Source organism: Caloenas nicobarica, chromosome 2 (genome assembly GCF_036013445.1).
Source record: "Caloenas nicobarica isolate bCalNic1 chromosome 2, bCalNic1.hap1, whole genome shotgun sequence".
Taxonomy (NCBI): domain Eukaryota; kingdom Metazoa; phylum Chordata; class Aves; order Columbiformes; family Columbidae; genus Caloenas; species Caloenas nicobarica.
This window is the reverse complement of record NC_088246.1, coordinates 68,861,533-68,933,621: the sequence shown is the minus strand read 5'-3', so window position 1 is coordinate 68,933,621 and position 72,089 is coordinate 68,861,533. Positions and strand designations below refer to the sequence as shown.

Here is a 72,089-nt window from a genome sequence, read left to right as displayed (position 1 = left end):
TCTGCAGTATCGCCTCTCTCTGAGGGGGGAAATGTACAACACACATCGAGAAAATGGAGTTCAGGATGCCATTCAGCAATGAAGGGGATTTTTTCTAATCTTAGGTAGGTACTTGACCTGTTCATACAGCTTTTCCATTTTATTTATATGTATGCTTATATATAGGCATATGTATGTATGTATATGAAAAGCGCACACACTTTTAAAAAAATACTCATGCTGCTGTTGCTCTAGGCTAATTTTTCTTCAATTGCGAGTGGCACGTTTACTCAATTACAAACAAAATATCTATCGCATCCAGTTATTATGACAATGCAGTGCCGTGTAGTTGAGGGTTAGACTGGGACCAGCCGCATTTTGCTTGTGGCCATCATGGATTGTGATGGAGTTTTTTTTATGCATGGGTAGAAAAGTGATTTAAACTGGATGACAGGAAGCCCAGATCATGTTGTCATGTTAAAGACTGTCAAGGACCCACCTCAGAATGGATGTTTGATGTCAAATATAATGCCAGAATTAGGCAAGGTAAGGATGGCTGTAAACATCTTAACATCTTAAACATCGCAAGACAAGGGGACACAAAAGAAAAGTTTATCTTCTGGCATTGCACATTAAGCACTAACAGTACTTGATAATAACAGTCTTTTGTTTAATATTCCCTATTGTGTCTAGCAAAGGACACTTTGCAATCTAACAATTTTTATTTGCCAAGCACGAATGTGTCGTATCTATAAAATTACATGCACTTAAATAACCAAACATCAAAAATCCACTTGCATACATACACATCTATCTGCAGCATCCATGCATTAGTGACACTAAAGACACTGAAATCCCTGGGACAGCTACTTTTGCAAAGACGTTTTTGAGCAGCGCTGCCGCCTGTGCTGCAACATGAACAGTGCAGCATTGCATCCCCCTCGCACTCTGTTTTCCAAAGTAATGATTCTCACCCCTTTAAAAATTATAGGGATTTGAGTTGCACAAAATACAGACACCTTCCCAAGCACAAGCACATGCATGCATATTTTGAGGGCTACTCCCTATTAAGTGCTTTGGTTTTGGATAGTTTAAACTGTGCCCTCCCTGGTTTAAGGCAGAACAATGGGTTTCTCAGCTGTGGAATGTGCATATTAAAAGCAGGGAGCAGATGAGACCTCTGTACCAAAGCGATGAGTTTCACCAGGGCATTCAAAATAAATCTAATTTACAGAAATCAGCACTACATTTAGGATCCCACAAAATGTTGTACCTTAGGAATGGAGTATTTCAGAAAGTAGTTGAACAATGCCAGTAATTCAGTATCAACAGCGAGGAAAAAGAAACTTCAGTTCACAGTATTGCTAAGCAAACACAGGTGATTGCTCCCTTGCAAGCAGAGTTGATTCAAATTTCTCAAAAATTGTAACAGCTTCCAGTAACATTTCCTTTTGACAGCTCTGGGACAAACTTTTTCATTCATTCCCTGTTTTCTCTGAAGATTTATGTCAAAATTAGGGGTGAATAAAGCCTGCTTCTTTCCATGCTTTCATTTGATTTTCCCCACAGCTCTGTTTATTCTTTACTGGAAAAACAAGTCAAGGTGAAAGAACAACAACAACAGAAACCAAAACTATCAAAGCAGATCACAGTAAAATTAAATGGAAAAATTTGAAACCAAAGGTGATTTTTTTTCTCATTGTGTCAAAGATCTATTTTGCCACAGGTGGGGGAAGAGTAGAAACCTCTCTGCAGTCTACCTGGATACTGCTGTCTGGATACATATTAATATTTTGGATACTATAATGACAGATGTGAGAGAAGAGAAGTGGATGGGTAAAATTATGGTAGCGACTCAAATTTTCTTTCTTTGGGTGTGCAGATACAGAAATGTAGCATGCATTTATATTATCAACTCTTTCTATATTATTCATACAATAGTGTATTTTGATTTGTTGCAAATTATAGAAGACTTAAAATACTAATTTAAAAAAAACATTCCCTGCCTGCTTGCCTGTCTCTTTCTCTCTTTCTCTCTCACTTATTGTCAGTACAATAACTTCTCTTTCCTGTGATCATTAGAAGAATATACTCTCAGAGCTAATCAGAGCTAGGGAGACTGAGACAATGCACTGAAGGGCCACTCCTGCAGCTACTTCTACCAGGGTCATACAGGGGGTGATAGTGACATTTTTGTGTTTCTTTTCTGGCCTTTATGTTTTTCTATGTGCTGTATTTAAGGCAATATACTCACAGTGAAATCTAGAAACCACAAGTGTGTTTATGTCTATAGGAAAAAAATACCCTACGGACATTTCTTCACGTGTACAATACAGGAGCCAGAAGTCATGACTTCAAATGAATTCAGTATCATTGTTTTACTCATGTCAGATCAAAAGTTTGAGAAACATGAAGTAATGGAAGTTTATTGTTGTTATGATACAAATCAACAACCATATTAAGCCTAAAATCAGTTTACCACAAAGCAAACTCCCCATCTCCCAAGCATCCTGGTATGTACAGATTAAACATGCCCAGATCTGAGGTTCTGAATCAAAACTAAGGTGCTTGGAAGTTAAACCAAATGAAATCTTGTTTCATTAATTCAAGACCACTATAGAACTGTCTCTGATAATGTCTACATTTTAGTCAAGACTACTTTTGACATTTGTATAAGTAGTAAACAAGGCAACAGAAGCAGTCTCCTCACCTACTTTATGAGAAGGAACAGTTTTGGGGGAAGTGAGTAGTCGTAATTTGGACACAAAATTGCACAAAGGTAGATTTTTTGGCAGGCAGGTCATTGGTCTTACAAAATGCCCAGACAACCTCCAAACACTCCTGAGAAGTACCTCCCAAAACATTTGCTCTGCGCTAGTTCTGCATATCTGAGTGCTCCTATTAAAAGATGATAAAAAAAAACTTGGTGTGGGACTCAGTGGCAAAGCAAGATGCCATAGGGATTTATGAGCAACGTGGAAAGGAAATCGTCATGAGGATAGTGCCTGGTCAAGGGGTAAGGCTGAGGGTTACTGGGCCACGGGTGTAGGCTGACGGGGAGAGGCAGAGGTGGGCACAGAAGGAAACTCCTGGGAGATCCTCAACTAGGAGACAGCTTGAGACAGAAGTGGCCCAGAAATGCTGTGTTTCTGAAGATGGCAGGAGCGAGAACGGAAGCAAGGCCCACCAAAGGTGTAGGTGATCCTGGGGAAAGTCTTGGGACGACTACAGCTCAGCATGGAGCTTATACTAATACCACAGTCACGAGGTTTGTTTCTCTTGAGAAGTGTGTGCACCATACCACACAAACCTGGTCAACCAACATGACCCTCTGTAGTGTTATAGAACAGCCCGGTCAGCACTGCTCCCATAGGGCTCCCACAGCACCCACCAACCTCACTAGGGTTTGGAAAGGCAAAAGTCTCAGATAATGCTGGTATTGCTTAGCCTGATGCTCCTGCCAGGAAAAGAAGAGGCAGAACAAATACTGGTGAGTTTATCAGAAACAAGAGATGATTTATTGAGAAAGTGCCCAACAAATACTTCTTTGAAAGAAGTTGGCACCTTGCCCATGCAACAGTGCTGCTTACCGTCCACTCCAAAATGAGATAAGCAAATCCCTCCTGGCCTTTTCCTGCCAGGAAGGGTGTCAGTCTACTCCATGCATGAACCCCAAGTACTTGATATAAAGTGAAAATTGATAGTCAATAGTATTGGCAGACCTACTTATTGAAGCTAATTGCACAACAGGCAACATCCTGTTTCAGTCCATCATTGTGCAATTCAATGCTATATTATTAGAAATACGAGGAAAGTTTCCATAGGAAGAGAAATTGAAAAGAACAGGACTTCTACTTTAGAGAAGTAACAAAAACAGGCCCTCATTAGCCTGCATGACACACACACACAAAATCTGCTTTTGCACTATCTACTGTTTCTCATAATGAAAGAACAAGAGATAGCTAAAAAAAATTGAAAGGCATTCCGTTGAAAACTGATAAAAGGATTTATTTCTTTGTATACAACATGCAAGTAACTTCTGGAGCTGTCAACAGATGTCACTAAAGAAAAAAATCAGTAGGATTTGGAGTTTATCTGGATATTAAGAATATATATATATCATTACAAAAGTAACTTGCCAAACTGTGTTTTTTTCTCCTGCAGTTAGTAAACATGACCAATTATAAAATTCCTGGAGTATTTTGAGGTCGTCAGTCTGAAGATTTCAAGGGATCCATTGGAAATCACTGCAAAATCACAATTCTACCCCCATTGCTGTCTCATGATTCCACCTTACTGACAGTAAGTAGCTGATAAACAAAGCAGGCTGGGAAAACAATTTGTTGACAAATACCGTAATGTTCAGTCTTTGCTCTCGCAGTTCACTAGCACAGCAACCACTTGGTGCAATAAAAAACTCAAGTCCATGTCCTCTTTGTTTACCCATCACGAACATTTTTTTTTTTTTTTTGAAATATACTTACCTAATGAACATATAACTCCTCAGACACCTCAAGTCACTTATTACTGTAGCTTTGCTCTAGGTACAAAGTACTACTTGGACCCTCTGAAAGCTGGGCCAGGCACAAATGATCCACAAATGTCCTGTCTCATCTGGGTTACCTAAAAGTATGGCCAGACAGGCTACTCCCAGATTTTAATCTGAGTTTTCTGAGATGTAGTTCATTCTAGTGCATAAACACCAGGTATTTCCTGCACATAGGAAAAGCAATTGGAATAAGGCTCAACAGAGAAGTGTGAAGGTCTCAGTCTGCTTTGTCGCCACCAGAAAGCAAAAGCGAATCTGAATACATTCAGTATTAGGATTATACAGGCTTCTGACTCCAGTGCCATCTTAGTTTAGGATGTCCCTGCAGAGTTTAACTTGTCTTTCTGATAAGATGCTTGCCTGATGGGTCCTACAGTTTCACCTTTGGAAATATATGCCACATTTATGTTCCAGCTTTGAACTGACTTGTTCCTAAACTCCTAAACTACTGCCTGTCTAACTGATTTAAATTCAAAGACAACAGGATGTATGTTCTGCAATCTGCATCTCACGTTGGGCTCATGCTTCCAAAACACAACAACTTTGAGACATGGGTTTAAAATGGAGGAGGCTATTGTAAAATATGTACTGCAGCTCATTTTACATGCCTAAGCCTGTGAAATACCTTTGCTAATCTGCATCATACTTTCCATCAAACAGTTCTACTAGATTTGTAAAAAAGCAGATATACAAATTTTAGGTAGAAAGGAGATTTTTTGACGAAATTGAACATAAGGGGTATCAAAATAAGACTTGATTGTAAAAAGACATTCATTCAACTGCAACTGCTTCATAATTCAGAGTATTAGATTAATGCTTTATGAGCACACTTTCTACAAGTTATTGTAAATGCTGTAACAAACTGGAGTTCAGAGATAGAGACTGTTCACAGGTTTGGCTTGGACCCCATCCACAGAGAATTTACTGATCGGCACAGAAAGTTTAGTCTAACTTTTGCCAGTCAGTTCAAGGTAGAGAAGCTTCCTGAAACCCAACAGAAATGCCTTTCGTGCTTGCAGACATCTAGCAGCTCCCTCAAAGCCCTCAAGACACATATGCACTTCATAAGGCAATAGCAGAGACGTTTCAGTCCCGTGCTTCGACCTCCACCCAAGCCATGCCAGCCAGAGCTCACCATATTCCCACCCCGCATCCTTTTATTTTTGCATAGTCTGGCACACACAAGAAGAACAGCTGAATCAGGGACAAGCAGAGAATTGGTTTTTAGCAACATTACAAATGTTAACCTAAACAAACCAATGAACAAAAAGCCGGCGCAGCGGTAATAGTGACGAAGCCACAGCACTTTATCATAATCCCATCTAGCGAGACAGGGAATTTTTGTGAATCTGTTTCAAGCTCAGAAAATTTACTGCTCGGCGCTTTGACACTGTACTGGCCAAACACATTTTCTTTTATTGGGGAAAGGTTCTTTTATTTGAAAGCGCTTATTGGATCCAGTTCTGCGTCCTCCCATACAGACTTGCTGGCTCATTCAAATGGGGACACATGGCTGTGCCCACATGGATACAGTGCACTGGGAGAAAGCACCAAGTATATGGGCAGAAGTCCTTGATGCAATTTTCAAGGACATATGTGTGACAGGATATTAGGAACCTTTTGAAAGGAATATATTCACTGAGAACCCTTAAAGGTCTGGCACAGAGACATCAATTTATATCCCATAACAGAGTAGCCGTGGAGACAAGTATTGGGCCTCCACAAGTGACCAGTATGGGTCGTCTCAATTACAAGGTAAAGCAATTCATAGTAGATGGTTATGAAATAACTTTCTCACTTGAAAAATGTCTTCTGAAGCTAGATAGTGGGTCTCTGAGTTACGCCATGGATCATTAGGTTCATGTCACTGATAGATTCAATAATCTCTAACACTGTGCAGTATGCAGCTCTCCTTCCCCTTCAGGCATCCGATGGGTCACACACCTCTGTGAGCACTTTACAAGTCTCTGGTCCACTCCAGATTTCATGTATTTCCCCCCTTCTCTCCAAAATTGTCTTTCTGTATCCCTACCAACTTCCACAGCTGACTTCAGTCCTTTCATATTGCAGATCTTTTTGTTCTTCATCTTGAGCTTTTTTTCCTTTTTTTTTTTTTAATTAGATAAACTGAATCTATCAAGTCACTCTAAAGTTCCTTGCATTGTTCAGGAGCTTTGAATGACCTAAACATTTTTGCATCAGCTCAAATATTTCTAGCTGATTGATGAAACCATTAAGTATCAGCTCTGAAGAAAAGAACATTAACCAACACTTTCCCATGTATGAAGCACATACAAAGAGTCAAAAGGCAACAAAACTCTGGTCAGTACCAAGACAAGTTTAGCAATGGCAGGCTTACCACCTACTTTCAATTATCTTCCAGTATCTACAGCTCCTGTAAAATGGTGTCTAGTGATGTATCAGCTACCTGTAACTGATGATTTATTTTACCTCTAATTAGAGTTATTTTGCTGTTCATATTTACTGAACTTGCAAAGTCCTTTCGCCCTCCAATGGTTCAAACGAACTGAAAGTCTTCATCATGCAGGGAGACACCAGGACTGCAGGGTTTGGACCAGAGGTTGGATGGAATTAACGCTACAAGAAAGCAGCATTAACTCTCGAGCAATCAGCATCAACTCCTGAGAAATCACTCGATATCTTCCTGAGAGCATTGTGCCACCTCAAGGGTGAAGCCTTGAGGACAGAGCTGCTGCTGCCTGCCCATGCTGGCAGCCTTCAGTGTGGCTAACAGCCTGCCACAGCAATTCTTGTGTGAGATAGCCAGAGCCTTTAAAACTGGATAAGAAAGAGTAGAAGGGAAACAATGTAAAATGTCACATCCAAACATGAGAACAAAACAAAGGGATTTTTTTTTTGCTTACAGCAGGAAAAAAGTACTTACACGACCTTCTTATCCCTTCCTCCATCATTTTTTTCCCCTTTTCAGGTTTATTTCATGCAGGGAAATAATTCTCTCTCTGTTGACACCTATGCAACAACAGGCATGTCAGTATGAGCTGACTGGGTGGAAAATAAAAAAATATTTACCCCCAGCATTTCTGTGAACTGCTGCATTGCCATTACTGCCATGATTTATTAGGGACAGTTACATATTTTAGTTTAAGCTTCTCAGTCACCCAGATGATTTCCTCCCAACAAATGAGAAATACCAGTGAGCTCCGCAAGTTCGTGAGGAAAGAAGGCGAAGCGAAACACAAGCAAGCTTTCCACCCCCAGCATCTGCCTCAAAAGTGAGAGTGACACAGCGGGGGGCAAACACCTGGAGGTGGATGCTGAGAGATGCCGGGGAACGGTGAGCCGCCCTGGGGCCACGAAGCGCTTCCAGCTCCCCGCCTCGCCCCGCACACCGGCAGCCCCGCTTCTGCCCCAGGACCGCGGAGCCCCCTTCTCCCCGCCACCGCGCTGCCCCGACTCCCCGCCGCTAACGGGGGGCAGGCGGTGAGAGACGCGGGGGTGGGGGCGGGAACGGCTGCAGAAATGCAGCATCAGCAGGGAGACGGGGCTGTCAGCCTCTAGAGCACTTCCCTGCGAGGGAGCAGATAAGAGGGAAAAGGTGAATGGGAACACTTGTCACAGCAGATGGCGGCTTTGATTTGCAGAAGAAAACGAGGGGGAGGGGGGCGCGGAAAATAGGGAAGGGGAGGCCGTCTCTAGACGCCCGGTCCCCGCCGCTCCCCCCCGAGCCCCTCGGCGCCGCCCGAAATGCTGCAGCCCCCGGGCCTGGCCGGTCACCCTGCCCCTGTGCCCAGAGAACTTGTTGACCTTCCCCACAGACCTTGTAAGAGGCAGTGTGGGGTTCCGGCAAACCTGGCCCCGCTATACATTTTATTAACGTTATGCTAATTAGCTGGAAAGCTACTCATTGATTTTCTTGAAAGGATTCAAAGATCAAATATCCATGACCAGGGCTGGCAAAATGTAATCTACTAATGGACTTAAGAGACATATAAAGCTCATAGAAAAATATTATTATTTGGAAGCTACTTAACTAGTCCTTATCTTTAAAATACTTTTACAGAATTTCCATATTCCACTGAGGTGGAGAAAATGTGGTTGTATTTTTAAAACATATTTGGCCAATAGCTCCAAACAACGCTCTTCTCTTCTCTTCTCTTCTCTTCTCTTCTCTTCTCTTCTCTTCTCTTCTCTTCTCTTCTCTTCTCCTCTCCTCTCCTCTCCTCTCCTCTCCTCTCCTCTCCTCTCCTCTCCTCTCCTATCTCCTCTCCTCTCCTTTCTCTCTCTCTTTCTCTCTTTCTCTTTCTCTTTCTCTCTCTCTTTCTCTTTCTCTCTTTCTCTTTCTCTTTTTGTCTTTCTCTTTTTCTCTTTATCTCTCTCTTTGTCTTTCTCTTTCCCTTTCTCCTTACATCTCCTCTTCCCCTTTCCCTCTTCCCCCCTTCCCCCTTCCCCCTTTCCCCTTCCTGGCCTGGTATGAAGTGTTCGAATTCCCTGCCACAACCACAAGCCTACAGTGGCTGGTTCAAACAGGAGGCAGAAACACCCCAAAGCACTTACCCCTTCTGCAGAGGGGTTCATTTTCTGCTGACATACCATGGCTGTGCCTCCATTAGCTGGAATGGCATTTTGTCCTTTTGCGTCAGGGAAAGACTTGACCTCATACCTTTTTGTGCTGCAGCATGGCATCACCTCAATATAAAATCCCTCCAAATTTTGCAGATTATTTCTGAAAAGTGTAGAGTGGACTCCAGGGAGAGTGCCAGGAGGCTGCACAGCCGTGCTGGGGGACTGCGGAAGGGTGTCTCACACCATCTACGGTTAGCAACAGGCCACACAGGGATCAGTCTCGCTCCCAACAGTACATCTCCACCTGATATAAACCACTATTGTGTCCAAGAGCCCTAGCCACAGGCAAGGCTTGCATTGTGCCATACACTGTATAACCACGACACAAGAAAATGGTCTAAACTACAAAGAAATGAGGATTAGTGGGGGAAAAAAAGACCCTAGGCAAATGCAGACAGGAAGGAAATACGAGGAAATAACAGGAAAATAGTAGTCAGCTGGACAAGGAGTCAAACCAGCACACCCATGAGCAGTTGTCCAGCCTTTTATACATACCATTATAAAGGATAGTTTCAAGGCATGTTGGACAGTGATAATAAGGCAAGTTTGGATTTGGCTGCAGGGGATGCATCTTGAGCACAAAAGGCAGCAGGAAAGAAAACAGAGAGACACTTGTTTGAAACTTTAGAAGGCAACAAGGAAGACAACACAGAGGCACTTGTTTGAAAATTTAACAAACGAGCAATAGAGACCAGAAAATTGTCTGACTGGAGGTGGAAGCAGATATTTCTTAAGTATGCAAAACACGGTGTTGACCCATTGGTGTGCTAGACAGGGAATCGGGCACTGAAAACCAAGATATGTAGGGAAGACAAGTAAGTGGAGGGAACCCCTCAAGACAGACTGGTATGGTCAACGCAACATGCTGTAGAAATCTTGGATCATGATGGTCAAGTGATTTGATGTGTTGGGACATCTGGGTAGGTAGACAGCATGCCCCCAAAGTTTCAGAAGGTCACATAGCTCCAAAATAGAATTTTTAAATCAAGACTACCAAATTTGTTTTGCAGACAATTACATTGACACTATTGCATTGTTTTTCTCCCAGGCATAAATAAGAACTAGCAGATCTGAAGCAAGGTGCACTTTGTGCTATGAGCAAAATCAAAGCTGGTATCAAGTGAGCAGAAATCTGAAGTGCAAGTCTCCCTTGCAATTGCACTAGAGAGAGCACTGTGTAAGCTGACTCCTGGAGCTTTCTTTGTGCTGTTTTATCTCAGTGACTAAAGACCAAATGTGCACGGTTCACTAGTAAAAAACTGATTATTTTAACTGTCAGCAACAGCCTCGGCCTGTGCTGCCATTCTGTCTTACATACCACTATCAAGCAAAGCCACCCAGTTTGAAATTAGCTGCCAGTCCTTGGGATGTTGGGTGGGTCAGAACAAAACCAAGCAGGGCATCCTATGCTGGGCTGGTTATTCAGTGCTTCCCAGACAAAAAGAAATACACCCTCCACACAGCACAGTGAGAAAATATAACTTTAAGCCAAACCTTTTATGTAATAAGGTGGATTTTTACATTACCATTCCTGACGTGCAGTCATTCTCGAAAAACTGGAATCTGCTTCCTGTGTGAATTTGTCTGAATTTCCATATGTTCATTGTTTTATTGAAAAAATTCCTTTTAGCTAATGAATGGTTGCCATTAGATTTCATTGTTGTCTCAACTGTGAGGTGTAGTCATATTACTTATTTATCCCTAGAAGCACAATTGCTCTTTGTGGCTCAAGAAATGACAGCAGCTGCACCATCACACAGCTCCAGGGCAATGCATTGCTCCAGGATGCCTCAGCAGAGAGAAGTCAATTTGGAAGAGTTACACCAGACTAAAATTTCTGCAATGCAGGGGTAGGTCAGACCCACTGGGTTCACGGTAACACAGTTGTCATCTTGTAATTTAAGCAGCCTGCTTGTCCTCTCTTTCAGATATCATGCACTCTCAGTACTGTATACTCAGGTTCCCAGAACAGTGCAACTCTTGGCCAACAGTAAACCTCCAACCTGAGCTTCCCACTTTGAGCCACCAGTTTCCTCCAAAAAAATCCCTCAGAAAAGTCTCTGCAGTCTTCCTCATTTCTATAACTAGGGCTAAAATTTGCCACACTTCTGCATCTTGGATCTGACGTCCCTAGAAGGACTCGAATAGGTTTTGTTCACATAGTCTTTGAGACAAACTTTAGAGAGGCTCTTCCACAACAGGGCTCATACATCGGAGTACTTATATGCTGCACTCCCTGAATTGATGGTGAAGAACTTCTGATATGTGAATAAAAGATCGCATCTATTTTGGGTTATTAGAGGGTTATTTCATTACTTTTTCCACAGAAGGCTTGTGATACTCACAAAAGAACCATTGCAGTGCTGAAAAAAAGCACCATCAAAACACTCATGATGTTCAGCTCTGTGACTCCTATTTCATGGGACTTCAGGTTCTGCAGACATTTGGCTTTCTCAGGCTAAATCCAAACCCAGGGCTTGGAAGACGAGAGCTGACTGCATATGAAATCGAAATTATAATGGTGGCAGGAAATAATTGGGGGAGATGGCAAAAGTGATGCTTGCTGTCTGGATGGAGGGAAGCCTTGCCCTTTTTTGCCCGGCTGGAGAAGACCTTCTGGATTTCCAGATGCTTTTGAATGTTCCAGCGGCAGCAGGAGATATGAGTGTTTATTTCCCCTTCTCCTATCTGCTTGGTGAGGAGATTTCAACCTCTTGTCCTGTTGGACTGTGTCACCATTGTCTGTGCTTTTCTCATCTCCAGACTGGATCTCTGCCATGTGGTCTGCTCAGCACTACGTCTGAGGACCACTCAGAAACTTCAGCTAATTGCAATATGCAGCTGCCTGCTTACATATCCACATTTCAGACACAAACCATAGAGTGCAGATGGTACACAGGCTGCGCCAATTTTCAGTTCATTTCCAGGTGCAATTCAGGCCTTAGTTTCTAAATCTCCTTGTGATTTGAACCTGCCCGTCCCCCAGAGACTGCCTCTGCCTACGAACACTGGGTCCACCGTTGAGATGAGCCAAGGCATTTGAACCGACAGTCCCTGAAGTGGCACATTTGGAAATGGCTTTTTTTTCTCAGCAGAAGAAGGCCCATAGCTCTTGAATTTGCTTCCTTATGTGGTGAACCTTCAGGGCACATTGCAAAATTGTCTCTTTTGTTAAGCTTTAGTTTAATATATTGGGGTGGGTTGAGAAGGAAGGTTTTGATGAGGATACTTCTACTTTTGTTGTTGTCATGGCAGTACAATTCAGAAGCGGGTATGAGTTTTGATTTGTTTTTATTTTATCTGTAGCTAATGCAATCTAAGATTGTGCTCAGCATAAATGAAAGCAAATAAATAATTACAATTGCTTCAGGCCAGCTCTGTTTACTGGAGAGCCAGGGAAGGAAAGACAAGAGTAGAGTCTTGCTACCCTGGAAAAAATTAAGTAGGTATGGCCAAATGAAAGGGAGTAAGCCAGGTTACCTCTGTATGCTCAAGCCACAGGATGCCACCGGCTTGTCTCCTTGCAAGGAGGTTCTTGGGACCTGATGTGTCCTTCAAGCTCACATTAATAGTTGACTGCAATATGCGACTGTTGCTGGTCTAGAAAGAAAAGGACAGGGATACTGACCAAGACACAGGTCAAAAAATAAAAAAAAAAAAAACACAAAACAAACACCAAAAAAACCATGAAACCACAACAACAAAGCATGGAGCATGATAACAAACCACGAGAGCATTAGATCCCAAAGACCCTTTTGTCAAAGAATTATCCTACCTTTCTTGTTCTTCTGATTTTAGTGCCCCCCCATGCTCCCTTTGTGTGGCTGTCTCTGCTCATTTTCTCAGGTTCTTTTCAGCTGGGTTGGTACGTGGCAGATTTGAAGTGAGCCGTCAAACTGAATAATGCTTCCAGAGAAGAAATGAAAATACCTAGAAAGAAGAGCAGCAGATTGCTGAAAACAACCAAGGGTCTCAGATGATATAGCCGATTCTGTCTAAAGGCGCATGTACATACATATATACACATATAGGTAAATAGATCATGATTGCAAAAAGCATTTCTTCATGTGCATCCACAGATTGGAAACACATCTACTCCTTTTATGGACAATTATATCCCTCCTAGCTAGAGATCTGTCCATATTTCTGTTTAATAAACAAGACACATGATTGCTTTTGAGTATGCAATGACAATTGCAGACCTTCAGGTTCTGTAGCCATGTGTGGCAGAGAAGACTTCTTGCCTGCAGCTCATGGGACAAAACTGTGGGCAAAACACACCACAGAACTCACCCCAAGACCCAGTAAAGGAAAGTAACCCAGCTCCCCAAAGCATCTAACCAGGAAAGGACATGAGAAGTCAGCATCAGCCCTCTTCAACTGTGCTTTCTTTACCTGTAGAAAAGCTTTGTTGAGGGATTTTTGCTCTCCAGTGGTGTAAAGGGGAATGAAAGCCACCTCAAACAGGCAGCAGAGGGTTTTGGTTTCTTTCTTTTTTTTTTTTCTTTTTTCCTGGGAAGGGGATTGGCACAGTGCTGGAAGAAACAGTTTTATACCATCTGCTTCTCAGTCTGGTTCAGAGGAGAGGCAAAGGACAAGAATGCCATGCACCACTCTTGGCAGCATGATTTACAGCAGACCAATTTAAACTCCTGCCAGTAAAGCATTTATACTGCTAGACCATAATGTGTTCTATCGTCATGTACATGACTATGCCTGTGATCACACAGATGCAGTCAGGTAAAGGTATGTGGCCATAGGTTTACATGTTTGCATTCCAAGCATTTTTAGTTTTTGTGGGGGCTGAGTAACACCATTTTACTATGATTATTTATGTGTTGTTTCTTTTCTCCTTGTTTCTGTTGTTAACTTTTTTAAAATACTGAAACATTTCTCAGGGGCATTAACTCCACAGCTCCTGCAACATGCAAGTGGTCTTTGGCTAGCTGTGCAACCACACAGAGAAGGCTTAAACGGACTTTACAAATCACCTGTCTGACGCTCACTCTTGCTTAAAACTCTGTCTCATGACACATTTGTAACCAAGCTCCCATCCCAGACTGATTCTGTTCCTTCCTTCACGAAAGATTTTCCCCACCATGACCTTAAGCGTATGGGAAACACATTGCAAGTACCCCTCAGCTCACCTACACTATATGAACCAGACTGACATTCATGTGTAGCGCACACATCAAGGTGAGCTGTAAGTAAAACAAACTTACTGAGCACATAATCCTTTGCCACCGTCACAAAGCAGTCACCAATAATCTCAATATCTTCAACAAGTTCCTCCTTAAAGACACCTTCAAAGTTAGTTTGCTCTACAAACTCCAGAAAGAGAAGTCTGTTTTTATAACTCTGTTTTTATAGGTGGAGCTCCCAGTTCTGTGGGGTCAATGTGATGCCACTAATTCAAATTCACTGATTCGTGAGCTGACATCCCGCAAGTCCAGACCTCAACAGGAGAAAAGGAAGCAAAAAACCCACCACAAGCTGGACTTGTTACATCGAAAGTGGGAAACCAGCTCTACATTTTGTTATCAGAGCTCATCTTGCCCCTACGAGATGCTGTGAAGCCTTCCACAGCAAAACCCACCAGCAGGACAAAGCCAGGAGGCGTTTCCTCCACCGAAGAGATCAGCGTCCACGCAGCACTGAGGACCACAGTTGGGAAAGGACATGTTCCTACCTGACAAAGTCATTTTGGGTGCTACCAGAGTCAACATCACTAGCAAAGCTTAATTGGAGCGGCACATGATTAACCCCAGCAGAAGAGAAAGGCTATTGTTTGAGAGCAAATCACAAAGTCACGTTGCATCTCACTAGCTGCCAGAAGAGCACAAGGCAGGTTAGGACAGAAGACTTTCCTGGGGGTGGAGGACACTGTTTGCAGTACAAGTAGCCTCCTGCAGCTCGACTTGTCAAAGCTGTATTCCTACACCACAGACCCTGATCACCACACTCAAGACAGAACAAAAATGGACTTCCTCTGGTGAAAATATTATAGCCTTGGCAGGAGAGGACCTTGTCTGGAGGTTGGTATGAGTCAATCATAAGGGGCTTTTGTGTGTGTGTGTGTGTTCAAGCGGGTGTGCACATTAACGGAGTATGCTGTCAGGGACTGATTTTCAATGATGCAAGTCCCCTCTAACTGATAACACTCTAAATAACAGGTGAGTGACTCCTGGCAAGAAGGAGATTGTCTGACCTCATTGTTTGCCTTTTTTCTCCCCTCTTTGTTCTTCACAAATAAAGGTTTTTTAATAAACTGAAAGGTCCTCCGCTCCTGCCTGATGATAAAATGAAAGGAACCAGTGAGGTATGGTACAACGTGGCAGCAAAAAAAGAGAAGCTCATCAGAAAATAACAAAGGTGCAAGTTAAAGATAAGGCAGCTGTCAGAGATTAATCCTGCTGGCCTGATTGTTTTCTTTAATACCAAGGCCTGCAATAGCAAGCGATAAGTTTGCTGAGTAATTTGGTTTTTGGTGAGGAAATAAAATTCAGGTGGGCCTCATAATTGATTTCCTTTTCTTTAGTTTTCTAAACATTAAACAAAACACACACACACCAAAAAAAAAAAGAGAGAGAAAAAAAGAAACAAACCACCACCCAACACCTTTGCTTTGACTGCACTTTCCTTTTCTCAAATTTGCTCCAAGCTGGGTCTGTGGGAAGATGACTCAGAGAGCAAAAGCACCCTCTCTTTCCCCAGTATCTGCCCAGGAATGCTTTTCTTTCATCCTAAACACTAACTGCATCTCTTGAACAGGATTAATTCTCCCTGATGTTGGCTTCATTTTACTGTCTATAAGTGAGGTGGTGGAAAAAGCAAACTTCAGAAGAAAGTCAATGTTGCCTGTGGCCCATGGGTTCCAGGAGTACCTGGCCATGGCATTTGTCACCGCCTGTGGAGGGAGCAGTGCGGAAAGACTGTGCGGTTCTCATTGAGCTGAAGAAAATAATTGCTGTCAAGCCATGGAGGCCAGCCAAGGGGTGGCCGGCTGGGGCACACCCTCAACTCCCTGCAGCAACATGTTGGGGCTCCCATCTGGTCCCTGCCACTGGATGTGGAAAAGGGAAGAGTGGCGAACAGGAGGGGTTATCTACTGTGTCATACTGGTGAAAATCCACTACCCAACCGAACATTTCATATTTGGGGTTGCATGCAGCCAGCTGTGGGGAGCCTGGGCACTCCACAGGCAGCAGCTGTGGGAGGAAGCAAGAGAGAAAAGAAGCTGAGGAAGGAAAACCTTTCCAAATCAGGGAGTCTGTAGCAATGAGGCAGAGTTGGTCTCAAGTGAGACGGTGATCCTGAGAGACAGAGACGGTGTGAGTGTGTGTGCACATATGTGTGCACGTGTACGTGTGGTGCGTGTGCACAGGAGGCAACAGCAGCAGAGCCTTATTTATTGTGACAAAATGAACAGCCCCCAGGATGCTCATCCAGCAGCTAATTCCTCATCTTATCTATTATGTGAATGAGATGGGAAAACAGTTTCCTGTTTTCCACAGATACCGCTAACATGAAAGATACAGAATGAATTCCCTTGAAAGCCATGCAGTCAGATCCAGCCATAGGCTCGTTTGTTTCGATGGAAGGAATTAATGCAGTCAGGGCTGCCCATTGATGGGAAACAAGTCTATAAAGCTCTCTATAGAAGCAAACCTGCTGCCACCGTCTCGGAAACGGATGAAGAGCTGGGCGGACACTTTATCCCCATTCAGTGGTAGCACACACACAGATACTTGTGCACCACACAAACACACACATTTAAACCTTGTCATTTCCCTTATCCAAAATGGGTATTTCTAGTGTTATAATGCAGCAGCAGTGCTACTGAAAAGGCCAATCTGTGTCACAAGGTTAGCCCCAGCGAAGGAATCTTCTGCCTCAAGGGAGCTTCTTAGGATCTTATACCAGGTGTAAGAGCAAGAAGTGATGGGTGTGCTGAGCCACAGGTTCCCAGCACCCTGAGTTTAGGGTCAGGCTCTGGAAAATGTCCTGTGTTAGGGGAAAACAGAGGGGCCGGGCAAGCTATATTAAAGCCAGGCTGTCATGAAAGGAGGTCTTATATCTCTTTTCAAGCATAGACTCACAGGGAAGCCTATTAAAAACAACAACAAAACCACCACACACACACACGCACGAACTGTCTGTATATGTCCACAGGCAAGTCAGTGGCCATGACCTTGCTGCAGCTATGGATGTCCAGGTGTGTCACCGAGCAGAAAGTGCAGTGTTGTGTTAACACTTTTCAGGCCATTTCTGCCAACTTTATGTTAGTTTTCACCTTTTTACTTTTCCCAGCAGAGGGAGCTTTGGGGCTTGGATGGAAACGAAGGGAAGGAGGTACCAGTCTCATGGCAGAGATCAGGCAAAACCCGACAAGCCTGGCAATAACCTCATACACCGTAGTGTCCCCTTCCCTGAAAACAAGTGCCACAGCTGTGGCACCCACCCCGGTGCTGTCAGCGTCTGGGGGGGGCTCTGCAGCACAACCAGGAAGACTGACCCACCACCCGCGAGGTGGGAACAGCAGCCTCCCAGGAGAGGGAAGAGGAGAAGGGAGATTGTGGACACCTCAGGCACCGGCAAGGTGGCCGCGGCAGACGCACTGCTGGGGATGGGCTGCCTGCATGGAGTGGGCTCCTCTGGGGTTTCTGGTCCTATTGCAGCTCTTGTTCACATCACAGGGCTTTACTGCCACAAAAAACATAGAATCATAGAATAGTTTGGGTTGGAAGGGACCTTCAAAGGTCATCTAGTTCGACCCCCCTGCAATGACAGGGACATCTTCAACTGGATCAGGTTGCTCAGGGCCCCGTCCAGCCTGGCCTTGAACGTCTCCAGGGATGGGGCATCTACCTCCTCTCTGGGCAACCTGTGCCAGTGTTTCACCGCCCTCATTGTAAAACATTTCTTCCTCATGTCTAGACTGAATCTCCCCTCCTTTAGTTTAAAACCATCACTCCTTGTCCTGCCCACCCCAGACCCCGCTACAAAGTCTGTCCCCGTCATTCTTATAGTCCCCTTTTAAGTACTGAAATGCCACAATAAGGTCTCCCCAGAGGGAGCCTTCTCTTCCCCAAGCTGAACAACTCCAATCATGTCCCCCCAATCTCCATGCCCCTCACTCGGAGAGGCCAAAGCTCTGAGAAGAAGCAACCCTTAAAAGGTCTCTTTAAGTGTCCTTTTGCTTCCTTTTCCTTCTTCAAAGGCACAAATGGGAGTAAGGGGGAAGGGGAGAACCCAGCCTCCCTGCAGATAGGACACCTTCTCAACAGGTAGTCCCATCCTAGCCCCTGGGTGTGGCAGGTGTTCCTGCCTGCTGCCTTTTTATTGCTGGTGGCTGATGAATCCAGATGACACCTGGTATCAGAGGCTGGGTGATAGTGGGTAAACAACCTGCAAGAAAGAGGAGCAAGAAGGAGAAGGGAAGGGAAGGGAAGGGAAGGGAAAGGAAAGGAAAGGGAAAGCTGAAAACAGTTAAATGAAAAGAGACAACTCTGGTACTCTAGTACACTAAAAAAAGAGATGCTTTAGTTACACTGCAGCAAGGCACTAGTGCAGGAGAAATTAAAATAAATTCAGCCTACAGCCCTAATGAAGTAAATTCCAGAGTGGGCTGAGACCTTAACTGATATAAATGAGGATCATTATCTTCACTCTGCTATTCTGCTCAGCACAGGGCAAGGAGCGTGGAAATAGGAGGGGACAACCAGAGGTGTGATGATGTGAAGTACAGCCCTGCCACCCTGCTGTTGTCCCATGACAAGGAGACTCATGTGAAGGGCCAGTGACAGCATTCAGTGCGGTCCAGTCAGGAGAAGGGTTTCTGGATGCATTGGTGCAAAGCGGAGCAGCACATCTGCCCAGCGAAGCGAGTCCCTGGGAACAAACCTCCTCCTTCATCCTGCTAGCGGGGCACAGTCTCCTCAGTGTGGCCAGCAAGTGGTTTAAGCTGCCAGTTGTGCCTGCACCTGGCCCAGCCAGGCTCACCTGAGAGGCCACCTCTCCCCACCAGCCATCCATCTCTTCCTGACAGCAGTGCCCGGCCACTCTCCCACAGACCCGTGATTTATGTGGCGTGGAACTTACCACCACCAGAAACTAAAATGACCTCAAGATTCACCATCTTCAACATTAAACCTAGATGCTTGCTGCCCATTCTCCTAACCTTGTCTTCCTCTGACACCTCCTTCAGCTCTTTCCATGCTCGTCTTAGAGCATGATGAAAGGGACACAGTAATATGGCAGGAGCCCTCTTTTTGTCCCCTCCGTCACCGTATCTACAAGTCAATACCTCACATCATATTTAATATCAACACTATGGCTTGGCTCAGGCAGGTATGACATGTAAGTAGGCAGTGACTTACACAGTTTCTGAGCATTTACCCCTAATGACAAAAGCATGAGCCCAGATAGGTCTGAAAAAATAAAGACACAATACAATACATTTACTGCAGCCTTAAATCAAACTCTGAACAGGAGTTTGTCTGTCACATCTCTAAGACAGAGGCAAAAGCCTCTCATCCAGACTCAATGGAGCCATGTACCTCACATAAGCAGCTCTGCTGCAGATCAGGGTAGTGGCAACAGAATTTGAGAGTGAATTTCTAATGAAAATCTGAAGGCTTCACCCAATTTAATCATTTTAGTAATGATCTCAATAAAAGTCCCATTAAAAAGATACTGAAATGAAATAGAAATGAATTAGGCTTTTTCATCCCAGAACATGTTGGCATTCTGAGGTCAGATTTTGGAGTTTTGAAATGAAATTTGAGAATCTAATGTCAAAATGTTTTTAGGTGGTTCATTTCAGTTTTTATACTATTTGCATTGCTTACAAATTACATCAGGGTAGTTCTGATAACTGGCATTGAGGAATACGACAAAATTGTAATAATTAGCTCCCAAATTAAACAAATCACCAAGTGAACTAGTTCTGAAATGATACAAGGCAAATTTCCAAAAGTGAAATTTCAGAGAAAATATTTAAACAAACATGTTTCTGGTTCAAACAGTGTAGAAATAACACACCCAGTGAACTGAAAATTCAGTTGCAGCCATCTGTGGTGACGGCTCACATCTGAGCACTGCTCCCAAGCAGGCAGGAAGCGTGCTTGCTTCTCTCTGAGGATGCAGGCTAAAACACGCTGGGGTAGGAGGTCCACTAGGAGGTAGGAGGTCCACGTCTCCCGGTTTGGTCTGTGGGGCTGTAGGAAAGGGAAAAGGGTGAAGGGAGATGGATAAGGGCTCTAGCAATTCGCTTGTTAAAAAAAAAAAAAATCAGTGTTACATCCTACTTCAGCGTGCAGGACAGCAGTGTGCACAGTGTGGAGCTTTGCGTGTTAGAAACCCAATCCAGATGCTCGTTTTCACTATCCTGCCACAGTAGATGACTCATCGTCAACCTCAGCCAGACCTGGGGACAAGGGTTAGGCCAGAGTTCACATGAGGTTTTGTTTATTGTATTTTTTCTTAGTAAGGCTGGATCAGAGAGAGTTGGATTTGGGTTGCGAGTTTTTGGTTTATTTAATTCACAACATTTGTGTAGCTGTAACAAGTTTCCTCGATTGCTTCACAGCTAGGTTAGCAAGATTTAGACAAGCACAGTGAAATTTAACACAAGCTATCACATCAGATAAACTAATGTTGCCCTGAAAAACACTTTTTTGTTTGTCCTGCTCTGAGAAAAAGACATCCACAATATTGTGGTGGAGGTGTATAGTCCAAAAGAGTTATGATAATTTGCCAAACCCTGCTTGATATTAAGTACACCTTGCATCGGCACCATTAGTCTCCCAGGTGTGGTGGTACCTTCTCATTTTCAAAAGCAGGGGTGGCTGCTTCTACTGTCAGCACACACACCTGCTAAGTGCTATGTCGCATGTTTCACAAGTAATTTGCTATAAGTGCTTGCACAAGTCAGGTTTACCAGCACTTTCTGGAGCAGTTAACCAATTTTAGGGAAAAGCCACTCGAGCTCCAGGTTAGCTGGTATCAGATGTTCTCCACAGCTCCAGCCTGAAAACTCAGTCATCGAAAATACCAGCTGGGGAAAGAACCTATACATCCCCTTCACCTGGTCTGGGGAGGGGCAGAGTTATCCATCCTTCCTGTCACCTGATGGTTTCAGCCAGGCTGGCCACCATGCCAGGAGCAGGCAGGAGGAGGGCCATGGCCTCCCTGGATCCCAAAAATGAGTCTTGTCTGGCAGGTGGCCCTGGAGCAGCCCCCAAGGTGCCATGCCCTGAAGTGCGCCTGCCATCGAGGAAGCTCATCCTGGCTGAAGGTCTGACTCCTGACCCTGAATTTCACTGCTGAGGAATTTTTGGTGCCTCAGGTGCCCAAACCAAAATGGCTGCAGAAACAGCTATATGGACATCCCAGAGGTGGCCCTCGCCTCTTTGAATATGATTTGGCTCTGAGTACAATTTTCTTTCGGTTTACAGTCTGGGACAAAGGTGGTTTCCACCCAAGAAGTGTGCCCAACCAGCACCAAACAGAGAAGGAAAGATTGGGAACAGCTGGTTAAAACCTGAAGTGTCCATCACTGCTATTTTATTTATTGCAACCTACACAACTTTAGGAGGGGGACATGACAATTTAAAAACTTAAGAAGACCAGTTCTCTGCCCTGAGGAGCTGTTTTAAGTCAAATTAAGCAGACCAAGCATGAACAAGTCTGGGTAACAAGAACATCTAGAATTTAAGTAGTAAACATATATAAAAGAAAAAAATAGTGCTTGAGGGCACATCCTTTAATTGACAGCAGTTCAAAGGAAACTTTCCCAAGGGTAAGACATTTCGTAACCGTCTGCTGTGGGTTTCTACTCTGTCCCACTGAAGCATCTGGCTCTGACAACTGCTGGTGACAGGGCTCGGAATTCAGCGAGCCAGCTGCAGAGACATCTCCTTTGATGTCTGACCTCTCCTCGCAGCCATCTCCTCTCAGGTCTGACCACAAAGGAGATGGCTCCCCAAAAGGTGGTGCAAAACGAGAGGGAAGGCCAGAGGAGAAGTCCACCCAACCGCAAAATGTTGGAGAAGGGGTCAGGGTGGGAAAGGCTGAGCCAGTCGGGAGTCAGGCCGCAAACAAATCTTTGACCTTGGACAAGTTCCTCTGTCTCCATTTGCCTGTTTCCACTCTTGAATGTTGTCTCTCTTCACTATACTGATTATAAGACCCTTTGGGACAGCAACTGGCTCTTGCTACACGCTTGTGCAATGCTGCTCACAACAGGGTCTTAATCCTCGCTCCAGTCTACTGGCATTGCTGGAAAAAAAAAAGAAAAAAAAAGAAAAAAAAAAAAAAGAAGGTGTAAGCACTTCAAAATCTGGAAAAGTGTTCAAAGGCAGGCAACTGCAGGGAGTTCAAATGAACATCAGCTAAAGATCTGATTTCCAGTGTCGCTACTAATTATTACATGAGAAAAAAAAAAAAAAGCTTAGAAAACCCAAACCTGGTTTTGAACGATCATTCACTGGCTGGGACACATTTTTCACCTGGGAACAATAGAGAATTTTTGCATTAGATACATTTTAGTTGCGAAAAAAAATGACATTTTTCAAGATTTTCCGTGCTTTTTGCAAAAAATTGTCATCATTTTTAACAAAATTAGCACCAAAGTTACTACTGAGTGGTTTTGCTCTCCAGAAAAAAAAAACTTTCAGTAAATTAAAGATCTCAAGAGTTATTCTGCTAAGAAATTTAATTAAAGGATGCTGTGGCCTATTTCACAAGAAATTTAAAAAATCCATTCTGGTCCCTGCACAATGAAAATAACTTCGAAAGTTCAAAATTTGATGAAGCTGTTGTCCTGCATCGAGGCCTGCTCTATTTTTCACACAGCGTTGACAAGAGCTAGATGAGAAAGAAATTCCGTTTCCATGATCTATTCAATCTCTGGCCTCTCTAATGATTAGCAAGAGCGTCTGTTTCACTGGTGTTTTCTCGTTAAATAGAAACTCGTCCCATAGAAACCCAACTCGAAACCACCAAATCATTTCACAACCGACAGATGGTAACAGCTATCCACGCAGCACTCAGCTGGTTTTAGCCAGCAACGTGGAGGTAAGAACTGCTGTATCACAATCAAACTCTGTACGTTTCATCCATCCTTTAAGATTTCCTCTCTGAAATAAAGGTACAAAAAAGCTGTGATCACACGAACCCACTGGTAATGTAGGCTTACACCCAATGTTTTGCTCTGTCTTGTAATTCACTTCTTAATTGGGAAATATGTATTAGAAACAAAAATGTTTTCAAGGAAATTAAATTCTCTGTTTATGGCTCCCCCTAACTGAATTACCCAGCACACAGAAAGAGGTGAGCAGCAATAAGAGAAAGTTCAAAGACTCGTACAGTTTCTGAAATCCAGATGAAGCTGTTCCCCACTTCAAGGAAGATTTCTCAGCATTTTCCATCTGGCCATGAACTCTCGGCCTTGTCCCTCACAGGTGTTTGGACTCTTAAGGAAAATTTCTAGATTGGACTTTGGATTCCACTTTCAAAGGACCTGAGAGAAAAGGTAACGTTTGCAAAGGCTCCTCCTTAGCATTTTTGGGTCAGGAATACAGGCAGCCATGAAACACATGTAACATTACGAATCTCCCTTCACACCGTGCCACCATCCGACCCCTTCAGTGCCTCACCTGCACTTGCAGAACAGCCTTCACATACACATGCAGCCCAAAAAAGTCTGGATTCGGGAAAATTCCATGTAAACTACCCTAAAAAACCCCTTCCATACACTAAGATTTTCTATTATAGCTCCTGGTACAGTGACTCTCATGAAGCTGTGGAGTTCAAGGAGGGTTTGCATGCAGCACACAGCTGTATCATTATCTGGACAGGTTTTCTTGGGAGGCTTTTTTTTTCTGCCTCATTGAAACACCTCCACTGTACTCTTACCCTTGCCTCAACCTTTGGGGCACTAACCAAGAGAAAGCAATGAAGAACCCATCATGCTGTGGAAATAAAATAAGCAAAAAAAAAAAAAAAACAACCCAACACTTATGGAAAAGGAAGAAACCAAAACAAAACAGACAAAACAAAAACTGAGGTTTTACAAAAAGCTGTGTAACTTGCCTTCGGGGCTTGAGGAGAAACAAATGCATTTGCATCTTTAAGAAAAAATAAATCCATCGATGTGCAAGCTGCAGTGTTTTAGCCATCAGTAGCCTTTCACTGATAGAAAATATAGTGACAACTGTACATCGTTAGTGGTTGGCAACGTTGAAAATATGTACATACCTTCTCACATCTAACCTGCTGGTGAGCTGAAGTTCTGTTCATTTTTACTTCTAGGCACTGAAAGGAAATTTTCAGGGTTTATTTTAAACACAGAGAAAAGGAAAGTTGAATACTTCTACGTCTATCTGCGGAAAAAATAAAAACAGGAAAGAAAGGAAGAAGGGTCCCAGCGCTCTGCCCTCATGTTCATTTGGGTTTGCAGCCGCATGTGCGAGGAAATCGGCGTTTTCTGCGTTTGGGTTTTTAAACGCCGGTTCCCAAATGTTTGAGGGAGCACTGCCACCTGCCGGCCCCGCCGCCGGGCACCGCGGGGTGCGTGGGGCAGCGCCGAGGCAGCGCCGACTCCCCCGCACCCCCCGCCCCAATCCTCCCTACACCAAGTGCAGGTGCCTCCGGCACTCACACCGCATCCAAGTATTAGTTGTGTGTTTGGGGGTGGAAATCCGTGCTTGCCCCCCACCTCGCTGCCCGGGACCGGGGGGGTTATTATGCCCCTGATGTAAGGCTTGCTTTTGACACAAAGCTGAAAAAGCAGGATTTTTGGCATTCTGTAGAAAATGCAGTGGAAGGGATGGGGCGGGGGGCATAGATTTCTCAACTTCCCGGCACATCGGTCCAGTTTTTGTCCCTTCACCACAATATCACATTTTGTGCTTGACCACTTAGTGGGATTTGGTTTTATTTATGGAAGTTAGTTATCCTAGAATCATGGAATCATTTTGGCTGGAGGAGACCCTCAAGATCATCGAGTCCAATCATAACCTAACTCTGACACTAAACCATGTCCCTAAGAACTTTGTCTACACATCTTTTAAAACCTCTGGGGATGGCGACTCCACCACTTCCCTGGGCAGCCTGTTCCAATGCCTGACAACCCTTTCTGTGAAGAGTTTTTTTCCTGATATCCAATCTGAACCTCCCCTGGTGCAAACTGAGGCCATTTCCTCTCGTCCTATCACTTGCTACTTGGGAGAAGAGACCAACCCCCTCCATGCTACACCCTCCTTTCAGGTGGTTGCAGACAGCGATCAGGTCTCCCCTCAGCCTCCTTTTCTCCAGGCTGAACAGCCCCAGTTCCCTCAGCCGCTCCTCATCAGACTTGTGCTCCAGACCCTTCACCAGCTTCCTTGCCAGTAACCTTCCTCAGCATGACTGGTGGATGCCCAGTTACTCCCCACACCACCCAGTGCACTGCTGCCCCGCTATACACCCAGCTGCCCAGGGAGGAGCACAAGCGATGTCCTCCAGCAGCTGCCCAAGAAGGTGCGCAAAATCCTGCCACATGCCATGACAACCCAGTCAGGTGTTGGAGGCCTGAGCTCTGAAAGCAAGAGCTCTGAAAAATCCCTGTTTTCCTCTGAGTGTTTGTGTGTGTGTGTAATTTCCATAATAATTGTGTCTGTTGTCTGCAGACATGAATTCATTACAGCAGGAGGTAAGAGAACAGCCAGCGTCAATATACGTTTCAAATTCCTTGCTACAGCCTTGATTTATAAGGCACAACCTAAACCACTGCCTAGCTGGTTGCCTTTCAGTGAATTGAATTCAGCGTGATAGCTGAGAGGACTGAAAAACAAACAAGAAATTTTTTTTTCAAAGCACTCCATCTCTGTATTTTTCATTTTTAAGAGTTGCTAACTGTGCTCTGAATATCCCCCTCCTCCCTCCCATGCATTCTCCATCAGCACTCGCACTAATCCAGGCCCAAAAGTACTAAATTGCTTCACAGTCATGCAGGCACCCAGGGGCAGAATATTCAAGGAACAAATGAATTAATCATCTCAAAGCCTCCATGCCAACCTGCATAAAAGCCCATGGCTCAGAGCGGTGGCGATGACGGGCACGGCCTGGGCCCTCAGCTGACCATACACACCTCGTCCTGCAGCAAGTGCCCCGTCCTCCCGCTGGGCACAGGCATGGAGGCTGCTGGGTGCACATCCAACGTGAGACAGCACACGCGCTCACGTGTGCTCTTTGAAGAACTTCAGCATATAGAAATAGGTGTACTAGGAAGAGGAAGCCCTGCAGAAAGAAAGAGGCCTGCAGTCATTATAAATGGACCTTCACAGCAACAACAAGGAAAAAAAAAAAGCTTTCGGGGAGAAACAGAAAATAATGTTTTGCAATTACAGTCCACAGCTGCCGCAGCTCCAGCGCGCGTGCTATACACAGGTGCAGCTATTATAGCAATGAATAGCGCGCACTGAAGGTGCCATCCATATGGGTAATAATACGGGGGCTGAAAAGGTATTTTCATTTGCAGGCTGATGCTGGGAAGGAAAAAAAAGAATAAGAAGTAGGCTATCGCTCAGCCACTCAGGTCTCAGCTGGAATACTGGGTGGCCAGGTGGGTGCTGGCAGAGGAGCTGCTTTCACCATCTGACTGGGGAAAGCCTCCTGATGCATCAGGTAACATCCAAGTGAAGCCCACAAGGCTTTAGCCAGTAGCAAAACTGGCAGCTTCTTCTCTTTCTTTGTTGCGAATAGTAATTTTTTAGGAGGTTCTTCTCATTCTGCTATTTAAAACACCTGAACTGTGAAAGGTACCTGGGAGTAGGGGAACAGCAGGAGTCTCTCCTCCAGCCCCTTCCCTCCCCAACACCCAAGCTCTGGCAGTGCCACTTCGCCAACTTGAGCAGCAGGGTCTCTCACCGGTGTGAACGATGGAGAACTAGGTGCAGAAGGACAGCTGTGGGACCCCTTCCTCAATATTTTGCTCTTTCCTCCCTCCTCCCCCAGTCAGCCCCATGCAGTGGCAGAGAAGGCTGGACTATCTAATGTCCAGAGACCACTTCAACCTCCTTTACGCTGCTTCTGTGACTGCAAAGTGGCTGAGGGCTATTTGGCTCCATTGTGGCTTATTGCAACCCATGGCCAGCCTCCACTGCCATAGACCTCTGCAGGTTGGTTTGTCCCTTCAAGTCCTGTTGTCACGGGATAGCTCTTACAGGGTGTCCCTTGGGAGCACAGGTTTAGCAACCTGTTGCAAGCAAGATAAATAATTTCCAGACTGTTTTACCATACACAACCTTTCTTTCGTCAGAAAGGGGAGCTGTTAAAGATACTTAGCAGAAAGTGAAGTGAAAAGCAGAAAAGGGATTACCCAGTGCAATCTGGCATCCTGCCCCATGGTGAGCTTTTTTTTTCCAATCTATAGGCCACTAAACATTTTTCCATTGATGTTGACGATGCCTACATCAAAAGAGTAAGGCTAGCATCAGGTGTGCCTTTTCCTCGCAGAGCTCCTGGTAGTTGTCCACAGACCCACCAGCAGCCACAAGTCATAGACCTCAAGCCTAGCATGCAACAGGGACAGCTTTCCTGGGCACAAGGATGTCCTTATCCCCCCTACCAGCTCTGAGCCCACACTGAGGTCTGTGTTGCTGCAGAGCCAGCTAGTTTAAAGGTAACATAGGTAAGTCTGCATAAGCTGCACCCTTTTGACTTGCAGTCCAGATGCAGACCGAACTGTTTATTCAATTTTTTTTTTTATCTTGCATAGAAAAAACCACATTATTTGTCACTTCAGCCTTTGCACTCCCCCCCAGCTTCAGCTGGGCTTCCATGGAACAGCCCTGTCTCCAACAAGCCAGCCAAGCACATGGAAGCAGGCGTGAGGCTCAGGACTGCCCACTGGGACTGCCTGACCCAGCACAGTATGGGGCAGCGGTGTGACATCTGAAGCTTAGCCCCATCCTCTGGCCTGGAGAGGTGCTGGGGAAGGGTCCGGATGTTTTCAGACCGATAATGCCAGGAACCCCCTGAATGCGAGCGGAGGAAACAGTCACCCCCAGCACCAATGCAAAAGCATCCTCCGGATTCCTGAACAAGTCCCAGTTCACCAAGGTAGGCAGAACCAAAGTCTTTTTATAGTCCTTAAAATTGAGGGAGGCATTAAAATTAATTTGAAAACTTCACAGGAAGCTGGCATAATGAAAACAAATGTGGATTGATGCACTGGCTGGCATACCCTCGCCCTGGGAAAGAGCTCAGGCAGCCGCTTCCAGAAAAGCTGGAGCCTGCTGGAAGAGAACACAAAACAGAAAACACTGCTCAAAGGAAGCTCACAAAGTGGCAATGTGGAAGAAATTGTAATTGATTAATACAGTGCCTGAAGTGTGCAGGGCACTACAGAAGATTGAAAAAATGACCCAGAGATTTGATTTTCCACTGCCCTTCATCAGCAGCAGTCATTTCATACCAGCACAAAGTGGGAGCCCAGTCTTCATGGCACAGAACAAGCGCACTTTATGTTGCCTTCCTCTCTCTTTTCCTGCTCCAAAGATCCCAGGGAAAGGTGCAATCAAGACTATTTGTCCCTGACCACTGGGGCTTGGAGCCTAAGCTATGGCATAGGCCATAAACAACAGACAAAGGGAGAGGGAAGCCACAGGGAAGAGCTGCCACATTTATCTTTGTCTAGGGTGGAAGAGGGAATAAGAATAAACTGGTGGCAATATCCAGTGACCAGTTGCAGAAAAAGCAAAGAGTTACAGAAAAGAAAAACTTGTTTCTTCTCTTAATTTGGTTGGACTCGAGAGTTTTGCCATGATCAATCTCTTCTTATATCAAAAGCAAACCCAATTAGAGCTTCAGATAATAAAATTTTAAGCCTGTAGTTCAGGTTCAGCCACATCCCTATATCCTTCATAGCAGGTCACCAGCAATAAATGAATAAATATAGACTGACAGACAAACAAAAGAGGTATGAAATGCTACTAGGGCCCGAACAGCAACTTTTGCAGTGGCACCAGCTTTCAGCAGACCAACAGTGCATTCTCAGGATGTTCTGGCTTTATCCTGTGAGATGCCAGCAGGTTTCAGGTACTGTGGTTTCTCCAGAATTAAGAGGGTTAAGATTTCAATTCTTGCTTTCTGCTCCCTCAAAAGCTGTGGTGTGAATTAAGAGGCTTCTCACTCAGTTACTGTGAATGGGAATATGTTTCTGCTGGGTCTGACTTGGTGCAGATGAACAGCAAACCAAACTGCTGATATGATTTTCATTGGTAGTAAATTATAAAACTTTTAAAAGGTCTAGATGACTTTTGGGGTTGCAGTAATGGGAAAAGGGGCACATAAGGCATATATTTCCCTCAGTGAGTTAAAAATATGTACTTTCACCTGCGGTTTATTCGCTGCATCAAGTCCAGAGCAGCTGAGGTTTGCATGTTGTACTTCACTGTATCACACAGTCCTAGCCTGCAGTTTTACCAGATAAAATAAATAAATTGGAACAGGTTGATACAGGGGTGACAAAAACTCCAGATGTGCCAAAGGACAGGAGTAACTGAGCCTGACCTCTTCCCAATATGCGCAAGTATTCCTTGCTTCAGGTTTGCAGTCCGTGCAGCAGCATTACTATGCAGCTGTCTCCCATGAGTTGTGCCTCTGTGACAGGTGAACAATGTTCTGTCTCTCTAAAGTCTGGCTTATAAGGCTTCATAAAGACATTGGGATTTATGGTAGTTATATCTTAACGTGTATTTATGTTCTGTGATAATGTTTGGACTAAGCTTCTAACAGAGAAAAAAAAAGGGGGGGGGAGCAGTGTTCAAAGGAAAAGGTAAATAAACAACATCAGATCAAACTTCACGGACAGATCTTTTTAATTTATTCGGTTTAAAATAGAAGAGGAACATTTTGTATCTGAATATCCAGAATATTCTTCCAGCTCAGAAATATTTATCTCCTGACTTACACGCTCTCGCAGCAGCCTCTGAATTCCTTTGAGTCATTAAAGGATTTTGTCCTCAAGTCATTCCCATTAGGGGAATATTCAATTTAGAAACCTGCCTCCTGCTGGAAGTTCACATGTGAAATTCATGGTTAAGATCCCTCCTCACCGAGTTTCAGGTCAGTGCCCTACCTGCTGAAGAGACAGAGATACTTAACAATTAAATAGTCCTCTAGGCTACATCTGTATGAGGTGGTACAGGAGGGCTCCGCAGCCTGAGGATCTGCGTGCCCTGACTGTTTTTGCTCTGGGAAGGTCTCACCCATCCTCTCCCCATGCACCCCTTTCCACGGGAAGGGACATTCCCTGCAAGGATCAGGAAGGACATGTGGTGCCCTCCAGGTCCCCAGGATGGGCAGCTGGAGTCTCTGACCACACAGCCGACCCTGCAGCCTAAGGCAGCTGAACGCTGCTGGAGAGCTGGGAATGAGCCCTGAAATGATCTCGTGGTGCCTGAACACCTCGTGTAAATCTGTCCTCTGCTTCAGGCTAATATTAGCACCCAAGAAGTAGGAGCAACCTGAAAAGTGGGAGGAGGTGAGGGCATTTCTTTGCCCGTTCAAAGATGACACAGTTCTGCCTGTAGGAAGCAAGTTATTTTTCCATTCTCAAGCTTTTGATATTAAGAATTAGCTATCCACTTTCCAGAAAACAGGGAAGTAGTCTTTCCAGACTACATGTTTAACAGACAAGAAATGAGCTCAAGACATATTCCCTCTTCTTCTCTTAGCCCCTCACCCCCTGCCTCATATCTCTTCTATGCAGTTTTTCAAATAGTTTAATAATATTCACAGGGACATTAGATTAATTGGATTTTAATTCCAAATGACTGTGAAAGCAGAGAAGTGAGTCACCAGTCCATGCTAATGAGAAGATCTATTAAGGACCCTTCTCTGATAGACACATAGAGTAGGGTTATAAATATTTCATATTCAATTAATTGAATTTTGCCCCCTGTTATATGATACTGCCCTGGAATGTTAATCAATTGGGACCAGAGAGAGAGAGGAAGAAAGAGGAAAAAAAAATTTAAAAGCGCGACTTTAAACAACATCAGAGCCATTCCTATCCCCAAATCCTCCCAGTTCACACAGTGCCTGCACATCAGAGCGGAGGCTTTCATACAGCCTGCATCTGGTTCCATACAGCGGATAAATTAATGTTAATTAATCAGATAGCCATTTTATGAAGAACTGTGCGCAAAAGGTTATTTGAGCCCTGCTGCAAATAGATTTATAGGTATAATTGCCATGTTGAATGACCCTCTGTACATAGGCTCATTAAACTGGCCATCAGTCAAGAAGTCTAATTGAGGCAGGGCAATAGCACGCCACTGGGACCAGGCGGCTGGCTGCAAACAAAACCACTCCGCAGCAGCCAGCTCTCTGAAAGCCGCCGATAATGTCACTTCCCATCCTCCGGGCAGCTTCTGTCACCGTCCCTCCTGCCAGCCAAACCTCTGGGCAGGAAGGAGCCAGGAGAGAGGACAGCTCCCCTGCCCAGCTTGGCTCCTGTGCCCAGTGTGGCTTCACATCGTTTGCAAAGCACGTCGGGGGAATTGGGTGCAGCGTGGCAATGGTCTTACCGACAGCTACTGTTTCCTAAAGCCTTTCTGGCCTTTGCAACTGGGAACAGCCTGAATGCACAGGCTTCAAAGGCACCAAGACCAGAAGGCAAATATGAAGACACTAAAGATTCTCGATGACATTTTGTATTTTAAGAGCATCTCTTGACTTCACTGGGGTGGGGGGAAGCACGGGAGTGTCCAGCCCGGGATTTGAAGCAGCCGGGACTGGCAATCAGGCACAGGCATGTACCCAGCGAGCGGGGCAGCTGACAAGGCTGCAGTCCCCTCTGTCAGTGACAGACAGATCCTATGGTTACACCATGGCAGGTTGTTCCCAGCATGGCTGTGTCCGGCTCTGCGGGTGCCGGGTCCAGTCCTGGCTCCTCCCAAACCTTCACACCACATCTGGTGGCAGACACGTGAAGACATGGGCTGGCACTTCAGAAACTCACCTTTTGCTCCTGCTAGTGGCACAAGCTGTCTGCTCATAGTCCTTTGTCACAATCTCTCTGTACTTCTCGTCCCCTCCTATGCAGTTAAAGAATCATAGAATCATTTCAGTTGGAAGAGACCCTCAGGATCATTGAGTCCAGCCATAACCTAACTCTGACACTAAACCATGTCCCTAAGAAACCTCATCTAAATGCCTTTTAAACGTCTCCAGGGATGGTGACTCAACCACTGCCCTGGGCAGCCTGTTCCAATTCCTGACAACCCTTTCTATGAAGAATTTTTTCCTAATATCCAATCTGAACCTCCCCTGGCACAACTTGAGGCCATTTCCTCTTGTCCTATCACTTGCTACTTGGGAGAAGAGACCAACCCCTTCCATGCTACAACCTCCTTTCAGGTAGTTGCAGACAGCAATCAGGTCTCCCCTCAGCCTCCTTTTCTCTAAGCTAAACAGCCCCAGTTCCAATTATCTCTGCTGTCTGCTGCACAAAGCCACCTGCCTTTCTGCTCATGATTTGTGTGAGAATTGTCTCTTATTTCCTGTACCTGAGGGGCCCTGCACCGGAGTTTGCACATCGAAGGCTGAGGCTGCAAGCAGTCTCTCTCTCACAGATGCACACCATGGATCGCACACACATTCAAGGGATGGGAGAAGGAGGAAGCAGCACTCCGAGTTATCCCAAAGTATCCTGGGCAGCCCATCAGCTGACTGCTTTGGCAGAGCCATTTACCAGGCCAGCTGGGGACCCCTTGTGCATCAGAAATTGAGCTTTTTGTCCAAGCTGCCTCCTAAACACCTCCAGGGGAAACCTGCATCATTTGCTACACACTGGAAGGTGTCATTTAAGAGTACTGGAGCAAAAAAACCCCACATCAGAGTCACAGACAGGTAAATCAAGTAATAGACTTAGAATGTGTTCATGTTATCTGTCCTTATACTCACGTTATTCACCACATCTTTTGAGGCTGCCTTTAGTTGTGTGTCTCGCTGATCAGACAAAAAATAGCCATGTAACACCATCTTTCTCAAACATGAACAAAACAAAGCAGGAAAACTAATGTGCCCTAATACAGAACCCACCAAGGCAAGAATAAATAAGCATCTTTATGAACAAAGAGAAATCCATGTGTGTCAGAGCAGGGTCCATGTCACCACCTGAAGATGGCATACCCGTTTCCATCACTGGACAAGGCAAGGGTCGCTTAGCATGTCGGGGGCCATGGCATTATTTCCCTTCCCCTGTCCCACAGCAACTGGTTCAGCCTGGGTATGCTCCACACTCTTTTCCCAGCGTTTCTGGACACAGTATTTACCTGTACAGCATCTGACAGAGAGATCAGGAAAACCAACCGTGAGCGTGGCATGCTCCTGGATCTGCTGCCTGCCACACACAGTCAAGCTGGATGTCTCCTCATCCAGGTGTGAGGGAACCACCCTGCAGCTGAAAAGCCTCCAGGCAAGCCTGGGGTCCCACTTTTAGAGCTGCTCTGTGGATGGACAATAAATCAGGTCCTGAGGGCAGTCTTGGGGCACTTCTCAGAACTGATATTTCCCCGTCCTGTGGTTCCTTTCCACAGACTGTATTTGAGTCAGGTGAATGACAGTGTACCCCAGATTTTTAAGGCATATAAATAAACACCATCTTTGCTGCCAGCAAGGCAGTATTTCCTCCTGTAACAATATTGTTTTCCAGTCTACCTAGATCTTCAATTTCTCTTCCTCTCCTGTCCCAAAGCAAAACACATTTATTACCACAGATGCGAAACCCACCAGCTGTCCTGCAGTTGTCAGGGTTGCAACGATGCAAAACCCCCGCCTTTGCAGCATCCCCCGCTCCGTACACTTGAGTCTTCACTCGGGTGTTCGCCGAGGTCCAGCCGCCCGCAGAGGGCACCACTCGTAAATGCAACTGAGCAAATGCGCCGTCACTTTATGTCACATCAGCGCTCAGAAGGCTGCGGCTTCCGCCCAGAGCGAATCCAAATGCTTCACGCATATTATTCCTGTCATCTCTAAGAAGCAAGGGAGCAGCAGGCTGATGCCGCACGAAAGAATACGTTTGTATAGTGCACACTGTGCTTTTGTACTCGCGCTGATGCCAGGCAAGGCTTCCCGCTTTGTAATGTGGAACGTCTCTAGCACCTGAGAGCTGAAGTACATCAGGTCAGTGACATAAGGAAAGAGAATGGTACCTCAAAAGGTATTTGTTATTTCAATATGCAGCTGTGCGTGTCACCTTGTCTTGGGTAAGAAGGAAAGCCATGCTCTTTTTCTGTCCACAACACATGGATCATAGGCAATCCTTGTCACACACCCTTAAATGTTAAAGCCAAGTTTCGAGTTAGTCCCTTTGCTACTCCAGACAGCAGAATATTTTTCTAAAGTCTGCAGCTCAGGAATAGGGAGATAAGAGCTTTAAATATCAGAGACACTGACCTCACTGGTGGGAATTTTATCGCTAGGCTACCTTGGGTGTCAGGATTTCAACCTGTAATTTCTAAGAAAGGATCCAGTTCTAGTCTGCTGAGCGTGATATTATATATACAGAGATGTAAGTGCAGGTTTATGTGGACACCTACCAACAGACTAAAAATCTACGGCCTTCTTACCCGCCTACCTCATTTTAAGTGATGCAAAACATCTCAGCTATGTACAATGTATGCATGCAGAACAGAGCAGCCAAAAAGGAAGGAAAAATATCTGCCTACCTTGTATCCCACTTCTGTGCTGCCTCCATTCCTCAGCATGCTCCAAGGGGACATGCAGGAATGTACTCAGGGAGGGGGACAGCTTACAGGACAGCAAAGAAAGTACTTTGTGCTTCCAGCCCACTAAGGAAATTGCTGAGCTGTTGCTTCTTTAAATATCAAGACTCATAGTTAAGCTGAAATTAACTTTTACTCTTCGTTCAGTCCTCTCTCCTAAGTGTGCCTCAACTTCTACTTTAGTTTTAATGCAGTTGAATGTGCAGAAAAATAGCACCTAGAATTTGCCTTCAATCCAAGGGGGTGATGGTCATGGTGTCTTTTTGGTATTCAATCCAGTACAATCTACTTTTTAAATTTCTGTCTGATAGTCCCATATTTCTCTCTTACAAACCATCAAGATTGTTTGTGTTCAGAATCTCTCTAAGAGCACCAGCTCCTCAGCTTTTTGCAGCACAAGGAACCCAGGCAGGGATTAGAAACTACTAACATGTTGGTAATCATAGTCATGGATTTTAATCACTGAAGCACACCCTCAAGTTACAGTATTCCAAGGAGAGACCAAGTAATGCAAAGCTAGTACTCGAGCTCCCAACATCACACTTTTATAACCTGAACTTCTACTTCGGCTCTTAGAGTTACATACTCCTGTGTAGAGTAGATGCATGCTGCTAGCACGAGTCTCCTCTAAATTGTATTGGCTGTTTGCAGTCTTTCTATAAAACCAAATTTTCTCCCTCTGAGAAGAAGAAAAAGAGAAAAAGACTTAGTACAAAGGATTGAAAAAGGTAGTAACAAAGCTAATAGCCTTTTTTCAAAGGAATATCTTACAGCGATTTAAATCCGCACTGCGTTAGTTTTGCAGGGCTGCCACATATGTCTAGGTAAGCTGCCCAGTCCACAGTAACACAGTACAGCAAAGACTTTTGATAATTTCTTCCCTCCCCAACTTTAAGACTAATTCAACCAGCAAGGTTCCCTGCAAATGCAACAGTTAAAAAGTACTATTTCATTTTTAATTTGTGTAACATATCATATTTAAACCACATGACCAGTTGTCATTGAAGCCCAGGGTTCCTGTTTTCAGGGAGAAGTTCAGGCTGAGAAGACAATGTGACAGCAGAGTAAGAGTTTGCTCACTGGCCCTGACTAATCCATCACATCGTAGAAGCTGAAACTACATCAAAAGTTGATAGCATAACAGTTAAGCAACTTCCACTTAAACGAAACACTAGAAAAGAAACACCACAGATAATATCTGTCCTCTCTTGAAGGCACAGTTGGGGAAGGGCTGCAGAGCAGCACACGGGCTGTGCAGGCAGATCTCCAGGTACAGAGCAGTAGATACAAACCCGCAAGCCCCATCGAGCGCATTTATTTTCCAGAGCAGGTGCTAAAGCCAACTTGATGGAAACATGGGCCTTCTGCGGTCTTGCTGAAGCCCGGAGTTGATATGTATTAGGCTGGCTCTGCCAATACTCATAGCGATTCATTCCAGTTTCTGGGAGGTAAACACAAGCTGGCTTCAGCGCACAGGATCCCACATCCAGCAGTGCCCAAACTGCCATCCTCCCCAGGGATGCACCCTGGCTCCCTGCCACGAGCAACAGCGCTGGTGCAGCCAGACCTCGAGGGAAATGTTAGATGCCCAAGATGAGAGTGAGGCTGGTACCAATAAGGAGAAAACACACATGAGGACAAATAAGGATCAGCGAAGTTAAGGACAAAACTTCCACAAAAATGAATGGGGGTCATCTTGGCTCTGTTTCAGCAGGAGCAGGCTGTAAAGCCCAGCTTGTCTGTAAAGCCCAGCAGATGAGAAGTGGGTTTGTTCAGCCTTGAGGGAAAAATGGCTTAGGGGAGACACCTCATCACCTTGTTCCAGTATTTAAAGGGTGGCTACAAAGAAGATGAAGACTCTCTTTTTACAGGGAGTCACATGGAGAAGATGAGGGGTAATGGGTACAAGTTCCTCCTGGGGAGATTCTGATTGGACACAAGAGGGAAATTTTTCACAATGAGAACAGTCAGCGACTGGAATAATCTTCCCAGGGAAGTGGTGGATTCCCCAGCATTGGACAGTTTTAAGATTCAGCTGGACAAGGTGCTGGGCCATCTCGTGTAGACTGTGCTTTTGCCAAGAAAGGTTGGACCAGATGATCCTTGTGGTCACTTCCAATCTGGTATTCTATGATCTTGTCTCACAAGTGTGAGGAATCTCACACCTACTCACTCATTTTCACATTAGATGTTTGTGATTAATAATGCCAAGAGGTGACACAAAGCAATTTGTTTATTCAGATCAACCTTCCAATCCCACTTCGCCTTCAAAATAAATTACCAAATAAATTCTTCCATGAACTATGCTCTAAATCATGAAGTGGTCACAGAACAATAACTTCCCATCAGAGAAAAGAAAAATAAGAACCTTTTTGGAACTTGTTTTGGTTTCACCATTTGTTTCTTCCCAAAATGTTAAGATTCTGCAAAATTTTAATCTGACACAAAAATCAGAATGCAGTAACCAGCAGATTCTTTGCTCAATCACATGTCAGTTAAATGATCATAAAGCAATACCAATACTTTAACAAGGGAATTGCTTCTACAAAATCCTGATAAAAACATTCCTGGAAAACAGTAATTTTAAAAAATGTTTTAGTTGGTTTTGATGTGTCATACCAGCCTGTTTTATTGGTGTAAGTGGATTTAAAAAAAGAACAAAGAAATAAAACCTGACACAGCATTTAGCAGCAGGTTCTCTCAATGCACAATAAGCTCTTGAAATTGAGCCTCAAAACATCCCTCTAAGCCAAGGGCTTTACAAGCAGGGAAACTTGCATCAACAGGCTAAGTCACATGCCAAGATCATACAGGACTCAAGTCTTGATGCTTGTGATGATCATATCACAACACAATATTTTGTAGAGAATGATTTATTATGACTATGATAATTACTCTTCAGGTTTCATAGCGTTATCCTGCTGAAATGTAACCCCTTCACAAGATGGGATGTTTTTGAGTAGAATAGTCTGACCCATTACAAACCTTTTCCAGATTTAACCCCTAATTCCGAGCTTAAAATACTAAACCTGCATGGCTCCCCAGTTATTTTGATGCTGAAAAAACGGAAGCGCTGCATCACTCTAAAACTGCAAAGTAAGGCTGATGTAGCAATGAGCACCAGCTACGTCATAAGAGAAGCACAACTCTACACATCACAGGGTGAATGTTCCTTCTTTTACTCTAAAGGTTTGAGGTTTGTTTGTTTTGCTTTTACTCGGCTTTAGATTTTGGCCGAGCCAGTTGCCAGTGTTCCCAGACACCTATTCCCAAGGGACTTGTCTCGCCCTCATTACCAGCAGGTGTCACAGTGAAGGATGTGAAATACTCTTGCTGCCAAGCTCAGGCTACAGTCCCTGCTCTGGGGATGGCCAGGGAAAGCCCCGCTCCCTCTTCTCCTTGCCAGGGCAGAAGTCAGTGCCAGCACCTTGAGCAACCCCATGTCCCTAAGTTTTCTACTTGCACCATCTTTCTCCACAGCCAAGAGATGAAAAGCTTCTCCTGCCAGCTGCCCACAGCACCAGGCTACCAGGCAGCTGGTCTAACTCTTTACTAGCTGCTTCCTGGCCCTCTAATCACAAGATTATTGATTAATAATTGTATATTTCTGTAAAAGAGCAAAAATGCCTGTGTAAAAAAGTTTAAATATATAAAAACACTTCATAAAAATATTTATTTAAAAAATCAAAATGCCCCATGAGCCTGTAAACGTTGCCTGTAAAAATATCTCTTAACTGGAGTAATTTGGAACACAGTTATTCAGGCTCTTTTCTGCCCTGTCCAGTAAGATTTTAAGATAACTAATAAAAATGCCATTTGTATTCTACTTCAACCTCCATCCCACCCATTTCTATTCTTCTTTGTTTGTTTCCAATATGACAGTTCAATTTCCCAATGTCAGCAATTTTCTTTGGAGACATCATTTGTCTTTGCTTTCAATAGAGTTCTTCATGGCCTGATTCTGAGGCTTTCTCATGGAGTGGGTTTGAGGTCTGATCGGTAACACGAGCAACACCAGGATGCTTAGAATGTGCATGTGAAAATACATCGACCTGGAAACAAAAGCAGAAAGAAAATATTATATTTCTGTTGCTAATAACATGAATTGTGCAACCTCAGTAAGTCCATGCAGAATGTTATGCCAAGTGATAAGTGAGGATGGTATGAACTTTACCTAGAAAGCACAAAAATATACCCCTGAATTTCTCACAGTCTATGCATGTAGCATCCACTGGCACCGATGAAAATGTTGCCATGGATATTAATGTTAAGGCAAGGAATAAATTTGGAAACTCCAACATCCAAAGTCTGACAGCTCAGGTTAACCCATGTAATTCAACTTTAGACTTATTCAGCCCATCTCTCTTTTAATGTTAGAGTCTACATGGCTACATTCTGAAGAAATATCCTTCATGCTTAGGACATAAAACTTCCACAAGTTTAAAAAACAAAACGAAACACAACAAATACACACACACACAAATTATTCCAAATGCAGTGCTGAGATCTGAAATAAATCAAAACATTCAACTTTTAACTGGGAAAGGTCAGGTAGTGATGTTTACAGAAGGGTTGTGTTTTTGAAGGCATCTACTCAGACGTATCTTAATTTGGTATCTTACTAAATATCAAATATTTTTATTTCAAATAATTTGGTAAACACAAGATTGAACAGAAATAAAAAATACTTAAACTGATTACATGAGGCTCTGGCAACTTGGGGAGGACTACGCCTTGGAACAATATGGTCCAGCTCTTAACAACAGAGATGCACCTTTCTATGGCCTCATTTATGCTTCTCAGCATAGTTCTAAAACTTTGTAAGGTGGTTAAGACCACTGCCAGGTGTGCAGTGCTCCAAACTTCCTTGCTTTGCAGTCTCTAAACTTAAGTATTAACTATATTCTAGGGCAAAGAATACTAAGGTGATGAGCCAACTTGGGGCAAGGGCGGAAAATAATTTTATTTGTTCAGAACCTGGGTAAAAGTAACATTTCTGCATTCATGGATGCTGGCATAGCACTAGCAAGTTCTTTATACATATTTATTTTGGTAGTTTCAATGTTAGCAATGTAATCTCACAGAATTACATTAATATTTACTACATGGAATGGCCTATTGTAGCACAAAAGGAACCGACTTCACTTATGGGGTAAATTTATAAACTGGTTTAATATTTTAGTCTTTTCTCTCCTTTTTTATTCTGACTGCTGTTTGCTACTTTTGTCTTTAAATATAGAAAAATTAGATGTTAACAAGGTAGTTGGGAATGCACCTTACTGAAACTAAGAAAGATTTGGAGTAATTTTTGTACAGTACGTTTTCTGCATTGAAATAAAATGTTTTAAGAAACAAGAATAGAAAATGTCAAAATTCAACCCCTTTTAAACAGACTTACTGACAACAGCTATCTTGACTACCACTTCTGTATCTTATGTTAGAGGAATGAATGGTCTTTTGTCTTAACCAAAATCTGTTACTCTGTGTTGACATTTTACTGTACAATGAAATAAAAGTAAAGCAATGTAGTCCAGTCTTCCTTTCCAAATTATTTTCTCAATTTCTCTATTTCAAATTAATTTTACTAGAGTATATCCCATATATTCCACTACACCAGTGTTTTCTTATTTTTAAGGGATCTAGGGAAGTATTCACTTCCTATGGAAGTTTTCAAAAAGAGCATACTCATTTCAAGAAGTAATACTCTACCGAGCACCCTCCTTATCTCCTGCTGACCCATCACATCTCCTGTTCTACACACTTGGCAGCTGGAATCCTGGTCTTTTCTCGTCGAGTCCTTCCTACTGCCAGCTCACGTTATTCTTAACCTCTCTGGCTATGGTCACTGTTAACGGTTCAGACTTGACTGTTTTGAAAAAGGGAACTGAATACATGAAGTCATATAAGGACACAGAAAGATAAAGAAGCAGAAGTGAAGTGCTCTGCCTTAGCATTATTATCATAATCTCAATAAGTTATAGGAGTGCAAAAATCACCTCTTACGGATTATTAAACATCCTGTTTGGACTCGTTTCAAATATGATGAAATGCCAACTGCTTTTCAGAGTGGTCTGGGTTATTTAACAAAAGCCTGTGCTGGTCTGGAGAAAAATAGTCGAGAAGAGAGAACTTACGTGTAAAACTTAATCGTGGGCTCAACAGCCAGCATAACAAATGGCGCAGCAGTATAGCACATGGCCAGTTGAGTGACAACCCAGGTAACAACGTCATAGGCTATCTTGAGAGGCACTGACGAGAGGAAGTAATGTCTGCAATTGTTTCTTACCTGCAGGTCATGGAAAAGTACACAGAAAATTATATAAATCCCCCTCTTAGGCAAAGTCATGTGGACACATTGCAGTGGATGACGCTCCACTTATCATCAGCAATAGTATGGAAAAGCTTATACTCTGGTTAGAAAGCACTGAGAATAGGAAGACAGAAGTGCATTGACTGGCATCTCCGAGATCCCACAGTCAATGAGCAGAAAATAGAGAAGTGTACCCCAATTGCCCTGGCAGCCAAGAGGGCCAACCGTGTCCTGGGTGCATCCAGCCCAGCATTGTCAGCCGGGCAGGGAGGTGATTGTCCCGCTCTGCTCTGCGCTGGTGCGGCCTCACCTGGAGCACTGTGTGCAGTTCTGGTGCCACAGGACAAAAAGGGTATAAAGCTACTGGAGAGTGTCCAGAAGAGGCCTATGAAGCTGGTTTGGAGGGGAAGCTGTATGAGGAGCGGCTAAAGTCACTTGGTTTGTTTAGCCTAGAGAAGAAGAGACTGAGGGGAGACCTCATCACGGTCTACATCTTCCTCACAAGAGGAGGAGGAGGGGCAGGTGCTCATCTCTTCTGTCTGGCGACCAGTGACAGAACCTGAAGGAATGGCAGGAAGATGTGCCAGGGGAGGTTTAGGTTGGACATGAGGAAAAGGTTCTTCCCCCAGAGGGAGGTGGAGCACTGGAACAGGCTCCCCAGGGAGGTGTCACGGCCCCAAGCCTGACAGTGTTCAAGAAGAGACTGGACAACACCCTCAGACACATGGTGTGAACTGTGGGGTTGTCCTGTGCAGGGACAGGAGCTGGACTCGATGATCCTTGTGGGTCCCTTCCAACTCAGGACATACTATAATTCTAATCATGGGAGCAGACTCTTGTCCTGGGTATCTGGCACAATATCTTTGGGGAGGAGAGCTGGTATGTCTTGATATTCCTCCCTCCTGGTTTTGATTTATTTATGGTTATCAATGGTGAAACAAAGTTACTTTAAATGAATAAATATGTGTTTCTACCTGCAAGCATTTGCTTCCTAGAGATTTTGGTTTATCTTCACATTTATGAAATCCTCATAAATGAGAACCAAAACACATGTTAAGACTGCATGCTCAGCAACCTGCTCTAGCCACAGCAGCTAATACTGATCACTAGCTTAATTCACCCTTCAAATTGACCTGGTTATTTATCCATAATCAAAGTCTGAAAGACAACGGTGGTGCTTCCCAACCCTGCACAACAGGCTGGTTCAGCCTGAAAGATCAGCAGTAATAAATTTAACAATGTGAGAGACATAAAACTTGTTCTCTCTTTGGTGACTCCACCCAAGATGAGGCTCATAAACATGGAGACCAGTTTACTGCATCAGTTGCATCCACATTAAACAGTTCAAGTTTCAGCTAATGCTCACCCCATAACAGCTTCTTGTGAAACATTGTGTGCAGAGCTGATTACATACCAGCATATAGAAAACATGACCTAGCAGAAGTCTGGACTCAAGCTTAATCTTGAACCCCAAGCTAATCTGACTGCATGGACGTAGCTGGCGGTACTTCCAATGGCACACACACAAGCAACGTTTCCTCTGGCAGCCCAGGATAGCATCGCAGCACGTGCAGGACTGGGCTGGGTAGAACTGCTGCAGGGGTACTTTGTAATTAGCATCAATACAGAACAAAGTTTCAGTGAATCTCAAGTCCACAAAGGCATGAAAGAGGGCTCACAACAGGGACAAGCTGCTTGACCATGTCAGCGTGGTCCCCACAGTTGACAGCTGGATAGTATCTAGCATGGGTCTTAGAAGAGAACAATGAAAGGTACATACTGCTCTGGCTGCGAGTGTGATAAGGATTCCAGTAAGAAACGTAAAATAATATCCAGGATAGATACCATGCCACAGGGCCGAGAGGATAAACGTTAGAGCCGTAGGGTACCAGGGAACTCTGTCATAGCAGACACTGCAAAGACAAAAACAAAATAAGAAGAAGCTGAATACAACTGAAAAATGCAGACGGCACTTAAATCTTTCTCTGTTTTTAAGGTCTCATTCTGTTTTCTTAATGGTCTTATCTTTCCTCAGTTACAGATGAAGGCATGAGGCACTCTCATTTACATGGAGCATTAGATGGGGAGAGGAAACATGCTTTCAGGCACTAGGTGTCCAAAGAGCATCTGTACAAATATTCCTGGTGCTCATAGCATTTAAATAAAAAAGGGGGAAAAGGGCAGGTGAGACCTCTCTTTCAACTTTATATCTCTATCTGGAATCACACATTGCACTTCAAAACTCTGATGGCAGATCAAGAGCAAGTCGAAGGGCAGAGACGTGGCCCCACCGTTCACTGGTGAACAGAAGTACTTTTAGGCACTATTAGCTGGTAAATGCTGGGAACAACAGGGAGTGTCATAAGCTGTTGCAAATCAGAGGATTCCTGCTGACTTCAGCAGCCCGAAATCTTACTCCAAAGACACAAGCGAATGACATCAGTTCAAGAACACACCTATTTATCTATCTGAGGCTTAACTGAAAAGAAACAAGTCAAGATAATGCACTTCTTAGCAGCAACATCCTTTGAATCATGAAAAATAATAGACATTGACTTGTAAGATGTATATATATAACAATAAAAATAGCTATGATAACTACAATAAATTTGTGCCTGTATTTCAGGTCTTACTTTGACTGTACACTGAGCTTTAATCATGCCAAAAAGTGTAACAAATAACAGGAGACAGTTCAATCTACAAAATCTGGATTTATGCTAGTATTTTTAAGTGTTTTAACAGTCATAGGTTAAAATCAGATCTTCTCGGTGCTGCAAGTCTCTTCTCCATATCCTAAACAGAGACCCTCTAGCAAGCATCTTCTGGTAACTCCAAACCGGACTACACTGGGGCTCTGAAGATTTCAACTTCTCTCCAGTTCTAGCTGAACTGGATCCCAGTGATGCAAGGCTTGCATCCAGTGATAGTACACATGGGAAACAAAACAGAGCAAAGTGCAACTGTACAGCAAGTATAATGGAGGCAAACAGAAGCCAAAAGATGCCTTCAAAATGCTATTACATTTTATTATGGAAGATCTGAACAGTTTGCTTATGGCTTTGCTGCTCATATACAAAATGTGCGCATTTTAAATTTGCAGCAATAAAACGTTACAGCACCAAACACACTGGTATTCCACCAACTGTTACAGACACAGGAAACAAAGACAGACAAGAAGCTATACATTTATGAGATTCAACAGTCAGTGTTTTTCCAAGCCATCTAGAGTTTTTGGGTCTTACAAGCACATTACTGTTTCACTATTCTTACCATTTTAGCCAGGCAGCTGTCTGAATATTCCAGTTTTCAATGTACATTTTAAAACTTGTCGCAGTCTAAGAAAGAAGTTCACATGAAATGTTAGTAATGAAACCTGTAAAATAATACTTTCATTTTAAATTATAGAGGAGATACATGGAAAATATTAATGCTAGTAGCTACCTGTTGTGAAGACCGTGCCACAGTCGTCCATCATTGCACTAAGATGTTTTGGGAGGGACATTAACTAGGCTGACTGGTCACCGCTAACGCTTGGCATTTGCTGTAAAAACTCCTTTTGTTTTGTAAAATTAAATACTATGTTTGATTATTTTTAAAATCATGGAAAATCTGAAGAACTTTCTTGTTTTAAATGCTTGGCCTTCCCTTCTGTTCATAAACAGCTTCATGTTTGGGAAAAGATGTCTTGCCACCCATTATACAGCCTATGAAAACAAAGTATTACAAAAAAACCTAAAAGGAATGCATAATTATTTGAAGAAGGAAGGGGGAAGACTAAAAAAAATAGACCAAAAAAAATTAGGACTAAATTTAGAAGCCAATTCTCAGCCCACTTTCCACCTTGAAAAACCAGAGCAGACTCCAGGATCCTGGGAGAACCACCTGTACTTCCTCACACCACCAGTTCTACCAGCTTTAAGGGACTGCTGGACCCCATTCTGCATCAGTTTGCTTAATCCAGGTCAACTTCACCTCTAGTACTTTCCTATCCTTGCTCCCCCTTGGTTCCTTGCTTGCTGACAGAAACCTCCAAGGACCTCCTCACCAGGCGGGGACATGATTCAGTGACACTGCATTGTTTTTGTGTATCAGCCAAAAAGAAGGGCACACTGAAAAGATGGACTAAAGGCAAAGGTGTCCAAGGGGAATATGCAGACATTTTTACACTTCCACACAGAATCCTGAAAGTTAGCACTTCATCCTCTGTGTCTAAAGCGTTAAAATGATTAGCAATTCCCAGTGCAGCAGTGCCACATTTCAATCGCGTTCCTGCACCAAGAGAAGCCAAGAAAAATATAATTTCTCTTCCAAGTAATATTGTCACTCTCTTTTGGCCTCCATGAAGTTCCCCTGTTACATTAACAAGAGAGAAAGTAGTCATTGGCTGTCAAAGCATGCACGCTGCCAAGGCTTTCTTCAAGTCCCCCACATGCATTTAGCTCCTGTCACATTTTAATGCCCTCACAACTCCTGCCATGTGCTTATCTTTACTACAGATCAGGCAATTTCTTAGCCAGATTTAGCACTCAGGTTCCCTACTCTTAAGCAATTTTACCTATGCAGGTGGATGTACCTGCTTAAAATGCACTGTACAATGACACATTCAATTCCCAGAATTGTTGTTGGGTATAAAGTGACAGTTCAAGGCTTACGCGAAGTAATGGCCTCTGTAGCCTCTCTTTTTCTCATTACACACATGGTCTAATCAATGGAGAGCACTCTGTTTTATGATCCTGGAAATAATTTCTCCACTCTGTTCTCTATTGCCCATGTAACCAGTAAAGAAAAAAAAAGTTTCAAGGGGCCTTACAGTTCTGTGCGTACAGAGGAGCAAAGGCTCCTGTTTCCTTAATTTGGCTTGAGAGCATTGCCTGCACTTCACTTGCTTCCTTCAAGCAGAAACTGCCTCAGCCCATCAACGACGGAATCGTCTCCTGCCCCCAAACCAAATCAGATATTGATTCATGATCTTAGAGTGGTATCTAGAGTATTACTGACATTGAGCAGTATAAAGCATTCTGGACAGTGTATTCTGTACCACTCAAGGAGAGATGTATAATGAGGATTAATTATGGTAAAAATGCCCACCACTACCACCACCACAAAAAAACCACAGAGAAAAGAAGTTGAGAAAGGGAAAACACATAATGATACGCCCAGCTTTGGCATCTTTCAATGTTTTTCAATGAAGAATTATAGGGGCTCTTTCCTTTTTGAGCAGAGCTATTAAAGCACATTCGCTTAGTCACGGATCAGTAATAAAGCAGTCAACTTGTTTTCATCTGCTTTTCCTTTTAAAATCATAACTACAGAATTACAGGGAGAAGGTCCTCCTACTTCTAAAGAAAAGAAGCCTTTAGAAAGCAGTCTCAGACACATAAACATTTTCACATCCCACTGGCATTCACAAAACATTATTCAGGGCAAACAAATTACACTGGCCATCTTTTGCATTAGAGACAAAAGACTAATGGACGTCAAAAGCATCCTGCAGTCACAAGAAATATGTGTGATAGATGTTTTGAGAAACAGTGCGGCTTGCTGGATGGACCTGTAGATCAGCAGCCGTCAAAGCTCTATGTGGTCCAGCCAGTTCCCATGCAGGTTGCTCAGTTTGTCCCTGTGATCTCTCTGACCTTTGCTTTTCTCCACTTACCAGAGGCACTCCAGCACGTGCAGGGACCCAGCCCTTGCAAGTGTCGTGGCAACCTCTTTCACTACTGCCACCCATCTCAACCGGGTTACAAAAGTGGAAGACTGCCAGAAGTAAATAAAGAGAATACACCACAGATGGTGGAGAATCACAGCTGTGAGCAGTTTATTGACCTGCTCAACTGAGCCACAATCTACAGTAATTGACTGCCCATTTATTAAACATCTGATTAATCATTTATTAACCATCTATAAACTATTTAGAAATGCAACCTGAATACAGAGCGTGATGAAGGCTGTGGGACAGATGCTTCTTATCTGCCCAACAGATAAAATACAAAACCTCTCCACATCAAAGAGGGGTGGCCTGATGGCATGGACCTATTTTCCTTCCAGCAAAGCTTCTCCTCATTATCATGCCCATTTCTCTATAATTACACCAATGCAGCCACTCCTCTAACTCACCTCAATGTTCCAGATATTTAAATTGGACAACAGGTCCCAGCGGAAAATGCCCTTCTCATCAACTCCACTGAATCCATAACCAGCTGCATTGTTGACTGCATCTGCTGCAACATCAAATCAAAACAGGTCAAATCAGACTGCTGGAGGAGCCGTGTTTTCTTACAAGTCAGTATGACACTAAACACACAATTAAGCCAGTTTTATAGCAATTAGCATCCTCTCCTCCAAAGAGAAGCTTCCTCTTGGCAAAGGGACACTGCTATAAGGCGACACAAGAGTCATTTCCTCAAGAGGAAAGACTAGCTACTCTTTGGGCAGAAGAAATAAAATAATAAAATAAAAATAAGAGAACAATAGAGAAAAATCACTTTTCCCTGTATGTTGCCTTTATTATCAATCTGAGATAGATGTATATGAGTTGCCATAAAATGGATTAGCATACTTGGATGTCACAGCATTTTCCAGAGTTCAGGAAAACTTCAGGGTCTCAGAGACATGCTTACCATTTCTATTAAGTTCCAACATGGTTGTTTTAATTAAGACTTTCATTCAGACTTCCGCAGACAAAGCCTTTTGCTAATCCTGTTGCTCAGTGCCTCCCTAAGTACCTCACCATCTCTACAAATCAAATATTGAGTAACTTCAACTACAGACTTAACTACCTTAAGTGCAAATAAAAGCTTGGGTAACGGTAGGCATTTCACATGCTGCAATTCTTGCTCTTTCCCAGGGCGCCAGTCAGCTACCTCCTCACTCAGCCTTGCCTGGGAGCCCTCTCATCTCTGGGTCTCAAAATCCTACTTTTAATGTGGCCCTGCCAGAAATCCCCTCTCGGGGCACTAAGAAAACAAGAGGGACTCATTATCTCTGGATCACTAGGAGCAGCCAACGCCAAGGATTATTGGAAGCAAAAGGAAAGTGAAAATATAGGTAAGGCTTTTCCATCTAGATCATCTAGAAAATACAAGCCTGGTTAAGTTACACTTTAAAAATGTAAGTGTTTCTTTCCCAAAAATGAAAACTGAATTTGCTTTGTAAGTGCTATGAAGACAGGCACAAGCTCATGAAGGAATTTCAAAACCTGGGAGAGAACCTACTTTAAAGCAACAAGAGTCATAATAAATAAATAAATAAATAAATGAGTAACCTTCTCTAGCCTGCAATTTTCCATTTTGTTTTCCACTTAACTAAACGAGCTAGATTTTACCGATGGAAAGAAAGGTCTCTATGCTTTTAATTCTCTCCCTGTTTTTTAAAAAATAAAAAAAAATCTAAAACGTGACAACAAACACAAAACCAACAATCCTGTCCAAAATTCTGATTACCTTATGGTAAGTGCCAGTGTCTTGCTACAAGATCAGTAACAAGCTGCAAGGCCCAAAGGACCTGCCCAATCTCAGAGGCTGGAGTCACGTGTAACTGTCACCCCAGAGCAGGGGAACTCCTGGATTTGCTCCTTTTTGCTCCAATGGGTCCATGGACCACTTAGCGTTTCTTTGCCAAAAGCAAGAAATCAGAAATCTAGAGCCATAATAATACAGCAGACTTGTCATCATCTCGCCTCCCGACCTGCTCCCTACAGAGTAGGGTGTGAAGCGCCCAAGAATCACAATTGTCCACCCTCAGGTTGCTCACAGAACCCCAATCTCCACAAAGCCCAGCAGAGGTTTCCCTGCTGACGCGACCAGCTCTGGTGTCTCTTTTTCACAGCTCCTTGGATGAAGGCGCTCAGTCCCAAACTGGTGTCATTGGCAGTTAGCTTTGCAGCCATGTTCCCATGACTATCACTAATGCAGCAAGAAGCCAAATGTTCCGTCTTTGCATGGATCTGGAGGAATTCAGCAGCACGGCCCTTGCACAATATTGTGACTGTTCTTTTCTGAGGACAGGAAGCGCTTATCAGCCATTTCAGCAGGCACTTCTATAACGCCCTGGGCCATGCCACCCAGAGCTAAACTGTGAAAGGATGAAGCGTCTGCTGTTCTGCTGCCTGGACTGGCAATGTGAATAGCAGAGGCCTCACTGCCAGTATGCAATGTACATCTTTCCCAAAAACCCTAGTTTGTATGTTATTTTTACAGGCTCTATGGCTTAGACACATCACAAATCCAAGTTCAGTTTATCTCTTCAATAATGGACTTCTAGTTAACTATAATGCTGGAACAAATGGAGGCAACAATTTAACATTGGATCCCACACAAATAAGTTTCTGAGCAAATAATTCTTATCCCAAAGCCTTTCCCATCCCACACATGCCAGTCCTGGCTGTCTTCCCTCGATCTGTCAGTTTTATTCCCAGCAGTTTAGTCCCAGCCTTGCAATGAGTTTCCCTGGCTCTTTCCATCTCAATGACACTCTTCTCAGTTTCAGGTGTATGCATTGCTGTCTGGGTTTTCAGGATCAACCCTGCACACAAAGACTTGTAATACCAGCAAAAAAATTCAGTCTCTCAATTTTCAGCCTGGCTCAAAGTGATTTGACTCCTCACACATAGATGAGAAAGGTGACTTCTAAAAGGAAGAAGGTAAAATACAAAAAGATTATTTTGACCACCAGTCTAGCTGGCTCCCAATAAAAGAAATTTGCTTCTCTCTCTAATGAGCCCTCTTCCTTATCTTCTTTTTCTTGCTGAGATTCTTGGGTCCTTCCCAACACCTTCTTCGTCCCCCACCTTCCCCATAGTTCTCCAATCCTTTCTCCTGACCGCTCATAGCTAACACACACAGAATCACATAGTGCTCCCGAGACAAAGCCTAACTTCAGCCCCCTAACGTGAACTACAGCTTTCTAATACAGATGCATGTGCTGAAGATATCCCACAGGAAGAGAGAAGCCTGTTTGCATTATAACATACTTGTAAAGCCTGAGCCAGGGTGACCAATTTTAACCTCACAACCCCACTGATATAAGCGGCAAATTACAAATAAAGCTTTAGAGGAGGCAAACCTTTTTTCCTAAGAATTTCTGTAAAAAATATTTTTGTACAATTACAAAGTTTTCAGTAAGAGGGAATTGTTACATTGTCTTTACTGGCAAGAAGCTGAAAAGTAGATTTAGTTCCAGAGGCAAAGGATGTCAGACAAACTAGAGGAGATTTTATGCACGTTTTTCAAAACTTTTGACATCTCCCCACTTCAATGTGGTCCACTGCCTACAGGAACACATGTACGTCTCCCACAGGAACTACAGGTCTAAGGATTAACTTATTTTTGTTTCCCCACAGTGTTTCAGACCACCTCTCCCATTTATGATCTTATTTATTACCTACAAAAAGAAATGATGCAGCCAGACTTACCTAAAGTCCACGCAAAGTAATACTTTGTTTTTGCTGCCTGTGTTACAACATACAGGTAACCAAGTCTTGACAAGAAGGGTGTTTTATCAAGAAATTCATTATCAATAATATATGCCATAGGGAAGTTCTTGGTAAGCGTCAAGAATAAAATGAGAGATACTAGTGTGATACACAGCTTGTACATCACTGCTCCCTAAAAAAGCACAAACATCAATGAAACATTCATTAGAAACATTTGCTTAAGGGAAAAAGGCAGTACTCATAACCTACAAAACCAATGCACTTCAAGGACCAATTAAGTTAGCAGTGACAAAGTTGATAATTAATTTAGAAGAGGTAACAAAGGAAAGGCCACAGTCAAAGCTTTGGTTTAATTTGTTTTACTGAACTTCCTATAGGTACATACAAAGGACAATTAGAAGTCAAAACTGGTGATGAACTTCACATGAGAATCCTACATTATTTAGCAAAGGTCCTAAAATGAGAAATAAAACAAGCAAAAACCCAAACTCTACAACATAAAGGAGAAATCTTCCCTATATGGACTGTCATCTCCTGGAACTAACGACTGGATTCCTCTTGGAAGCCAAGAGCATTGGTATTCAGTCCAACAGCTGGCCTTATTGCCCAGCTACCATCCAGAGGTCTTGCTAAAAACCACTTGTCCAAAAAGCATACATCTTACACAGCACACATACCTTCCATTGATACAGGGTATCTGCCACACCATGCTGTTTTCTATTACCACTCCCTAGCTTTCTATATACTAATACTATCAACAATCATGTCAGTAGTTGGAAAATCAATTTCAAATACACATTAGGAGTAAACTACTTGACACAGTCAGAATTAAAAAGGTAAATCTGGCACTTAGGCACCATGTAAAAATTGACTTACATTCTCAAAAGACTAATAAAAGTGCAATACACTGTTGAAACAACAATGCATTTTTTTATCCCAAGTAGTCTTTTTATACCTTTTTCATATTCAGGAATAAATTAACGTGCAATTGTCTTTAAATGCAAATTTACGATGCAAATTTTCATATTCTCTGTTCACTTGCATCTAACACAATACAGGCTTATTCTGACTTCAGTCAGACTAATGTAAGTCAGAAGTAACACTACTGAAGTTAGTAGAAATACAACCATGTGCAACAGGAATCAGGTATGCTTAGGCACATTCAGAAGAGACATTTTGCACACACTCACATAGCTGCGCATTCAGTGTCGCCTTAAGGTAAAGGAGAGGAATCTACTTCCGATGCTATGTTATCCTGCCTTACAAGCAGGTCATTTTATAGGAAGGTTTTAAGTAACATTAACAAAATATAAAATAACATTAGCATTAATTGTGTATGAAAAATGACCTTCAAGTCATCTTAAGGCATGAGAATCTCTTGCAAAGCACCTTTGCAAGCTATAGTTTCTGATTAGTTGTGATTCATGTACTTCTAACTTCTCCTGCTCTACGGGTGGGATTTGACTACTTTTTTTTTTTTTTTCCTGACATGTCCTCTTCTGTTTGGAGCTGAACTGCAACTTGTCATTGTCAGAACCTGCAGACCTTTCCCATCGCTGCACAAAAGACACTCATTAACCAATGACCCATTTTGCAAGCCAAACACACTTGGGGAATTCACAAGGAAGACACTCGCCCCTTCACCCCGACCCCGTGATAAAAACAGCAGCCACTTCAGAGAAAAAAAAAGCCTCTGTAATCTTTACTAGGAAGATAACCCCAAAATGTTTTTTCTTCTTAGTTTTTAATTATGAGAAACATATACAAAACTGTACTCTCCTGCCTTTCACAGTAAATCTTTGCCATTTTAAAACTTACAGTTGGAGAAGGATCAGGAAGTCTGTCATAACCCTTCTGCTTCCAGTTCACTTCTAACAGTTTCATGTGCACATGCCTCCCTTCAATGAAGGCTATATAATCCTTGTAATTGCTGCAAGGCCCAGCTATGATGCTCATAAAATTGAGGAGATAGCTTAAATACTCCAGTAAAGAAGGTCTCGTCCTGTGAAAATCATCCACACACACCAAAACAAAAGAAAAAAAAAAAAAAAAAAAGAGGTAAAACACAGCAAAGGTTTTCACTAATGCTTTTTGCTGTACTCTCTGCTTCAGTCCCCAACTCTCTCCTGTCGCCCTTCCCACTTGCTGAAAGCTCATTAGATCTGTTTTGGAGAAGACGAAGGGCAGCCTCTCTTATATGCCGGTGATGCCTGGCAGATGGCAGTCAGCATGAGGGTAACATGGAAGTGCTTAAAATACAGGTGAACGAACGCTACTGATTTGAAAAGCTGTAATCTTATTACCAGAAACATTTTAGTTAAAAACAGTGAGAAATTTAGACACCCACTCTCAAACACATGGACTTGCGCATCTTGAACAGGCCAGCGGTACCAGGAGTGAGAAGTTGGTAACTGGTTTTGGACATCTGCCAGCTATGTCAGGGACCTGTATGGGCTGGCAGACCACAAGCTGAGTAACACTGGTCTCACCAAGCAATGCAATGCAGTAGCTTGTCGTCTTGTGCAAACCACAGGGTGGGGAGCATTTAGATCAGGACTCTCAGGCCTGAGAAGAGCTCTCACCCACCCTTCGGTTCGGCCTTCTGAAAAACGGGTAATGTGATGTGGGGACATAGAGGAAGAGAATGAAGAGGCATTCTGTCCTACTGTGCAAATAAAGGAAGTAATTGCCTGTATTGCATCACAAACAGGAAGAGGAACTAGGGAGAAAACACAAAAATCAAAAGACAGCTGAAGATGAAAGTCAAAGAGAGCCTATTGTGTTCATTATTTCCATTGCAAGTGCAAGTGCAAATCCCACAAGTTCCTTGGAGGGGGGTTTACATTAGATGTAAAATGAAGAAGATCCACTGTCCTTGCTACAGATCAGTAGGATGTAAAAAAAAAAAAAAAAAGATGCACAGGCCTCTCACTACCAGTGTAATTCGTAAATTGTTGGGCTTGCTTTATTTATGCAGCAGCAAACACCAACATTTCAATTCTGCACTGAGATACACAGTGCTCTCCACAAATGTGCCAACAGTCACCATCCAAGTAAATGAGGAATCCCCAGATGAGAAAAGAAACTAGGGCACAAACTTTCCAGACTGTCCAAGACACAGATGGACATGCATAAAGCAAATACCACTTAAAATTCTTTCAGACCTAAACATAAATTTCTAGCTGAAAAACTAAGCGACAGTTAAACATTTGCTGTTGCCTACTTTTATTCTGAAGCGGAATTAGTTTGAATAAACAGTTAGCTTAGCTGGGATTTTCTGCATTCACCCTGCTGGTTATTGTAGATGTTAGTGCCTGAATGATATGTTCTCTGGTGAAATTTCACAGAAAGATGCAGCAAACAGTTTGGGGTAAGGATCATCTTTCTGTTCTGCAAAACTGGGTCAGTGATTTGGGCTTTTGAGCTCTACAGTAAGATTAAAAATAAAGTCATTAGTTTCAATGTACATTCTGAACATGGGTGGGTGGAGAGACATGAGCAATGCATGAAGGAATGTACAGAGTATGAGTGAGAAACAAAAGCAGACCAAAACCAGGAGAGAAGACAAAAGGCTGTATTACCAAAGGGGATTTAAAACTCTTCAGTTATGACTTGTCTGCCACTGACACTTAAGCTATTGGCATGTACTTTTCTATTATGAGCTCATCTACTGTACAAGGGGAAAAAAAAAGCCTGTTTGGTGAGAATTAATCATATGGTCATAAGGGCCCAGTGCAGTTAAACATTATGCTGTCAGCTTTAAAAATAGACACAAAACTATGGGTCACAGCAAAAGTTATATGAGCCTCCCTACAGGATTTTTGATTTTCAAGAAATTACTCCCTTCTTACTTTTAGAAGATCACAGGCAGATTTTCTTATGGCTCAATCTTCTGCCTTGGAAATGAAGGAAGTAATTTCCTTGGCCTTAAACAAACACTTCATGCTGAAAAGTAGTTGTGGTTCTAAGACTAATTCTGTAATACTAATTATTCTTCTAAAAAAAAAAAAAAGGAAAGAAATAATTCACCTGCATCCTGCACTTGTCTTCAGAAACAAAACAGAAAAAAAAAGGCACTCTAACAACGACCAACATGCTGTATCCCTCTGAACAATGAGAAGACTAGTCACATAACTTGAAGAACTAAGAGTATTAACATTATGGAGGGAGACAGAAAAAATAAAATTTCAGTGTCCCAAAATTATGGCAAAGAAAAGCAGTACTTGATGTGTCAGGGTCAAACCAAAATGGGTTTTACTATGCAGTGGTTTGCTGATAGAGAAGTATTCTACTTGAAAAAATAACATATCCCAGATAGGATGAGGACAATAGCCAAAAAAGTCCATATAGTACAGTCTTAGCCTGAATGTAAAAGAGTTGACTCAGTAAAGACTACTTTTGTGGAACATGGAGTATATATTTAAGTCAATGGGATGTTGCCAAGTACTTCAGTGCTTTACTGGCCAGCACAGGGTGAAAATGGCAGAAGTCCTGGAATGAAGAAATAAGGAATATAACAGAGAAACTCGTGTAAGGAGGGCACTCATAGCAGCATTATAAAAACAAAAGTGCTCAAGCAGACAGAAAAAGCAGGTAGAACTTGTGCCTTATCTCAGACTGGGAAGAAGCAGGGAACAGTTTTGTGGCTGGGCCAATAAGTTGGTCCTGGCATTGCAAAGGAAAAACAAACAAAAAAACACCAACGAAAAGACGCTCCACACCAAGCCCAAACCCTAAACTTCTTTGGATGAAATGAAACACAAATTACTAGGGGAATTAAATTCTTACTTTACAGCAAGCCGATTTTGCTCAGCAGTGAGTTCCTCAGCTTGTCGTCCTATTCCTAGAGAGAAAGAAAAGTCATATTAGATCTTTCTGAAAGCCAAACAGTGAAACCTATGCCTGAAGCCTTATGTTTGCATTCCACAGATAACTTTCTAAAGCCACAAGATTCAACACAAGCTACAACTGTCATAGGCAGTCGTAATACAGCTCAATTCCTAACTTTTAGGTCAAGTACATTCACGTTGCATGCTACCCCTTTACCCAGTTCCTTACCTCATTCCCTGTCTCACCCTCACTACACTTTGAGGAGAAGCAGCCATAGCATTCCCACAGACACAATGCAACTCGCCATGCCACCAACTCGCAGCGACCCCCGGTAGCCTCTGCTAACAGCCCTGGGCTGGAAAAACCTCTGTTCCCAGAAGCCGCCGGCTCATGTAGGCACAAGCCTCCCGCTGGCTCCTTGGTGAGAAATGGAGCATTTCACAGCAGGAGGAGCGGGCAGTGGAAGAGAAACAGGCTCTCGGGAAACAGAAGCTTTGCTGGTGTGAAGGAGCAGCCTGGCTGCCTGCTGCTGGAGCAAGCCTAAACACACACATCAGCAATAATCTGGAATTGTACAAGGTCCAGGCTGGAAGGGTTGACCTCCTGTTGAGTGCACGAGGCCTTTGGGGCCAGAGGTAGACACAGATTTGCTGTCCCAGGAAAACTATGGAAAAATCTGGTGTGATGGCCAGTGCATAAATAGACACTGCTCATAGCAAATACCTCAAAACCTTCACTCTGAAGCTTTGGCTGTACACACTGTGAGGAATCCCACTGGCTTCAGCAGAACAACCCACCACAGGGTGAGTCACAGCACTTGATGCTGAGTGTTCATATATACATCTTCACAAGACCAGGGGCCTGGCATCAATCAACACTACTGTTCAAAGTGTACTGGCCATAATTACCAATATACACACACAAGACCCACTTCCTAAAAAGACTGCTGATAAGCTGTTCGTTCCCATTCTCTCTCTGCTATTTCACTTTGTAAATACTGGGAGGGCGTGAGTTCCAGGGAAACAATTAAGCACTTAATTACTTAAAGGACTGGGCATTTTGTTTGTCCGTTTCCATTTATGGGCAGCTGTGTTAAATTTTTACAAACAGAGATTTGTCACTGATGCTTGAACAGCAAGTTGCCTCTGTTTGATCAACTGCTTCGTATATGGATGTTCACAATGTAATGAGCCTTTTCCATCATCATTAATCTGCTGGATTTGTGGTTTGCTTAAAATGCTCCTGTCTCTGCTGTTATCTTTTCCTTTCTGTCTGTTCATTTACCTTCAATATTCTAGATGTGCATCTAGGCTGCACACCACTGCAGCACGCAGTGGTACCTGAGCTGGTTAGCTTAAATAACAGAAGCAGAGAAGCCTCAGTAACACGAATGTCAGTGACAAGGCCAATTAGCCCACACAGAACTTCAAGCTGCACCCATTACAGACAGCTAAAAGCATTAGACCCACTTGTGTAAACTTGGCCTGAAAACAATGCCAGACCCTGCAGTCTGTGGTGTGGCCATCACCTAAATTCTAGATGATAACTCCATAGAAGGCTACTAATTCAGCCACCCACAGCTTATAACACCATGGGCCTCGGACCATCAGAAGTTCACATTGCAACATCAGGAGACATGAGCAATACAAGCACTGATGACATTTCTAGTCTTTGTGCTGTACTAGACATAGGCATTTTACTGGGAAATAATAGTGCTCTTTGTCAAAGTACAACACCAGACTGAAGGCAAAGTTCTTTTGCTTGCAACTGTGCTTCTCCCTACACTGGCAAAAAGTTGTTGAATTCCATCTCTCACAACTCATGAAGTGTATTATCACTGAATATATCAGTGATAGGATTTTTTGCTACACTGACATTAAAGGCATGAGTTACATTAATGTATCAAATGCAACTCTTGAATTTTGAGAATCAAGAACAGCTTCAGAGAGCTTAAAGAAAACGCACTGTAGCATCTAAACAGCAGATACTGTTGCTAGCCAAAATGCAAAGTGGGCCCCAAGGAAGTAGAGCCCTCAAAGGGAAGAACAGTCACCTTTGTTACTGCAAAGACAGTTTGATCCTAGAGAATTGATCAGAACTTGAAGTCTCTAGTTTTCCTCCAAAAAGCATTTTTCTTCTTCATTTGGAACAACTCACTGAACTACATTCATCCACTCCATAACTCAACCACAGAATGTGCTGGAATAAAAAGGCTGTCTTCAGGACATGCAAAGAGATTCCTCTTCTTACCATCATGTAACTGGCATGCAAGTGTTGTGATCTTCTGTGTAATTATCATCAGCGGACTAAACGAAGACAGAAACAACAGTTAAATGTATCGTAATTCATATTATTCCCAACTTCCTTACTGCATGTCTTTATCCCTTTAAAAGGCATAACTGTATTAGCAACGAGTGGAAAACATCCAATTAAAACTGAAGGAGGAACTCAGGCATAAGACAATTGCTCGGGTTCAAAACAACCCCACAGTAACTTGCACTGGAATTTTTAATTGCTAAGTGCACACAAAGCCTTATTTTATGTCTCCACATCCTGCAGCAATGCAAATTGTAATTCAGCAGAAATCGTGCCACTAGGAAATACCAGCTTCTGCAGTCCATTGGGCTTCCTTTCAGGCAAAGACCAAATTCAAGCCCCAAATGACACAACACTAGAATACAGCAACGCTGCTGTAACATAACTCTGGCTCTCCTTACTGTTAGTCTCCTATTGTCCATCTCCTCAGTGCCCTAAAAAAACATCAACTCTGCAGATACACATGCTTATTCCCCCACATGAATAGCCCTATCAATTAGGGCTACATGCAAATACCAGAGTCAGCACAGCAGAGTTTCCCACTTGCTTCTTGGCCATGCAACTGCCTTGCAACAGCCTGTCCAGGATGTCACATTTAACTGGGAGTGTTTGGGCATGTGGGATCTGGAGCATCCCAAAATCATGAGCTAGCTGTAGCTGAGCCACACTTACAGGCTACAACAATCCAGCAGCTTTGGGACCAACCTAACAAGCAGCATAGGAATAGCCATTACATTCAGTGGGGCTGCTTATATTAATGTTTCTGTATCCAGCTTTACAGAGCTTCTTAGCCCTGTAGGCAAATGTGAGCTGCTGCAGGTAAGGAATAGAAAAAAGGCAAAACTCAGCTTGTTGGCATCAGGAGCTGGTCCCCATGAGGGTAAAGGACATAGCCAGAAGCATTCAGAGATATATAAGAAAAAAGATGGAGAAAAAAGCATGGGGACAACTAACCAGTCCCTCACAGGCAGAGGCTCCAGGGCTAATTGTGGTCAACAACAGCTTCTAAGGGCTGCGGAGCCCTAAACACAAAACCCAGCACTGAACACCTGTAATCAGGAAGGACCCATGGCAGGCAAAATGAGGGATGAGCACCTGCTAATGCTGCCTCTCCCCACCTCTCTGCCACTGGGGACACCAGCACAGGGTGCCCAGATCTCAGGAGACCTTCACAACCACAATAGCCAGGAGGCTGTAATGGGTGATGAGGACACATCATAATTTTTAAAGCATTAATTGTGATGATTATATGTAAAATCAGTTCCACAGAAGAGATTTGTCTTCTCTAAGGATTAATACAATGGATTGTTTCTTGATTCGGTGATAAATTATCAACATAAACCATACAGAGGTTTCTGCTTGAACACAAATGTTGTCTTCAACATGGAAATTAAAACCCGAGTTTGTGTACAGGCTATTTACAGAGTTTGACAGGTATATGGAACTTTCTAAAGAGACATAGAAGATTACTCCAAATATTATGGCTATTCATTTTAAACATTGTAATATAATATATTTTCTAGAATCCAACGAAGGAAAAAAGCTGAAGGCTTTTTGGTTTTAGTTTGAGCACTGTATTTTCCCCACTGATTTCTCAAGGTAAGAAAAAAAAAAAAGCAAAAATTACATTCAATGATATTTCTGATTCATGTTCTGCAGAGATTTTCAAGACATTCTAAATCACCCTCAACTAAAATCGACCTACTGGTTCCAATCAAATGCAAATCCAAAGGCTAAGATAAACTGTTTGAAATCTGATTATCCCACTATGATAAATCGAACTGATTTTAAAGATAATTAATATGCTGAACATGGTAAACACAAGAATGCTGGAAAAACATTCTTTCATAAGTGGTCTTTTTAACACTAAATGTGGGCTGATCTTTTTCAAGAGTCCACATGTAATTCTGCATGGGCAGATAACTTGCATTTTCCTCCAAAAACCAGACAACATGTAGTATCAGTCAATTTCTTCATCAGAAACTACTTTTATTGTTTCAGCAGTCTCTACTTGAAATGTCAGTAAAAAAGCTTGCATATAAAATCCAGAACAAGCTTAAATATACACAGGTCTGGAATACAACCATAACATAAGGATTTGTTCAGCAGCTCTCTTTCGGTCATTCTAATTTTTATTCCAATCTATCATCAAGAAGAGTTAGTTACAAGCTATTTTCACCATTAACTTCAACATACTATTTCTCAAAATAGATTTTCCCATTCAGACAAAATTTAGCTTTGCTTCAAAGATACACAAAACCCAATCCATAAACATACGAAAGCAGATTTTTTTAATCCTTAAGAGAGATAGAAGCTGTCAGTGAACCAGCAGTTCTACTGCAATAAACACAGATTTTTATTTTATCAGTGCTTGATCTTTTAGCTTTACGGGTGAGCACTAACACTTGTTACAAATTAGTGCAATTTGCTGCATATGTTTCTTATGGCAAGCACTTTATGCCAATATCGAAGTGGGTAACTTTAAACCTCAGGCTCAGAGCCAAAACCGTGTGCCTTTACGTGCCTAAATTTAGACACTTGTCTTAGAAAATGGGGCCCCCATCATAAGCCAGAGAGAACCAAAACGCAAACAATCCTGATGTGCTGATTAACTGAGGGAAGCAGAAGTGCAGCCTGCACTAAAGTCACACAACATATAAACACAGAGAAGAGAAAGATTCTCTTCATCTATATTAGGATTCCATCACCTCATTGATGGCACATTGTAACCCAGCAGAAAAAGTCAGTCTTGTGCGTTTTAATCAGAAAAGACAGACAGTCTGCCTCCCTCAAAGCACAACTCCAGAGGAGACAAACAAGTACAAAAGTGATGTTGCCGACACCATGGGTGGGAGGGAGACCCACAAAGTGCATCTGAGACACCTCCAGTTCTCTCTCCTGCCATTCATCATATTACACATCTGCATATCTCTTCTACACCCTACTTGGGAAGGCGGAAACCTGCTGTACAGTGGCAATGGGATGATGCCCTCTAAATCTTTCACAAGATCAGTATCACTAAACGCTTCACACAAAGGGTGAGCAAGGTTTCAGGTGAACAGGGAGCACCTTCCTGCTCCTTCACCCATCTACCATTCCCCCACTGACTTCATCTCACCGGGGGACCAAGCCTTCACAGCAGGACAGGGCAGAGCACAACAAAGCAACAGCAGTGCTGGAGCTCTGGTGTCCTCTGGCTCCCCTTTGGGGTGTGGGCCTCCCCTCCCACCTTCTGTACACCCACACTTGTCCCACTCCTCCCTGGGGACTCACCAATCTCTCCTCATCATGCACACACACATAGAGCATGTCTAAGACTGGTTTTGTTTCTTCAGAATGAAAAACAGTCCTTTCCCCCATATTCATAGAGCAATGCATGAGGACACAAGTCCTGAATCAGTATTAAAAATTAGATAAGAAAAATACATTTAATTTAGGGGGAAACTTAATATAATCATTTCCTAGATACACATATGAGTTTTGATTAGTAAAACTTGGCAATGTCAGAGTACTGAATGGCCATTTTTGTTCAGCCTTTCAGGTAACCTCTAATTTTAAACAGCAATAAAACACTGAGCAAGTTAACATGTAAAATACAGCATCATATCACACACAGTCAACTGTCTCTGATGTGATAATATTTTAAAGCTTTGACTCTACTGGAAAAGGCCAGAAGTGCTACGAACAAGAAGATGAATTGATGAAGCTATAAAACTTCCAATAATCTTTTTTTCTCCCAAATTTTGAGAGATGCACAGGTTATTTGGACCAAAGCAAATTATTAGGATAATTTTTAAAATAAAGCATACCTACTATGCTTGCATTTACAGATGAAGCATGAAAATTTACCCTTAGAAAGAGGGTAATAAATAAAACACATATTTAAGAAGCCCAAATGACTTGAACTCAACCATATTTGCACACCTTCCAATTGCTTTGCAGCTGCACACTGAAACTATGATGCTACTTCCTCTACATCCACTAGTTACAAACTAGCACAGAATTAGATTTACCTGTGGTGTGATTTTTATTCTTCCCTCTGTTTTATGTAGTAGCTAAGAGTTTTATCTCAAGTTGTAGCTGTGTTGTACCTCCTACACACAGGCCATAGTGGCCAAATTTTAATTTAAATAAATAAATAAGTTGTCCCAGAGAGTCGGTATGAAATAAGAAATTTCAACAAATAAAAAAACCCCAAAACTCTCTTTAGCTTACATTGGATACCTTGAAAAATAACACTAGACAAAGATGTAACAGAATATTCAGTAGAGGGGTTTACCTCCCTAATTAAACCTTCCAAATGAAAACACACCAGTTAATGTCATTTCTAAACATGGCTTGCCTCAACGTAATAAATTTGCCCAGAAGCACAGGAACTAAAGATGTCAGCAGATGTCAGCCTGCTGTGGGGATCCTCCCCATATCACAGGCCGGCTTCTGCACTGAGCGAGCTTCAATGCTTACTAGAGAAAAGACATTTATCAAGCAGAGTCTGCCTGACCTTAGGTAATCCCATGGAGGAGTCTGGCACACACTCACTAGAAATAGTTTCCACTGACCCAATTTCACTAAGAGAGGAGGTGGAGTCAAAAGGCTCACTGCAGGCAAGCCTCCAAAACAGCAAACGTTTATCTCAGGTTTATCTCCTTAGCCCTGAAGCCACAAGGCAAGTTCACGTAGTCGCACTCTGCTACGACATTAAACATGCTGCTGAGGGGATTGCCAAGCCAGAGACACCATGACGGTCTCACTGGCAGAGGGCTCCTACTTCTGCTTTTGGCAGCAAAATGAAGAAGTGCTGAAGCACACAGAGGAAACACACTTCACTAAACACATCATGCCTCCAAAGTAACTTTATTTTTTTTGGTGAAAGCTCCCAAAGAGCGTTTCTTACACCTTCATGATGGGAGCATTTCATTTTAAAGAGTATTTGCTTGTGGAGATGTGTCCTGGGATGCACTAGATGCATGGAGTCAGTAGCAGTGACTGCCTGCTTGAACTTGGGCTCTTTTCCACATTACAGCTCTTGCAGGGCTTCTGTGTCACCAATGGCGAGTGATCTTGGTGCAGTTTCAAGTGGACAAACACCCAGTGAAGCAGCCAAGGCATGAGCAGGCACAGCAAAGAGACTGACCTTCCCTTACCCATCCTGCACATGCCCTGCTGTGCCACCCCTAGGGACCCAGAGCTGCTGGAACATGCACTGCAGCCAATGTATTGCACTTTCACAGGACCAGTTAGTATTTCTGCATGGTGTTTTATAATAATACAGTAACAGAGTACACATATGTTTCCATCAACAGATGTATTTCCATTGTAAAAAACAGCTGTTGTACCTTGGTTCCATTCTTTTGTGGTTAATAGTAAGCCACTGAGAGGGGGAAAGCCAGCAAGAAAGCACTAACCACTCGACAAAAATTCACTGCCTGATGTGACACTTGTTACTAAATTATCTGCTTATATGGCTTTTTGAGAAGGTTCTTTCACTGACCATCCCTTTCTAAGCAGTTTGCTGAGAATACTGCTGCAGTTCTGCATTTGGGGTAGAGTGAACACATAAAGATGTCCATTCCTTCTGGATAGTGATGTCCACCAGAATACTCATGTAAGAGGTACAGATTTGACATCTGTAGGGAGGAAAACTGCTCGAGTGTGCCTGATAATTCAGCTCTAATCTCTCAAAGACCAACAGAAGGCTGAAAGCAATGCCGATGTGTGTGGTGATTTTCACAAATGGAGTTTCTTTTCTGTAAGGTATGGCACAAAAACACTCACATATGCACAATCATTCCCTGACATTCACTAAATGAGCTGCAATATTAGAAAATGTTGCTCGGACACTGCAAGAATTCAAAGAGGAAACCAAAAAGCTCTATGGTCTTAGTTGAACAAAGGATTAAAGCAGATACAACATCATATGGATGAGGAGCTCCTCTGAATTCCATCCAGATGATCATATGCATATGGCACTTGTTCATATAGTTTGCTAGACTCAACCATATCTGTTACTAGTTTCCAAAAATCCCAGTCAAGTTCCCTTGTTTTAAACCAATTTCTCCCTAAAGCCATAATATTACTATACTCAGGCTGAGCTTGTGATACAAAGAAAAAAAAATCCAAACTGTACATTAGTATTACCATTTTTATAAAGTTGTATAGAAACCAGGCAACTTACCAGCATAATCCTCTTAGCATAAAGAAGAAATAATAGAGAGAAAAAGAGAAAGAGTTATGATTTAGTTTTTCTAGGTACAATGTATAAATGCTATGGCAAACCAAGCAAAATAAAATATGCATGTTTCTAAGACTGATTTGAACTAAGGGGGAAGAACAGTATTCAGTTATTTTATAGTTAGTGTTCAAAAGTGAATAGTTTTCTTTGAGAAAGTAGTCAAGATAAAATTCCTAAACTATGTCACTGCATTTTTTGTGAAATAATATGAAAGAACTTCAATAAAATACATACACTTTTTAAAAAAGTAATGAAAATTAAAGTGCAGCAAACTGGAACTGCTTTTCATAAAAACCTGGCATGTAGTTTAAAAAAAAAAAAAAAAGAGAGAGAGTTTTCACCTAGTACTGTGCAATGCATAAAAAACTCTTAAATCCAGAAATTGCTGCAAGCAGTTAGAGTTTTGACTGTGGGAGTCAGTGACCAAACCTACCCTTTGCACAAGTTAGAAGAATTAAATAGTCACCAGTAGGGAACAAGTTTCCTTACTTCTTAACCTTGAAGTGATGAGTCACGGTTTGATCTTCCATTTTCCAGTTTACCTAAGACATGACTCAGAAGTTACGTTGTTCTCTCCATCTCTACTTTCATTTTACAAGCTGTGCTCTCAAAACAGGGGAACTCCAAACAAATAGGTCAATCAACTATTACTAAAGAACAAAAAAATACATTTGCAAGCACACATCAAAAGAGTTATGCATGCAAGCTGTTGAGTGCACAAAGCGGGCCAAGAGAGCAAATGAGGTATGCCAGCTTTCAGCACCGACACGGGGAAACACTCATTTAACATCTCTCTCGTCACTTTAGGGAGCCAACATTGGACATCTGATGGCACTACAACCAGCCACGTGCCTTTTTGACGCAGATTAAAGCTTCCTCCTTGCAATCAGATATCACCAGAGACTTACAAGATACCAAGATCTCAAATACAAGTTGGCAGATGACACGATTTATCTTCTCTCTTAAAGATTCCCTTAAATCCAGTGTTTTGCCTTCTCAATGTATATGCACAGCCATGTTCGCCCAAAAAGGATGGGAGGCTGGAAGGAGATGGACGTCGCCCCATAGATTCCGTCTCTGTTGTTTCTGAGGGAGAACTTTAAGGGCATCCTTCCAGCCAAGAGCCTGTTTGAATGCTTCCCTATTACCACATGCAATAGTTGTAGAACCACCAAACACGGCAAAACGAGCAAGAGAAGGTCCAGTTGCTGCTCATACATGGTAAAACTATGGTCAGGAAGTATATTTTGTGTCTGGGGGTTATCACATCTGTTTAGGTATGTGCATAAACCTTCAGTGGGTACATGTTATTTACAGCTCAGGAAAACAGGTTTTAAGAAAGATTTATGATGCTGACATGGGCTTCAGCACTTTGGACTGAAAGTTTTTATTAGTACCACTAAAATATTTTTATTTATTCTTAGTTTTTAAAATACACCATGAAGATGTAATTCACATCCATACTTCATTTTCCAGTTGTTTACTGCTTGGCATTTTTATGTTTGACTGAAGTTTAGGAATTGGTTTATATCTTGAAGCATCAGGAAAAAATCAAATAACAGAGTAAATTCAGGTACTATTCTTTCAGTACTATTATTATGCTCAAACTCATCATTAGATGTGAGTAGCTCCTTTTTCATCAAGCGTGCAGAAAATGCCACCTAGTCTATAACGTAAACAACCACCATTCATCTTCTACCCCAGTCTCAGCCGGATCTTTATTAACTTTCTTCAGAGAGAGACAGCCAATATGCTTCACAGCGCATTTCTGAAGGCACTATTCAGAAAAACATGCTCTCTTACATTTCTGTCTCTGTCTTGTACACACACACAGAGCTATAGCATTCCAATTCCATTTATAGGCTTCTTGGTATGTCATGCTCTTTCAAGACATGCTTTTGTGTATTAAAAGAAGTGCAGAAAAAAAATATAGAACTAAGTTTCTCTAAATGTATGAGTTGCCATTTCTGTCCCCTCCTCTAATAAAAACTCAAACATCCCAGAAGAACCTTGGCCCCTTAATTAAATGCTTAAACCTACCACATCACACAAAGACACATGCACTCAGACAGCAAAACCCTTCAGTGTCCTACTCTATGCCTGTAAGACAGAGCCTTGGAAGAGGCATTTACAACTTACTGTGCAGTTTACAGAAATTTTTTGTACTACATTACTACTTACTCTATTCAGACATTCAATTAAACAACTGGAATACAAATTAGCACATTATTTTTAAATCATGCAAAAGCATACCTTCATCTCAAACAAAATATATAGGGTTTGCTGTCTGTAATTTTGTAAAGCATCCTCTACTGCTTCAGCAAAATCAGAGACTACAGTATGTATGAAAAACACTGTTCCACAGAAATGCAGGGCACATAAAAAGTTGTGCTATTTAAACAGCAGCCACAACCTGCCCCTGCAAGAGAACCCGTAAGACCAGTGCCGACAGCAAAAGCTGATCTCATGTCTCTCCGTCCGGATCACCCACCCACCCTCCGGCTCCCCCAGCCACTCGACCCTGCCCAAGCCCTCCCCTCCCACCTGCTGCAGTGCCTCAGGTGGGAAACGCCTTCCTAGTTGGGGCATGGAGGTAAATCAGAACAGGGGAAAGGATGACCCAGAGCCTACGGCTGTGCCCAGTGAGGTGGGAGGAGAGCAATCCATCCCACCTCTCTGGGGAGACCACCAGGGACCAGAGCACCAGCTGCATTGCTCATCAAGGCTGCAAGTGCTGCTCCAGCACCAGTGAGTAACTGCACAGGCTCATCCTCCCAGGCTGCTCTCAGTGGAGGTCTAGCTAACCAAGTTCTACCTTCCTAACTAGATGGTGCCTACCAAGAAAACAGCAGAAACAATGAGTCAATGCAAAAATCACAGAGTGTTTATTCCTTCCTTGTAAAAAAGTAGCCTTCGAAAAAGCTTAAGGGAAATAAAATTGCAGGCACTCCCCAGATAACATAAAAATTATTCTCAAAACATACTAATTTAACTAATACAAATTGACACAGGACCCACCTTGCAGACTCACTCACCCGGAAAAATCTGTAGTGAGAATACCATAATGAAATATGTATATTCGGCTTATGTGGCACAATGTGAGGTATCCCATAGCTACAACAAAGGTGTACCTAAAAACACAACATACAGAACACATAGTTACCAACACAAGTACCAACAAGAACTAGAATCGCTCACATTGGGCTTAGGCTTGTTCAGGGGTAGAGCTCGATTTGTATAAATTAGGTTGTTAACAAGTCTGAAGCTATGTTACAAGATCTGGCAGATGTTTTCAAAGAGGACTGATGGTTTTGTGTACTCAGCTGAAACATTACGGAGTTGTCTCCTCACACTGAGAGTGGGGAAAAAAGAAGAAATAGGAGGACTTCAAGTTGGGCATTTCTATTTCAGAGTTCTCAGCCACCTATATTATTTTGAAATTTCTGTCTGACTCGAGTATTTGAAACCAGATGATACTGTATGAGTGTTGCTGAAGTTATCCATTGCCTTTTTTATCTATAAACGCTCTTCATTTACCTGTATGACTCTTCCTCAGATCTACCAGAAACTAAAATACTTAAAGGTATTTTCTCTCTTCCGATTTTGCATAAAGGCAAATAATGACATGCAGCCTTATGTTTTCAGCTCTAAATATTGAAAGGTGCCCTTTTCCAGAAGAAGCATTCCTTAAGTGGAGCTCGACAAATTCACTCTCCGTTTCTTAAGATGATCACAAAATTATGTTAGGCAGGAAAGGAGCATGACTCTGTCTTAAGAGTTGAGAGGTCTGAGGCCTGGAGGTGTTGCAGCATCTTGGTAGGGCAGATGCAGCCTTTGCTACAACTAACTTCTCCCTGTATTCACCCGAGCAAGAAAGAGGCCACTGGGGAGGTAAGAAGCTGATGGATATTCAGAAACAAGCCTGACAAATGAAGCAAACTAGACATTGCAACAGGGAGCTGGGACATCAGAATGAGAGGCTAGCATCATATGGACAGGCCAGGACCAGGTCTGCTGGTGCTCCCTGCATCAGGAGAAGACAGCCACATGGAGGAGAAGACGCAAAGACCTACAGAGGAATGAAACTGCACATCCTGCACACCCAGCAGAGCTGAGACAGAGGAAGTCAGGCAGGCTGGTAGCACACACTGCCAAGTGGGGTCCCCCCAGACCCGTGGAAAGATTGATCATGGTGGGGATCTAAAGGTGAAATCACACAAGAGGAAAAGTCAGCAGACTTCTGAAAACGATCCAGGCGTTTATAAAATCATGGCTGGATTTAAAAGAAATGAGTTCTTCCTCCCTGAGGACTAATAAACTGCAGTGTGAGTGACAGTGATGGATCACAAGGCAATCTGCAGGTCACGTGGCCCACAGCAAACAGCTGGATGGAAGGCAGGCTGAGAGGACATGACAGCTTCTTCAGGAGATTCAGAGCAGAATTTATCTTGTTTTATCTCAGTCAGACATCCAGTCCAGCCTCAGCGAGGTCCTTGGGCTCCCTCTCACGAACAGAGAACAGCGAGCTTCCCTCCAAAAGCAAGTCACCCAGCTCAGACTTGTAACAGTGATAGATGGGATAAAGCATCTGAAGTAAGCCGCAGTGCTTAAGTGTAAAGCACCTAGATCAAAACGGGGGTGGGTAGGAGAGATATACAGAATTGCTGCAGCAGCTGGGAGCATTTCTGACGCTGGATTAATTTGTCCATTTATAGGCGCTGAAGGTTGTTGGCAACCTCACCAGAGAGCAAACTAGCAGAAAATAACCAGGGAAAAGACCATTCAGCTTAAATTATGTAGTTTCTTTATTTCATTTATTCACTTCCACTTGCATTTTGGAGGGAAAAAAGCCAAGTCTTGGAGACACACTAGGAAGGATCCAATGCTCTTACAGGCCCTCTGCATGAAGAGGTCCAGCCCTTAAACTGGCATTTTTCAAGTTTATTCTCAAGCAGCTTGAATACACTGTTATTTTGCTAAAACTAATAATGTGGATGTACTTTGAGTCTCACTGCTATGGCTAGTGGAATACAGTAGAAAAGACTTAACCCAATCTTCCCAGGCCTCCTAAGGTTTTTCAGTATGTTGGATTGCTATTTCGTATTGATTCAAATCAAGATGTATCTATCTCACAGCAGTGACATTATATGAACATGCTTAATTTGTGTTCAGTGTACAGCTATTTTTTCCATTATAACTAATTGGCTAAACAGTAAGAGTGAGGGGTTCTCCTATTGAAACTGTGCCCATTTCCCCACCACCTTCTCACCTTCTCCAGGAAGACATAAGTAAGTATTGGAGGATTCCCTCCACAGACTTGGTTCCTCTGACCCGCCATGAGTAACTCCTGCATTTTCCCTAAGTCATGCGAAGGGACAATTACCAGGTGACAACTAATAAACATTTTTAGCACTTTTTCTTTCTGGTCTCCGGATGGCATTTCTTTCATATATATTGTCCAAATACTTAAAAAAAAAAAAAAAATATTAATTACCTTTGGACTTCTGGCCTTTGCACTCTGTGAGTGGGTGGAAAAACTCTCCTTGATTCACACCTGCCTTGCTGGTGCAAAATGCTAGTGACCGCTATAGACAAGCCTGTCTCTTAAGGTTCATGTTTCTAAACAATCCTAGACAAATCATAAGTGATGGTTTCCATTTGGATATCAGAGAGGGGTCACACCTCAGGAAGAGATAAAGAAGGGGAGACAATCATCTGAGTATTAGACCCTCAGGCAGCTCTGGCCCTGAAGAGGAGAAAAGAAAGTGTTTCCATTCCCCAGCGCATGCTGATGTGGATGTGGGCATTCAGCAGCAGCTACAGAGACAGCCACACAATGGAGACAGAAATCACCTGTAACACACCCAAACCAAACCACAGTATTAACCTCGTGCTCTTACGGAAGCCAACGCAAAAGGAAAAGAAGTAGGAAGAACAGCCAGCTCATCCTTCTAGCCTCCTGTAAAGAAGCAGTTTTACAAATTAAAACTCCTAATTATGCAGATTGATAGGAAGCAAAGAAGTCTACCTACACAATTTTAAAAACTCCCACCTACTGACCTCTAACAGTGAGTATGGTGCCTACACTAGAAGGCTCAATGACTGAGCAGAGAAGTTTTTCCACATGAACTTTCTCTTACTCAGTAAAAGAAGCAGATGTAACTACCACGTAGTTGTCATTTTCATATGAAAATGCATTTTGCCTTTTAGCCAGGAAGGCACTCATTTGATAAAGCACTTTTAGGAGTCCTAGGTGTCTTCCTTCCTCTGAGACGTGTATAGGGAAAAGAAAGATCCCATGGTTGAGAACTTGTCATGATGCTGTAAGCTTCTGCTTCCAAGTAGTGACATTTCTGGTACTTTCTCCTTTTTCAAACTCAAAGCTCAGTACCAAATGCAAGACTTAATTTCATAGATCACAAAGTTAAGCTGCCACAGTGACCTTATTTGAACGACCTAACTCAAGAATAAGTGGAAAATACTTAAAGGCCAAACAGCAAGGGGGAAAACACATTACAAAGGATTAACAAAAGCGATCCTCAAGAACACAAGACCAAGGAGAATATGACTTCATTATGTTTAGGAAAACAGAGGTTAGGGCATAAATTGTTAAGCCTGCAAAAGCTAACTTTTGAGGCCAGCAATTTCATAGCGAAATGCAATATATCAATGTAAAAACCACAAATTGAGATTACAGCTGTTTCTGTAACTGAATAGGCAAAGCTCCTGCAAATAACTGGGAAAGGCAGGAAAAGAGAGAAGGTGGCCCTAAAAAATCCTCATGCATCTCCCTGAAAGGAGAGAAGTTGTCAGTGGGGCAGCTCCAGACTTGCAGCCACATCAGCTCACCTGTGGATGTTGGGAATACTCGCCATATTCATAATGCCATAGTTCATCATCACCAGGACAAAAAGATGAATGGAATACCTTGAAAACAACAAAGTGAGTATTTAGATAATTTCTATGTGACCTGGAGGGGTAGCTGTTCAGAGCGAGGGAATATTTTTCCATGCAAATGCCATGAATGCCATGTCATATCAGGGTATCAGTAAACATGGATTATCACAATGACATCTTTATACCCTGAATATCATACATAGATTAATACTATCAACTAGAGATTGTCAATGTGTTTCATTTGGAGAAAGAGCAGCCTGGCTCAAAATGCTTATTCAAATTGGATGCATCTTTTCCAAAAGAGGTATCTTCACAGCAGACTGGTGTGCCTTTAACTTCCAGAACAAACATTACAGATTAAATATTTCACTTACAAACATTTTCATGGCTCATTTTACTTTGAGGGTTTGGGATGGTTATGCTGGCTAGGATTTTTTTTTTTTTTAGCATAACACAGAAACTGCCTTAAGACTAAAAAGATGTAATCAAGAAAAGCCAATATGAATTTTAAAAATATTTTTACCCAAGCCTTGTCTACATGGTGACTAAATACTCACCACCCAAAGCAGAAGACAGCAAAGTATATTCCAAAGAGGGTGGCAAATGCATGGCGAACAGCAGAGCTGGCATGACTGGGACCCAAGTAAATACGAAACCAAAACGCAGCCAAAAGTGCAAACAGTTGACAGGCTACAAAATTGATCTGTAAAAGACAAACAAAACACAAAATGATTGTGATTCATGGAGGAGGAGGGGGAAGGAGTCTCTCCATTCTCAGAACAAGAAAGAGCAGAGCCAGGAAAAGAGGCGGGCGGGGAGGGAGCGCAATGAATCTTCTGTTTCTTAGCATTCTCACTTGTGAGCCGAAGCGGTAACTTTCCTTGGCCAGCGATGGATGGGATTAAACAAGCATGTAGCCATCCAAAACCTCAGACAGAAGAGCAGGCTGCCGCTGCCACAGGTATAGGTGGGCTCTCCCCAGGGCAGGGCTCTGCTCCGCTGCCAGCCCAGCCCAGGGCAGGGACATCACCCTCCTCTCTGTCCTCCTGGTGGGAGACAGAGGCCAGGAAGCAGATAGGTACTCCAAAGCACTGCCCTGGTGCCTGACTTTCTCCACAAAACCCAAAACAAAGGCAAAATCAACAATCCTGATGTGA

The 72,089-nt window shown here is 42.9% G+C and overlaps 1 protein-coding gene across 1 annotated transcript; it reads right to left on the bottom strand.

The window, feature by feature from the left end:
* Positions 1 to 37,163: 37,163 nt before the first annotated feature.
* MBOAT1 (membrane bound O-acyltransferase domain containing 1) lies at positions 37,164 to 71,562 on the bottom strand. Its single transcript, XM_065628643.1, has 12 exons — positions 71,490 to 71,562; positions 70,885 to 70,962; positions 67,071 to 67,166; positions 57,738 to 57,793; positions 55,446 to 55,500; positions 52,476 to 52,659; positions 50,637 to 50,829; positions 47,342 to 47,445; positions 44,495 to 44,559; positions 43,005 to 43,137; positions 41,049 to 41,200; positions 37,164 to 38,966 (listed from the first exon to the last, which is right to left on the bottom strand). Exons 2-12 carry the CDS (start codon positions 70,932 to 70,934, stop codon positions 38,834 to 38,836), a joined length of 1,221 nt encoding a protein of 406 aa, XP_065484715.1. The 5' UTR covers positions 70,935 to 70,962; positions 71,490 to 71,562; the 3' UTR covers positions 37,164 to 38,833.
* Between the last annotated feature and the right edge of the window lie 527 nt (positions 71,563 to 72,089).

Bases quoted from the DNA above. Each gene is read 5' to 3' on its own strand.
- MBOAT1 (XM_065628643.1), bottom strand. From the start codon at position 70,934: ATGATGAACTATGGCATTATGAATATGGCGAGTATTCCCAACATCCAC. The intron at 67,167-70,884 runs GTGAGCTGATGT...TTGTGTTTTTAG, and splicing joins AGTATTCCCAACATCCACAG to GTACACCTTTGTTGTAGCTA. The intron at 44,560-47,341 runs GTGAGTTAGAGG...CTTCTTTCTTAG, and splicing joins TAAATATCTGGAACATTGAG to ACTGCGACAAGTTTTAAAAT.